At 44.6% G+C, this 66,123-nt stretch overlaps 1 protein-coding gene and 2 long non-coding RNA genes across 4 annotated transcripts; 1 reads left to right on the top strand and 2 right to left on the bottom strand.

Annotated features, from left to right (window-relative positions):
• The first annotated feature begins 9,423 nt into the window (after positions 1-9,423).
• On the top strand, positions 9,424-34,888 carry Rbp1 (retinol binding protein 1, cellular). 2 transcript variants are annotated; one of them, XM_005407782.2, is made up of 4 exons: positions 9,424-9,631; positions 10,151-10,329; positions 32,749-32,850; positions 34,642-34,888. In XM_005407782.2, the coding sequence occupies exons 1-4, from the start codon at positions 9,559-9,561 to the stop codon at positions 34,693-34,695; spliced, it is 408 nt and encodes a 135-aa protein (XP_005407839.1). In that variant the 5' UTR covers positions 9,424-9,558; the 3' UTR covers positions 34,696-34,888. The 2 variants fall into 2 exon arrangements, with proteins under 2 accessions (XP_005407839.1, XP_013361739.1); XM_013506285.1 differs by lacking the exons at positions 32,749-32,850; positions 34,642-34,888 and adding exons at positions 13,010-13,056; positions 17,733-17,892.
• Positions 10,340-32,742, bottom strand: LOC106146967. Its single transcript, XR_001231654.1, has 3 exons — positions 32,155-32,742; positions 13,746-16,971; positions 10,340-12,114 (listed from the first exon to the last, which is right to left on the bottom strand). It is a non-coding gene; the product is annotated as an uncharacterized LOC106146967 (long non-coding RNA).
• Positions 34,889-48,430: 13,542 nt separating the features above from the next.
• Positions 48,431-56,073, bottom strand: LOC106146968. The gene is made up of 3 exons (XR_001231655.1): positions 55,949-56,073; positions 48,564-48,599; positions 48,431-48,473 (listed from the first exon to the last, which is right to left on the bottom strand). It is a non-coding gene; the product is annotated as an uncharacterized LOC106146968 (long non-coding RNA).
• Between the last annotated feature and the right edge of the window lie 10,050 nt (positions 56,074-66,123).

The following is a 66,123-nucleotide window of genomic DNA, read 5'->3' on the forward strand; positions in this document are numbered from 1 at the left end:
GCATTTAGTAAGAAGATATGAGGTGAAATATATACAACTCTCATCTTCCATAAAAGGCTGCAGGTGGGGAAAGCTATGAATATATGTGATTAATATCTTTATCAAATGTACTACTGGCCCAAAATACATTGTAACAGTATCATCAAAGTGAAAACAGAAAATTTATAAATGTTCTGATGTCTAGAACGTTCAAGGCCTAAGTACACCAGGGGCTTAAGAAAGACTGACCAAGTAATCAAAAAGAAACAAAAAGCAAACACTGGCCCATCTGGCTTAATGGGCCTGTGCAACACAAGTCTTCCTACACCTATCTTTTATCTAAATCTAATTTGACAATGACTGCTCTAGCTACCTGGCTTCTCAGGTAGCTTGCCCCTCCCACTTTGGTCCTTTTCTGGGCCTGTCTCAGGGGTGAGAGGCTGGCTGGCCACCACCAGTGGACAGAATAATTATCAGAATAATTATATTGACCCCTTTCTCACCCTTCAAGGTCTCTGGTATAACCTAATTATCCTTGACATCTCACTTAAAAATTCCTTTAGTAATTGCTTCTGACCAAAAGACCTTCCTGCATCCTTGTCATAACCCAGTAAGGCTACTCTACAGTCAATCTGTCATGTCTCCCATTGGATGAAATAACCACTTACCTACTGAAGTAGGATGGAAATTCGAAGGCTGACTGCCTCTGATTTTCTGCCAGCTCTGATACCGCAGATGAGATGCTGTCTCTCAGCTGAGCCAGTGCCCTGGTGGCCATCATTTTAAACATCCATTGCTGTTTAAAGTCCCCAGAGTTGATCGACCTCCGTAAGATCTCCATGCCACCATGTGTGTGGTCTATACCAGCAGTTTGGCAAACCCAGCTCCACTCCACAACTATGCCTGCCCCACAGAAATCACAGGATTCCACAATATCCATGCTTTGTTCTCTAGGAGTTACTTCCTGTGAACATGGGTAGATATCTATGGGCCACAAGATTAGAAAGTTGGGACCCAGATATCTCTGCCAAAGGACATTAGACTGAGGAAGTTAAATAGGTGTTGTCTTCTCCACAAGACCGCCATGGCCAATAGTAGCTGCCTCATCAACTGACCTGGATCCAACCCCTGAGACATGGTGTCCTCACTGGGCAGGATCCTCACCAGCTACCACCTGCTATACCACCCTTTCCAAGGTGCCCCAGCCACTTGTGGCAATACAGGGGGTCTTACTACCCCAGCATGTGGCTGAAATTTCAGGAAGGCATTTGAAAAATGGCCCCTTTCTCTAAAACTAGGCCCTGGTATGTGGGAACCTGCTAACATGGTAGACAGATATGGTTGCCCACTGAGCTACCTCCCCACATCTCAAATCTGGGAGGCCTTGTCCTCCGCTGAACCCTGAGCCTACTACAGCACTCCTGGAAGCAGGTTACATTGATCAGATATGAACATGACATAACACCCAGCAGTAAGGACAATGGGTGGAATTTATAAATATAATTTAATTAAACAAATCCAGGAGCAATATTTGTGTTCAGTAGTTCTATCACATTATCATGGTCATTCATAGGTACAGAGGGAAGCCATTGAGGCTTTTATAGTTTGGGCTAAATAAGAAATTGACTACTAGCTCTTGATACCAAAACCCTCATCAAATTCAAATGTAAATTACTTCAAGATACCTTTTTTCACCTAGCAAAAATCTAAGAGTTTGGTAATACAATGTGTTGAAATGGGTGTTAGGAAGCAGATGCTTTCATACACTGCTGGTATGAAGGTAAATGCCCAAATCCTATGGAGAGAAAATTGGAATATACAAATAGGGGTGCATTAGGTTTTTGCCATTTACATAGCAATCTGACTGCTAGGAATCTATTCCAAAGATACACTGACAAAAACGTTAAAAGACTTAACCTCTCACTGCACCACTCTTTGTTACAGCAAAAGCCTGGGACAACCCCTGTGTCCATAAGAGGGGCTCTCCTTCGAGAACCTACAATGCATCTACACAGAGGAGCACTACGCAGCTGTCAGTGCAACAGGGGAGCTTTCTGTATACTACTGTGCATAATCTCCAAGACATTTTATTAAGCTCAACTGTCACAGTCATTTTCTCATTACTGAAACACAATATCTGACACCTGTAATTTAAAGGACAGGCTTACTTGGGCTCACAGTTTGTGGAGGTTTCAGTCCATAGCAGCCATGTTGAACCCAGGAATGGCCTGGGGAAGGACCTGCAGAGAAAAGCTACTCACCTTATCGTGGCCAGGAAGCAGAGTGAAGAGAGGAGCTGGGAAGGAGAGATATCCACCGAGTTCACATCATTTGTTATCGCCTCTTCCAACCAGACCCTTCCTCCCAACAGCAAGTCAGCTTTAATGCCCCCGTCTTAGTTACTTTTTTCATTTCTAGGACAAAATACTTGATACTCAAAGTTAAAGAAGGAAAGGTTTACTGAACTCACAGTTTGTAGAGTTCAGTCGATAATCAACTGGCTCCAAGGCAGGGTGGATGGAAGGTGGACATTGCAGAGGAAAAACAGCTCATGGTGGGCAGAAGGTAGCAAAGCAAACAAAGGATGACCACAACTCTTTTAAAGGATCTTTATAAGATCCCTTATATCTTATCCAGGCTACTTCAAGCAGGTAGCATTCACACCCTGAATCTTTGTACTCTTGATCTTAGTATTGCACCATGAATCAATTCAGTGTCACACACTCTAGATCCAGCCACCTCTGAAAAAGTCCCACCTATGACTGCATGAGGCTTTAAGGAGATATCTAGACACAAGCCACAAGACCCTCAAAATCCAGTCATCTTCCAAATGCACAAGGCTTTGTGGGTTATTTTAGATCTAAACCATAACATTATGCTGTCATTCATCTAAGAAAAGGGAGGTATGGATAGATAATGTAATTACATTTATGGGAAGACAAACCATGAAATAAGAGACATGTCAATGGATGGTAATGTATCAAATTTATGGATCCTAATTCAAATAAACAAACTGTGGGATAAAAGATAATGGAGTCCAATATTATTTTAGTTGTAATAATGGTATTGTTATGTCCAAAAACATGAGTCCTTCTCAGAAGCAATTATCCAAAGAAAACACATTATCCTTGTGCTACTATGCAATTCAATGTTCTCAGCAAGATAATCTCAAAGGGACTCATATAAGTGCTCCAAAAGAAGGAACTACTTTTGAACACCCATAAAGTCAGACGTTGAGAAGCAGACCATTGAATTAAATGTCAAATATGAACTTGTGCGGCCAGTGTCACTACAAACCCGCCCTGTGGTAGAGGAAGAATTAAAAAGCCCAACTTCCTTGGTAACACAATTAAAACACAGAAAAATATTCGTGCAGGCTTCCTCATAAGAGTCTTAAATTCAAAGACAAAAAATTGGGAGACCACATTACAGTCTTGCTTAATATATTCACTGACGTATTTTTAGAACTAGAATGAGATTTTTCTTGTTCATTGGTGTGGTGCGTAAAATTCCAGCCTTCCAAAAGATGTCCATGTCCTAATCTTAAGACCTGCAAATGTGTTACTGTTACGGTCTAGATAAGTGTCTGTGTGTAAAGTCGCAGTTCCAGGGAAGCGTCACTAGGAGGTGGTGAGGTGGTGAGACCCTTAGAAGGTAAGGCCTTGTGGGACAGCCTCATGTCACTGCGAGTACCCTTGAAGGGGACTGTGATGGCCCAGCCTGTGCTTTCTGACTTTTCTCTGCCACATGCTCCTCCCCATTGCCATCCTCCAGAGAATCAAAGCAAAGAATCCTCATGATCTTAGACTAGAACCCCCAACACCATGAGCCAAATTAAACTGTTTCTCTTTGTAAGTTAGTTGTCCTGTGTATTTTGTTCAAATGACAGAAAGCTGACTAGCAAAAGGGACTTTGTTATGGCAAAAGGGACTTTGCAGATGTTATTAAAGATTTGTAGATAAGGATTATCCTGGATTACTTGGGTGAGCCTAATGTAAACACACAATGTAATTAAAAACTAGAAAAAGAGCAAGTAAAGGAGAAGTGAGGAGGGAAGTAACGGTCAGAATGATGTAGTAGTGAGCAATGGAATGCAGGCAGCGACTAAAGACTGAAGCAGAAATGCTATCGTCTGTCTTTAGGCTGTGTGTGTAGCTCAGTGGTTGAATGCTTCCCTAGCAAACATGAGGCCCTGGGTCTGATCCCCCTTTGTTTGGAAGAACAAAAAAAAGACAGAAACTGGAAACTACAAGAACTAGATTCTCTCCTAAAGCCTCCAAAGGGAAGGCAACTCTGACAAGAGCTTGATTTTAGCCCATGAAGCCATCTCAGACTTCTGATCTCCTGAACTGTAAGATAAGAAGCTCATATTGTTTTAAGCATAAAGTATGAGTCCTTACCTTTTAGAGATACTTCTTGGTATGTTGTCTCATATTTGCCTGAAAATAATGTTGGAAGTTAGGGAGTGGGTAGGTGGGGATATAGATGAAAGAAGATTGGTCATGGGTTAATTGTTGAGACTGGGAATGAATCCATAGTGGTTCAATATACTATTCTTTCTGTTTGTAGAGGTTGAAATTTTTCCAGAGTAGTATAATGAAGAAAAAAAGAAAGAGACAGGGAGAGAAGGAGGAGAATAAGAAGGAGAAGGAAAAAAGAGACAGAGAGAGAGAAAGGAAGAGAGAGAAAGAGAGGAATAGAGAGAGAGAGGGAGAAAGAGAGAGAGGGAAGGAAAGAAAAGGAGAGACAAAGAGGAAACGAATCCCTTCCCTTGCAGTGTACACCATCATCTATAGAAACAATTATCAAGTAATGGGATGGAGGGGTCAGATAGCAGGTAGCTGACTCACTTTGCAGAGACATTTTCTGCACAGAAATAAATCCATTGGATACCACCCAAAGAGGCTTTAAGATTCTGGAAGTTGTAGACATAGCATGATATTTGCATGTTTGAATATTCATGAGCCCATCCAAAAAGCGTGTCTTCAGTAGACCTCAGTGCCCCTCAGCCTCTGTGGCCTCTTGACAAGCTCTCTCCTTCTCCAGCACTGTGGACACAGGAAAGCAGCGCACTGGGCATGCTCATCCTTTCAGCCGTTACCCTCACAGAACGCGTGGGGACAACCGGGAGAACACAGGGAAAGAGATTTTACAAGTCTTCAGAGTAAGCTCAGCCCTGGAGAAGAGAAGCAAGGACATGATGTAAGGGTCAGCGCAACCTGCTGGGGGCAACCTTCTTCGTCAGGCTGAAGCAAAAGGACCAGGCCCTTGTCCCTTGCAGGAAGTGAGCATCCTAGGGTGGGGGATCTGGCAAAGCGGGCAGAATGGGGCTGGGACACCCGCCCCCACCCCAGCTTCCTGCGAGAATTTTCTGAGGAGGGATAGCGCCTCAGGGGCTTGGGAAGCTCTGCAGCCCCAGCAACTGACCCTGAACCAGGGGCTTGGCCTGCCAGGGACATGGGCAGAGGACAGCGCAGCTCCCAAGGCCAGCAAGTAAAGGACGGAGAAATTGAAATCATTTCCTGAAGGTGCTTCTCTGAGCTCTCACATTCCCAAGAAGTCAACTGATCCGCTGAGGAATGGAAAGGTGAATTCCTCCCAGTCCTCAGTGGGAAGGCCTGGAGCCTCCCTCTTTAACAAGCATGCCTCTTCCTTCTCCTACATTCTTTTGCTTACCTGTCTCTTCTTGTACTGTCTCCTCTGTCCCATTTCTCTGATCCTGCTGGTCCTAAAGAACAACCTGGATCCTCCTCCCTGGAGGCCTCATGATTGCCAGCCCACACAGACCCCTCCCTCTCCTCAACATACTCTCCTCAGTCGCTCTTGCTTTGTTTTGTACATCCCAAGTAATATAGCAAAGCAGCGCCAGGAAGTGCTCTCTGGTTAATGAACTAGAGTAAGCAGGAAGGAGTTACCAGAGGAAGGAGCCACGATGATGCCCATGCTTCCACAGAGCACGTGCACTCCTCTTGAATTGGTCCTAAGGCCCCAGCAGGGAGCATAGTTCAGTAGCATCCTCCTCTTGCCTGCCTTCTCCCTCGCTTCTAAGGCTCCCTCCACTGAAACATCACTGGGTCTGCAGCAGCCTCTGTACCATACCCTTACGTTTTTATCTCCGTTGTGCCTCACCACCCTGAGAGGAAGGTATTCAGTGCCTCCAGTTTGCAGATGTGGGAACTAAGGTGCAAATAATACAGACCGCACCACCGGGGGATACAGACCTCTCCCCCGCTCCTGAACTCACCTGAACCTGGGCAATGACCCAGGGCCACCCTCAGCTCTGCTTTAGGGCTTACCAAGGTGGTACAGATAAGAAAACCAGAGATCCTAAGCCCACCGGGGGAAATTCTGAAAATTCCAAACCAAGGCTCAGGGACACTAGACATCCCTGCGTGAGCTAGAATAACCTCTCTTTCCCTGGTGCTCCATGAAAGTTCATGCATATGGACTCATACATAAAATTATAATAGAGTGAATTACAGAAAAGGACATGCACAAGAGATGTGCACGCATAACTCAGCACCCTGTCAATCATGCTGTCAGTCATGTTCTAGAGTCTCCACCCCCCATGGGAGGTGCCTTAAAGCAGGTGGGACATTTAAACCTCTACACTCTACACCCTCAGAGCTAGTGCAATTTTCCATTCGCAGGTACTTACTCTAAGTGTACTTTCACCAATGTTTCCTTGCTGTTGCATGCTATATCCAATTGTTTGTCAAACACAAGAATCTGGGCACCCATCTCCAGGCCCATAATAGACAGTCACACAAAGAGGCTAAGTCATTTACCCAAGATCATGCAGAAAGACAGCAACACAAGCAGCATTTGTCTGTCTCCAAAGCCAACACATGCAACCAACTCCTGACTGCAAAAGGTATAGCCAGCATGGGGCCATGTGTGGAGAGCGCTCCTGAGAGAAGACCCAGGACAGTGTTACTGCTTATCTAGATGTCCCCTGCAAACCTCATGCACTCATAGGTGGGGCTTTGGGGAGTGACTGGGTCATGAGTGTGTGATACTGGATCATGGGTGTGTGATACTGGATCATGGGTGTACGATACTGGACTAGTCTACGGAATGGTTTAACACAGTTGTAGATGTGACCAAATGGATTTATTGAAGATGGAAGACTCACCCTGGGTGTGAGTGGCACCAACCAAAAGGCTTGTAGTCTGGATGGAATAAAAAGGAAAAGAAGAAGGAAGGCTGCTGTATCTTACTTGCCATAGCATGAACTGCTTCTCCTCTGCCATGCCACTCTGCCTTAGAGCCAGCTAATGATGGACTGAAACCTCTACAACTGTAAACTAAAATAAATCTTTCCTCCTTTAACTTGTGGGTAGTGGGTACTTTGTCCCAACAATGAGAAAGTAACTAACACAGGAAGAAATATATTAACCTCTTTAGGGGTGTAGACAAAGATACAGGCAGGTACTAAGTAAAGGCAATGGATTTGAGTGCTATGTGCTTGGGCAGCCAGCTCAGAAGACAGAGGTCAGAAGATCAGGAATGTCCACAGACATGGTCAGATCTTGGTTCTCTGGGTGGACAGAGGAGGGCTAGAGAGGTGGAAGAAAGGACAGGCTTCTGCCCAGAGCATGAGGGGGCCACTCCAGGTCTGGTAGGGGAGCAGAACTGACTCGGCCTCTACCATGCACTGTACTGGTTTGGGCATAAACCACCTCAAGATTCAGGACAAAGGGAGAAGGGTGAAGAGGTGATGAATCCAGATGGCTGAGCTGGATGGTGCCGTAGGGAAAGAAAAAGACTTGAGACTAGTTGAGGGTGGCCAAGGAATTTCTGGTTCACTGTTGAAGCCTTTGCCTGTTCTTCCATTCCCACATGTCAGTACAACATGGAAAAGCCAGGGAGTGGCTGGCCCTGTTTAGAAGTTTTAGACAACTCAGGCCAGGCCAGGCCCTTCCATGCCCCTGAAGGAGCCACATGTGTCTTCCTGCACCTGGTGTCTGGGGAGGGCTGCCTTGGCTTCCCACTAGGATGAGCTCTGGGCTGGCTAGGAAGGGACACAGAGCCACTGTCTGTGTGAACAACCAACAGCCTGAGCACCTCAGAGCCCAACGAAGGACAAAGGATGACAGGGGCCTGACAGGGCTACAGCTGTGGCATTCAGCCAGGGCAATTTTGTTCTCCCACCAGGGCCCAAACTTGCCTGTGTCTGGAGGCAGCTGTGAATGCCATGGGGCCTAATGAATAGAGACCAAAGATGCTGCTAAGCGACATGTCAGCCCCACCCCCATGCCCATAATAAAGAGATGTCTGGCCCCAAACACTACTGGTGCTGAGGTTCAGAATCTCTGCTGTGGAGCAAGGGAGGTGTGAGGAGCTGAGATCCCATCCACTCCCTGGGAGGAAGCTGCCTCTTCCCTGAGGAAGGGGAATCTTTCACTAAGTCAGCCAAAGGCACTGCAGAGACTAACCAGAGCCCCGGGGTAGGGAAGGCATGGCAGTGCTGATAAAAACGGAAGAAAATGTACCTGGTGTCACCCAGGCTGTGATTTGCGCTAAAAGCAATTTAAAAAGCGATATTTAGTCTTTAATGGAGGGTCAAAAAGTCAACCACTGTGATTATGTCATCTCCTTAGAGGCAAAGAGCTGTTCTGAAGCACAGTGACAGACCTCTACAGGTGACAAGACGCGATCAAAGAGGTGACTGGCAGTGCTGCTTCTAATAGTGGAGGATCAGAAGCAGCAGCTACGTCCCCCAACAGGGGCCAGGCTGGATAAACAATGGCTTCTCCTGCAGAACAGTGGGGATGCTTTCCGTGTGCAGAGGTGGGAAGGACCCCAGACGACAGTAAGCGAACAAAGCTCAGTGCAGAACACAGGAAGGACTGCGCTGCCAGCAGGGGAGCAGGGAGACGAAAAGAAGCCGTGCATCGCTGCTAAGTGCTTACATTGGCACAGGGCGGTGGGTCTCTAGCTGGATCCTGCGTCAGAACCTCCTGGAGGGCTTTTAACAGCTGTCTCCAAATAACCTCAACTTTGCTTTCACTTTCTCCAGAAAGATGCAGAGAGCGGCCCCTAGCTCTCCCCAAAGTCGAACCGTCCAGCTGTACCCCCCTGGGAGCACCGCCCCTGGGCCAGGGGTTTGCACAAAGGCGTGTAAGTGCGCCCCTTTCCCTCATCAGCCCGGCAGACCCGAGGGCACGGATTTCCAGTCCTCAAGAGGCCGCTGAATGTGAGAGTCCACAAACTTTGGAGGAAACCCTCAAGAACGGAAGAGTTGGGGTCAATAAAGCAACCCTTCACCTCCCACGTCTCCCCTTCCGTTCTCGGGAAGCTAACTGCAGGTCGGAAGCAAAACACTGTAGGGACAAATCTGCCCCGCACACCCCGCCCCCGCCCCCCTAGCGGGGCGGAGCGACTGCCACATTGGATCCTCCCCAAGCTTTGTACGCGCTTGGTGTCCCGCTGTCCCAGCCCCACCGAGCCCGGTCCCAGAGGGCGAGCATTTCCGGGCCGCCCACCCTCTCGATCGCTACAGCAGCCACTGCCCGCGCAGAGCTCAGAGCCCCTCCCGTCCGCCGCGTGGCCGCCGGTCCCCAGTCGCTCCCAGAAATGCCAGTGGACTTCACGGGGTACTGGAAGATGCTCAGCAACGAAAATTTCGAGGAGTACCTGCGCGCTCTGGGTAAGCGCTGCCCGCCACTCTCTGCGGGCCGCCCGGGTCCTCCCCGAAGTCGTCCCCGGAGTCTTCGTGAGCGCCCCGCCAACACACACACACACACACACACACACACACACACACACACACGGGGGGGGCGGGGGGAGCTGAGGCCCCGGCACCCCCACACCAGGGAAGGCGACCAGCGGGCTGCAGTTGGAGGATCAGGGGTGTTGGGGTTAATTGGTGGCAAGTATCTGCCAGTTGGCTCAGAAGGAGGATAATGTAATTAGCAAAGCTGGGCTTGGTTTGCTGGTTTTTTGTTCTTAAGGGGTTAGCAAGAGGGCAGAAAACTTTGTTGCCAAAAGAAGAAAACAAATGAATAAATGAGGCCCAGACAGTCTGGGCCCAGAGAGCACAAAACAAGCAGGTTAATCCCAACTGTGTTCCGGGTGGGCACTGCTCCTGGAGGGACCCAGCTCCTTCTGGGAAGGTTCTCTGAGTTTTCCCGCCAACCTTCTGCCTCTGTCTTTGCACACCTTGTAGATGTCAATGTGGCCTTGCGCAAAATCGCCAACTTGCTGAAGCCAGACAAAGAGATAGAGCAGGACGGTGACCACATGATCATCCGCACCCTGAGCACTTTCAGGAACTACATCATGGACTTCCAGCTTGGGAAGGAGTTCGAGGAGGATCTGACGGGCATAGATGACCGCAAGTGCATGGTGAGGATTTGTGACTTCTGGATGTCCCCTGCCCAGGAGGACTGAGGGCCTGGCGGGCTGGGAGGGGAGCCGGGGTCCTTGTGTCCTGTGGGATTGTGGATCTTGCCACTCCCGGCCCCGGGGTAGGAAGCACCACGCAGAGACAGATCAGACCAGACAGACAGTTATGCAGGCCGCGGGCTGCCGAGTGAGACTACTGTGTGCAGGGCAGGTGCTGTCCTGTGTGAATTCACTGAAGCACCACGCAGCCTTCTAGGCAGATGGGAGTTTGCCTGTTTTACAGATGAAGAGATTGTCTCGGAGAGATGACACCTCCCCAGTAGTGCCACTGAGGAGGGGCAGGCTGGAATTCCAGACAGGCAAGTGGACTCTGTTCTCTCTGGCTTTAGACAGAAGAGAAGAAAGAAGAAATACAGGGACCCTGCTGAAGTGCAAGCTCTAGCGAGCAGGGCCAGCTTGGTCTCCGCTCTGGCCCCCAGACCACTTCCTGTAGACCTTTTGATCAGAACCTACTCGGGAGGTCAGTGCCCCACTGCCCAGGCAGAGGGAGCAGCTGTGGGGGAAGGAGAAGTCCCTAAGCCATTCATGCCCCAAGGCTGGGAAGCCAGTGACCAGGAGACCCCAATTAGTGCTACTACAGCAGACTCCGGAAGGTCAACCCCGGGCTGCCATTGACATCCTGTCTTCCTGTCACGGGCTTGGGTCCAGAGCTGATTTATGTTCAGCCCAGAAGCTGCCTTGCTGATCACCTGGCCCTCCCACTATTTGGCTGGGGACTTTATGGTAGGTCTGCTGCTCTCCCTACCCCTGTGCCAGGCGTTGTATGCCACAGCCTAGTGAGGGAGGGGTCGGAACTCCTGCTATTCGGTGATTGAGGCTCAGAGAAGGGAAGAGACTTGCAAGAGCGCTCTGCCCAGGGGCCGTGCTGAAGAGCCTTTGCAGAAAGGGGATAGCTGAGCTCCTGAGGATAGCGGCTGATGTACCCCATCTGGGAATAAGGAACCCCAGCCTGGTCAACCCAACCCCCGCCTTGTTTAGTCATCAGAAGGGAAGGCAGGCAGGACTGGGTTCCGAGTACTGTTTGGAATGCTGGGAATGGGAAGGAATCAGCAAGGAGTGTCCTTGGAAAGGCCACTGACGCGGAAACACTGGAGGGAAACGGCATGTTGCATCATGCCTTTCATTCTGAAGGCCTCTTCACAGCGGGAGAGGAAGCCTTCAGACAGGCTCTGTCTTTCTCTGCCCTGCCTCTGTCCACTGCAAGGGACCTTGCTCTAGGAGGACAGTCCTCATGCCCAGCTCACTTTTAGGTGCTGTCAGAACACATCAAATGTCTGTGTGGGGTCCCCGCAGCCCTGAATGTTCCAGCTTGTACTTGACCAATTACTTTCCCTCTTTTGTCCTTCCTTCGTGCGGTAGCCCCAGAAACATTTGTTGACCGCCTCCTAATCCTGGTGAATATTCACAGTATATTCAAAGTGTTTTCTGTGTGCAGGGTACTGTTCAGATCTCACATCAGTTCACTTAATATTCACAGTGCACTTTCCAGTCCTGCCTTATATACAGGATTTCTCATTGTGTGACGTTGGGGAGGTTCGCCGAGTGGCAGAAGATCTGAGTTAGCCACTGTGCGTACTGGAGTCTTTGTGGTAGAGACAGACACACCAACAGTGACAATGGTGTGCTCAGTGGTGACAGTGGAAGCCATGGGGTGAAGTTTAGAGAGAGTATGACCACCCAGAGATGGGTTTGCAGATTCCTGAAGGAAGTCACTTCTGCACTTCACTGGAAAAGAAAAAGGAAGTGAAGAGAGGACTTTGTACACGAAGGAGGGATTAGTGGCCACCTTTGTTTCTGAACTCAGGCTGGTAGCTCTGGACAAACTCAATGAAACTAGGCTGGGTTTCTTGGTTCCCCGTACTGCTCCAGCCCTCGGGGCGGCCCTCTCCCCAGTAGATGGCCACTCACTCACCTTGTTGTTGTCTGTTGGGAGGTGGGAAAGCCCTGGCCCTTCTCTGCCTAGACTTCCCCTGGCTGCTACACCGCAGAGAAACCCTTCTCTCTGGGCCATCTGATGGATAGTGTATGGCTTGGGACCACCATGAGGAGAACTGCTGGGGGTGGATATGGGATAATAGAATCATGGAGTTTTTATGGGAGACCTGGGCACCAATAGGCCACCTTGGCTGAGGTCTCGGAAGACCCCCAGATGTCCTGAAAGAAGTGACTGTCAAAGATTACTTTTAACACTATGCCTTCTGCCCTGCATGCTCAGAACCTACCAGCAACAGTGGGCAGGGCAGGACTGTTCACAGCACATCGCAGAACTTACATTCTCACCTTGGAGCATTTACCCCTTGTTTTGTTCATTTCCCCTCCTTTGGGTCCTACAAGGACTGCAGGGTGCTTCTCCTGTCTTTGCAGCCCCTGTGTCAGTGAAATGACTTGTGTCCTCATGGAGTGATGTAGGGGGAGTAGGGGGAGCAGTCACACTGTAATATGACCAGGCCAAGCAGCACCCTGCCTTGGTCCGGGAGGTCAGGGAGGGTTCCCACACATAGCAAGTATGAAGCGAGGCTTGGAGGAAAACAGGAAAGAGGCAGGCAAACAGAAAGAAGAGAGGAAAACCAAGGCCAAAAAAACAGTGTCTGGTAAATGTTATTTTATTCCTATCCCACAGCAGGCCCTGACCTCAGCCTGGACACACAAGGCCTCCTGGTTGCCCGGGTCAGTGGAGGAGATGGAAACATCTTTGGGCTTTTGCAGTCTAGTGCTTGATGGGAGAACGAGGGGGCTCCAGATACACAGAGCTGTGAACAGTGGTAAGGGAAGGCCCCAAGGAGGTAAGAGCTGAGTAGGCCCTTGAAGGACAAGTGAGAATTAGGGCAGATTGGAAAAGGGAATAAGAGCATTTCAGAACAAACCGTGCACACTAAGGCAGAGAGACCAGAAAAGGCCTGGTTGAAAGGGCGTTCAGAAGTGCACTCTGCAAGTGTGGCTGGAGTGCAAAATATGGGGTGGGGGGAGCAATGAGGACCGGATAGGGGCCTAGGTGTGACCCAAGGGGTGGGAGAAAGAGGTGGGGGTGTCTGCTAGGGAGGTGTGGCCAGCCTGACCCCCCCCCCCCCCACACACACACACAGCAAAGGGCTCAGAGGCCCTCAGGCTCTGAGAGCTCTGATCCTGCCTCTTTCCTGTGGGAAGCTTATCTGTATTCTAGTGCAACAGCCAGAGGGTGGAACCTGGCCTGCAGATGTATTTTGTTTGGGCTGCACAATGTTTTAAAAATCTTAAGAGACAGTTGCCAATGATGGCCGAAGAGAAGATTTCATAGAAAAAGCCATTATTTCTGGCTGTTCTTAAACTCTCTCCTCCCACAAAAGAAAGCAGAAGAGTTAAAAACGCTACACACCCACCTGTTCCTGTGTTGTGTGGACCTCTGGGACACTGTCCTAGTTGCCTCCTATGGGTGGACATTCTCCAACCTACCACAGTCCTCACCCACCTGGTTACCGGAAGTCAAGGATCCAGCGCCATTTGTCACTGTTCATCCGGGTGTTCCTTTGGAGCAGTGGGTAACAGTGTGAGGCAGCAATAGCACAGGGAACCTGTTAGAAGCATAGATTCGAAGCCCATAGCACTGGCCGCCTCTGTCAGAAGTTTTTGCGATGGCAGGGGTGGTTTAGATCCTTGAGAATCACCGCTTTGGAGTAAAGAAGGATGCGCCTACATCTTTATGAAAAGTAGAAAGACTACAAAATTAAGCAGAAGACCCCGGCCAAATGTGTTCCTCATCTGACCCATGCAAATATTGTGGTCCATGTTCAGAAACACCTGAAATGTCTGTGTGGCCTCTCGTCAGTGGAGAGTGGAAGGGGACTCAGAGCTGTGTGGCCCTGGATCCCAGAGCTCCACTTTCCGGTCTGGTCTGTCGGATTCTGCAGGACCCATGAGCAGCAATGGCCGTGTCTTTGGTGGATGTGGATAAAGGCTGGGCTTGGCCCACAGGCGCAGGGCTCTTTTCCACTGCCTCCTGCAGCCTTTGTCCATTAAAATGCAGCAGCATCAGGCCTGAGGAAAGCCAGGATCATTTGTCAAATATGGCACCTGGGACTTTGGCAGGGTGGGGGGCTGTGAGACAGGAAAGTGCTCTTCACCTGCAAATAACATTTCCCCTTCCTGGGCAAGACAGTTCCTCAGAATCATTCAGTTCTTTGTCCCCAGGTCCCCCCAGAGTGAGCGGCTTTTATGGGAAAAGACTTGAGCCTCAGGCAGGAATCACAGCCGTGAGCCTGGCCCTGCATGGTGGTGGCGGAAGGGCCATTTGTCATTCCACAGTGGACACCAGGTCAGGGCTTCCCTGGAGGAGGCCGCTTTGTTCACTCGGGCCTGGCGCCTCCTCCCCCAGCTGTAGCCTCTCCTTCCTATCCAGCCTTGAACTCGGGATGACCCCTCCATGGGGCCTGCTTTCCACTCCCAGCCCTCGCCACTGTTGCTTTCATTGTTGTTATTACAAAAGAGAAAAATTCAGATAGGCCAAGAGTACAGACTGAAAAGGAAAAGACCTCCCCCACGTCTTGGCCAATTCCCACTTCCCAGAGGTTGTCACTGGTACAGTTTCTGGTGAATATCCGGAAGTCCTCCTTTGTGCATAAGCTAGCTAGTGATTGATCAACTGGTTACTCTCGGCCTAACGATAAAAGAGAGGAGGTGGGCTGCGGAGGGGTGGGGAAGGAAGGAAGAAAAGAAGAATCCACTTGTGCGCACAGAGATCGCTCACTGAATATCTCTAAAGTGTCTTTCCCCATCAGCACTTACAGATTTTCTAAACCTTTTTTTGACAGTCTATATTTCCTTTCCTTCCCTTCATCCTTACTTACATCCATCTTGCTGTATATCTAATTATATATGGTAATACACAAACCCACCTCCACTTTTAACACTGGTTTAAACTCTTGCCAGCTTTCTGATCCTGTTCTTGACCCATTAAAGAGATCTTTTGCTTCTTATGTTAACAACCACAATGCCAATGGCAAAATTTACTCCCTGAGCTGCAGAGCTGAGGATGTTTTTGGGTTGTGAAGCCTCTGAGAGCCGCCCCTGCCCAGAGCAGGCACCGACATTCAGCTGGGTCCTTGCCAGGATGGAAACACAGGATCTCTTTCATGTCTTAGCTCAAGTTCTCCGACCTTTGAAATCAGTGTCAGCACCGTGCTTTTGAGGATTACAAGAAGGAGAATTAAAACAACCAAATGCAATTCACAAAGTAGCTTTCAAAAATTACACTGGTTTGTTGTGTTTGGGCTCTTGTTAGGCAGAAAGAAAAGAAAGAAAATGAGATGTGGTACAGATGTGGTACATCTTTACAAGGCTTGTACCAAGTGATCTTAGTACTTCCTCCCTTGGTCTTCCACAGCAAAGGCTGTTCTGCAGGTATCATCAGATGCATTTATTTCACAGATGAAAATCTGAGGCTCAGAGAGGGGAGGGGCCTTCTTAGCTCAAGCACCCCCAGCTGGCCAGGGGCTGAGGGAAGAGTCTAAGTAGTGTAATTATAAAGCTCTCCACCATAATGTCTGCTCCGGCACCTCTGCTCCACCTCTGCATATGGAGGTGGGCAGAGACAGGTCGAGAGGGATGAGGAGAGGAGTGCTGGTGTTCCAGTTAGCACTGCTGGGTCTCAATCACCTTTATTACCTAATTGCCACGGTGACTTTAACCTTTAGAAACATACTGCCTCTGTTTTCACACGTGCACCCTGGTCGTCCCGGTGTCTCACAAGGCAAATTCTGAAGAGTATAGTTAGCATGGGGGACAGTATCTTTGGAAGCCACCATACTAAGTATGGAGTGGAACCAAGACCCCTTCCAATACCCCAGAGCCAGGAACAAGGTATACTCACTTATGGTGTCAGGTGTTACTCAGTGAGTTATAGCTATTTGATTTTTGGACATTGCTCCCCTGGCCAGTTCCCACGTAGAGAAGCACCTCCTTTTTGGGTGGAATTTATGCCTATTCACCTTGTGGTCTTGCGGGGACCTGCACATCATAGTATACTGCCTCTCCTGGATGAGCACCTCTGCCAGGGTGAGCACAGGCTCCCGTGGCCTGTCACATGATTGCACATGTGACTCCAGCTTGAATAATCACAGCCTCTCCTAGGACTTAATGAAGAGACCTTGAGAGAGAGGTGAGTTCTATTCCCTTGTAGTGATAAAGTGGTGTGATATAAGCTTGGCTTCTCTAAGACCAGCCCCCTCACCCTGCCTTCCATGGTGCAGGGAGAAATTCAATAGAAGGAAAATATAAGATGAGGCTAGGAAGAGTGGGGCACACTGGAGGCATTATTGCTGCTAACATCATTCTCTGTTTCTCTGTATTTAAGCCAGTATATTCCCTTTCTTCTCCCTTAAGTGCTTTGAACAGGTTTCCTGTCTCTGGCATCTGAAAACATGAGACTCCAGAGATCATGGGTTTCCCACAGAAGTGATTAGGACAGTCGTTCTCTCCTACCTGAGCATGCCCTGCCCTCGGCATGTCTAGTTCAGAAGGTCTGGGGCAGGGCTGAGTACTTGCCTTTCTAACCTGTTCCCAGATGCTGCTGCTGCTGTTGTTGATTCAGAAGCTGTACTTTCCATCGCCCTAAGAAAGAAAAGCAAGGAAGCAGCTGACTTGTGCCCAGGCTTCTGGAATGTTCTCATCATAAGTCTGCGTAGTAATCAGTGCTGGGGCTGGAGGTGCCTGGGAGCTCAGAGGGCCTGAAGTACCTTCTCCCAGGAAGGAAGCTGGAAGGCAGAAACAGGGTGGATGAGAATGGAGAGGTGCAGCCCTGCGGCCTTCCCTGGGGAGGGGTGGGGAGGGGCGACCTGTGGACACCAATCGTGCAGAAGCCACAAGGGTTTGCAGCTGAGAGTCTGAGTGAGCGGTGCCGTGGTGTGTGCAGCTGAAGAGGTATGTTGGAAAGAGCATTTTGGGAGCTCTGAGTTTGAGTTGGACCTGGAATCCCGTTTCACCTCCCAGTTGTGTTTCTTTGGAGAAAGTACTTTATGCCCTGAGGTCCTGTGTGCTCAGTTATAAAGAGGAGTCAGTGGTAGGATCCACTGATGGAATTTTTGTGAGAGTTAAATGTAGCAATTGTTTCTGTTTTTTGTTGTTTTGATTTTTGCAATAGCAGGGACTGAACTCAGGATCTTCACACTGAGCTACATCCCCAGCCTTTTTGTTACTTGTTTATTTACCCAGTTATTAACTTTGAGACAGGGTTTTACTAAGTTGCCCCAGTAGGACTCAGACTTGCCATCCTTGTGGCCACCATGTCTGGCTATTTCAGTTTTTTATTGCTGTGTAGCAACTCACCCTGAAACCTAGTGCCTGAAAATAACAATCGTTTACTCTGTTCACAGATCTGCAATAGGAACAAGCCTCAGAGGGGATGGCATGTCCCTGCTCCATGCCAGGCAGCTGGGAGCTGGAGGATTCTCTCTCCAGGTGGCCCACTCACCCTTGCCCTCTGCTGGCTTCTTAGGCTTCCTCACTATCCTGCAGTGAGCTTCCAAGAATGAGTGTCTTTGGAAAATAAGGCAGCGTGATTGACAATTTGTATGAGCTACCTAGCCCCTGAAGTCACTGTTAGTCAGATTTCCATTACTGTAACACAATTCCTGTGATGACCAACTCAGAAGGGGAGGGTCTGTTTTGACTTACAGTTTCACAGGTTTCAGTCCGTGGTCAACTGGCCCTGTCGTGTGGCACTTTTCTTAGCAGAAGCTCCTCTCGGAGGAACTCTGTTGACCTTATCCCAGATTGAAAGAGGGTGAGGCCAGGGCCTCACCATCTCCTTCAGGGGCCTATCCTCATATGACCAGAAGATTTCCAACTAGGTCCCACCTCTTACAGGTTTACCGCTTTCCAATAGTGCCACATGCTGGGGGTCAGGCCTGAGTCACCCATGCTCACCCATCTTCTCAGGTCAGGGACACAGGCTCCACATCTTACTGGAGTGTGGCATGTTCTACAAGAGCCTATTGGTGGCAGATCCTTTGGAGAGATCAGGGTGCCGTATGTATGTTATATGTTCCTGGCATACAGGCAGAGCTCAGTAGGCTTGAAACAGGATTCTCCAGCTAATCTTTAAAGGTCTGTCAGGATGAGGCTGTTTTTCTTCTGACTAATCCTGTGTAGGACTCTGAGGGGGTGGGAGAGGAACAGTGATGGTGTCTGAGCCTGTCCTCTGCCACTGGGGTGGAGACACCTGGCAACGCTGGCCCAGCATGGAAGGTTGGCATGTGGGCTGGAAGGGAAAGAGAGGATCCCGTGGGAAAAATCTGAAAGTATTGGGGTGGCCCAAGATTTCACTTTCAACCGTGCACCCAAACAGATGGGGCTAAACAATAGATGAAACCACCTTCTGGCCTGGAACTCGGTGTGGGAGCCTCCTTTGTGCCAGCCTGCCACCCCAGCCTCTGAGGACTACCAGGCCTTCACAGTCAACCCAGGCCCCTGGCTCCACAGAGTTGGAACCAGAGGAGGAAGGCAGGCAGAAAGCCCATCAGGCATCCCGATGTTTCCTGATGACCACTTAGAAGGCCCCTTTGTTGGAAAAGAAAAGAGGGTTGAGGGCATTTATGCCTTTCCTTGTACAACCCATATCCATAGTCGGGCATCCTGAGACCAGTCCTGGCAGCTGAGGTCCTGTTGCAGATATTTCACTTGGGCTAAGATATTCTTGCCTTGGTGTTGGCTGAAAATTTCTCTGACTGTAAGGACTATGTTTTATTTACCACAGCTTCTCTCTCTAGAAACCCTTTTTGTAGCTATCTCTGTTGTATAAATTGAGCTGTGCCAGTGCACACAGGAACGAGCACACATACACACATTGTGGCCCTTTTGGGAGGGACCTCAGGTGTCTGTTATGCTGTCTGTGATCCCACCATCAGAGTGTATTTATACTGGTTAAATATTCAGACTTCTCTGGGTGTTCCCTTTAACATGCAGATGCTTAGCGTGCCAGCTACCTGGAGTCCAAAAATAGGACTACATCTTTCTTCTTTCCCTCCCTCTCTCACTTCCTTCCATCCTTCTTTCTTCCCTTCCTTTCCCCTTCCCATCTGAATGTCTAAGGGAAGTATCAGAATGCTCGGGGCTTGGGGGGCTACAATGCAATGGGCCTGAAGGTAGGGATGGCAGAGAACCTACGCTCCCAAACCTCTCTTTGCCAGCCTTGCAGGAGAACTGGCCCCGCACGCAGAAAGTGATGGGAAAATATCCTGTCTGACAATGTTTGATGAGTCAGAAAATCATCTTATTGTCTAACCCAGAGATCCCATTATGAAACTGTATTCCGGGAAAATCATTCGAAAGAAAGAAGAAAAAAAAGTCTATTTGTACAAAGGTATCTGTGTGCAGCGCTGATAATAATCCTCAACAATCCTCATAAGCACAACCACCCGCTGAGCGTACTGCTGGAGCACCATGAGTCCAGCAATCTATCCAACCCCCCAGTCCCAGAAAGAAATTGGTGCCCTCCCAGTTTAGACTGGGGACTGAGTCCTGCCTGGGGTCTCAGGACTGGGCAGCCACCTCCTCAGGGTTCAACTTCAGGGCTGGGGATATAGCTCAGCAGCACAAGCACCTGCCTGGCAAGCATAAGGTCCCGAGTTTGATTCCTGGTACCAAAAAAAAAAAAAAATACTGAGTGCTGTCCCCAGAGGCTTGACTTCAGAAGTCTCTGATTCCCTAACTTTGTGTCATTTAGAGAGCAGGCTGTCTCCTCTTACTATTTCTAAATGCCAAATAATCATGGGTGGTTAGGATGACTGTGGCTTTTTAATTCTACAGAACACTGTGTAGCCATATAAATGATCATTTTAAAGAGAAAAGGAAAGTGTTTATGGGCAATTAGTCAACACACTCCACCAATGCTCCTTCTTAACATCTCTTTCCCCTTTCCCCCATCCCCACTGCTCTGCCTGTAATAATAATAACAATAATAATAGCAATTAGCATCTCCGGTGCTTACTATGTGCCAGTCTCAGCGCTTTCCATGGATTATTTCATTTAATTACTGCAGAATCTTTCTGTTCATTCCCTTCTACCACGTTAACACTTAGGCCCATCCTCTACGTGCTAAAAAAGGGAGTCTGATCACGCTCTTCCCCCATGCTGACACATAAAAGTCACACAGCCCTTGGGCTCTTCAGGACACGGCCCCGCCCGCCACTCCAGTCCCATTCACAACCTTATCCTTTATTCCCTTCCCCACCTCACCATCTGTGGATGCCTTCCTTTGCCATCCTTTATGTATCTCTGTTCTGTTCCCTGGGATAATCCCCTTGCGCGCAACGGTAACTACTCACTGGGGGAGCTCCAGCCCAGTCTTGACTGCCCTGTGGATTCCATCTCCACTCCCCTTCCCAGGAGCACCCCTTCCTTTTGCCTCGAGATCTCTCCCTGTAGGTGCTGCTCTTTGGACAACTGTATCCCTGTCAATGCATCTGAGTCTCTGGACACCAAGGTCTCATATAGCACAACAGGATCCACTGTGTTAAATGAATCTTAGGTGAAAATAGCAGAACAATATAAACGGTCGTCACTGACTGACCATGTCACTGTAAGATCCCCTTAATCCAACTTCATGATAGCTCATGTTTGTTGGGTTTGCCAGGAATTCTTCTAAGCACTTTCTGTGCATGAATTATTTTCATTCTCATAACAGTTCTGTCGTGAAGGTGCCCGAGTTCTTCTTCTGTTAAATATGAAGAAAATGACAGATCAGGTAGGGGGTGCGGGTAGAATTTGAATCCAGCCGGTCTGACTCTAGATTGCTAGCGAGGAGAGAGACCACTGCTGTTATTTTAAGGAGTCACAGCTCTGCATCGACTTCTCTGTCAGGCTTTGAAATCTAAAATGCAGTGTGCCCTGATGAGGTAGTGCCAGTGAGACATGGAATTGCCCACTGCAGGGAGGCAAGGTCTGCAGTGTACCCTGTTCCTCCCAGTAGAGGAGGTCCCGGTGCTAGCTGAGAACCCCAGATGTGAGAGAGGCAGCTGTGCCTGGGTCTCCAGAACACTCCTTTTCATCCGCAGCCCTGCTCCATCTGAGGCGGAAGCCTCTTGGTCCAGCTGAGTAATGGTCAGCTCTGGAGCCAGAACTTTTTATAATCTCATTTCTGCCCTTTACCAGCTGGGTGCCGTTAAGAAGGTTACTTCACTTCTCTGTGCCTCTACTAGTCTGTGAAATGGGGATGACTGTAAAGTAGGAGATGCCTACTTCATGGTGAGGATGAAATGGTGAACAACGGTGGGGAAGCCTTCTGGCAACAGCTCCGCTTAGAGGAACTGTTATAATACCTTGCCCGCCTCAGAGGACAGATTCTAGGAGTAGTCACATGTCTGAAGGGACACCTGACCAGCCAAGGAAGAGCTGGCCAGGTTCCATGAGGAACATGCCTCATACACTCACAGAGAACCGGTGGGTAAAGGCCCAGAGCACTGAGGATCTACGGCTTACCCAGCGTGGTTTGCGTCCTGTGCTGAAACGGGTCCTTGTGGCCCTTTCATCTGATGGCTGTGGCTCAGCCCCATTTTACAGATGAGGAGAAGGAGCCTCTGAGAAGTACCATAAATTGATATTAGGGTCACTCAGCCAGAAATAGGTCCAAATGGCTTGGAGCTCAGGCCTGCTTCTCTCCAAGAGTCTCTTTGGTGCTTCCTGAATGCGCAGCGGAGCAGGTGAGCCTCTGTTCCATGGCTGGGCCAGAACCAGGCCTGTGGCCCGCCAGGTGCTATTCAGTAGCCTCAGGATCACCGGTCAGGCTGTGGGCTCAGTCAGGCAGAAAAGCGTTTATGGCTCATACTCTTCTTAGCTGTGTGGCCCTGTGTAGTAGGATGCCTGAGTTCTCAAAGACCTGGGGCCGCATCACTCCCACAGCAAACCCATCTCTAGAAGGCTATCTATAAAAGAATAAGCAGCCTCACTTCCTGTGATATTTTATCTTAAAAAGGGGGCATAGGGCTGTTCACTGCCTGAAAAATCACCAAAGTGTTCCTAGAATGGTTTTTACCCTTCATTCGTTCATTCAACAAATGGTAGGATGCATTTTCTCTGCCCCAAATTCTGTAGCAGTGTCTGGTAGCCTACAGTGAGTAAAATCTAAAACCCAAGGCACTCTCTGCTGGTCAAGAGTTTCTGACCTGCTCACGCTTCCATGGGTACAGAGATAGCACTTCTTACCTTCTAGGAACTCTTTAACTTTTATTTATCTTGAAAGATAAAACTAGAGACAAGGGGCTGGAGATTTAGCTCAGCGGCACAGCGCCTGCCTGGCAAGCGCAAGGTCATGATTCCCGGTACCGGAAAAAAAAAAAAACTAGACACAAGAAATCCCATGGGAGGGAAAGGGTTCCCATCCCCCCAGCATTCTCTGGCAGGACATCTCCCTATTCCTTTCCCTCCATCCTCTCACCCGCTACATCTACCTGGTCACCTGCACCAACCCAAACACACACCGCCCTGTCCTGGTGGAGCTGACAACAGGCCGATTTCTGCACTGGCCCCCAAGAAGCAAGCGCTGGGATGTCCCATGGCTCCAGGTTTGGCCAGCTGGAGCTCCCAAGCAATGCAGTGAGAAAGAAGGAGCACAGTCTGGGGTTGGAGGGGCAGGGTTTGGCTTCTTGGAAAAGTCGTGCCAAGAGAGTGCCGCTGGCAAGGCCTGTTTACACCTTCATGCAGCCCCTGCTGACCCTACCCCCTCCCCCACGTCTGGCTGTACTGTTTTCTTTCCCTAAAATCTCTTTGTTCCTCTTCTTACTTTTTCTACCCCTTCACCTAACTCTGGCATTAGTTCTGGCGTTACTGCTGACCACACCTCTTCCGGGAAGCTTTTCCGATGGACCTCTGCCCCACCTCAGAGGCTGGTGAAGCAACTTCTCACTCCCGTCACCTCCGCACCTCTCGACTACCCAGCACTTACTGTTCGGCTGGAATTGTCTGCTTGCCTTTTTCTCCAGGAGGTTATGAGCCCCTAAAGCAGTACGTTCACCTGGCCTCCCTCTCTCTAGCACCTGTGGCTGGCATGCAGGAGGCATGGAGCTCCTGATTGCTGAATGGTGATCCTTGCACAGAACCGTGCTGCAAAAGTCTACTGAGTATTCAAGGGCTTGGATCAGGGGATTGCAGCACACGGTATGTAAGAACACAGGCTCTAGAATCAAATTTTATCTGCCCACTCCATGGCTGAGGGACCTCAGTCCTCAGTCTCCACATTTGTAAATGGGAGAAGAAGATTTGCTGCAGGAGGTAGGAAGGCGTCAACTTGGTATGGTCCGTACCTCGCTTACTACCCTGCCCAGCGAGGCTGAGAGGTGGTGGCCCTGTGAGCTGCTCCAGTGCGTCCTTCACATCTCATCTAGAAACTCCGCCTCTGTAGGGCACTGGGCACTCTGACAGTTTCGTTTGATTCTGAATATTTTGGAGGGAAAAATGTGTCATGATTATTAGTCCAAATGTTTTACTTTTGTTTTTCCTAAGAATTGTGTTGTCATTTACTGCCAACTTCCTCCCAGTAAAATTGCATGCTTGCACACCCACAAAGGCCTTGGAGCTGTACTGGTTCATAATAGTTGCTTTTAACACATTTTCAGTCTATAATTGCTCATTTACATTTGAAGCCCTTATTAACTTAGTTTTAATCTGTTTTATACCGAGTAAGCTTTTCCCCCCAATGTGCTGATTTTCGGTAATTGCAACCCCACCACCAGCACCGGAAATAGATCAGAAGAAGAGGCACCACTCCCTACCACTCACCCGGGCTGGCCTCACAGAAAGCTTGTGGACTTCTCAGTCAGAGAGAACCGATTCAGGTTATGGCTCAGCCCCTAGCCCCTAGATGACAAAAGCCTCATTTCTATCAGCCATAGTGCTTGAAGATTAAGAGGAACATTGTGGAAAGCACCCAGCACAGACTCAGAACTTGGCCTTTTTCTGTGGCCTTTCCTGCCCTTCCGCCCTCATGTACTCAACACAAGCATCGAAGACTGCGTTAACACTGTAACTGTCCCCGGAGCACACATACCCTCAAAGGGAAAAATACAGGTGAAAATCAAACTCTAGGAGAAAGGCCCAGTTTGCATCACTTAGTAATTCACAGGATGTACGTACCGAGAGCCTCGACTCACGATGTGGTTTGTAAAATTTACCCCCATATCTCCAGAGCATGGGCTTTGGAATCACAGCTCAGCCAGTCCTGGCTCAGGCCTGTACAGGCAGCCGCGGGGAAAGTTCTCACTTCTTGTAACCTGGCTCTAGAACCAGAGACAACAAATTCAGCCCCACCCTCCAAAGGGGGTTCTGTAAGCAGAGAGCCCGACAGGAGTGGGAGGACAGGTGTGGAGGGACAGGAGTGATCTTTGGAGAGTTTGAGAGTACGTGAGAGCTTTAATAAATGTCGTGCATTTCCTGAAAGCCTAATTGAATCTCACCATTTGCACATCACACCGGGTCGCTGCCAAGAGAGGGTTCCATTTAGTGGAAATTGGCTGTCACTACTGGTTACTACTGCTAGTCGCTGGGGTGGGGCACGTGAACCTTGAGAAATCCCCACTCAGCTGCCTGTGGGAGCCAGGCTTGCTTTGTCACGGGCCCAAGTAGCGGTCCCAGCTGGGGTTTCTAAGTGGCCAGGGGAGCTAGGTAATGGCTTTTGGAATGACAGCCCTTGTCATAGTGGTGCGCAGCTGTCCCCATTCGTCTTTCTGCACGTCTCTCGGAAAGCTGCTGATGCAGCCATAGTGACGGGGGTTATTAGTTTTTAATACCAAAGTTAGACCAGCCTTGCTTATAACCAGGTGCCCTGGGCTCCAGACCACTTGCACTTTTCCACAGTTGATGAAGTCAGCGTACCTGCTGAGGAGCTGAGTTGCAGGTGGCTGTGCTCCTCCTTTTTCTTGGATTTGTCTGGATTTCATTTTTAGGGTGGAGTCTCAGAGCCTGAAGTGGGGATTGCGACAGCCACAGCTGATGTCCACCACACCCCCACAGGCTCCTGCCTCTGTCTGTGATTTGAAAAGCATTAGCAATATGCTCCTGCCTCAGATGCCCCCAGTAGATCCTGATTAATTGGATCAATTTAGGAAACTGGATAGAATGACCTCTTGAAGAACCTTTCATAGCAGGCATTCCAGTAAGGCTGAATCTTGGTCCCACTCCTGTTCTGGCAAAGATGGTTGGCTTCTGACATCATAGGAGGGTCACTGAATAAGTTCTTGGGTCTTGGGGAAGATTGTTTTAAGAACGTACATTTGTGTCACAAGAAAATGAATTACCTTTGTTACCCATCCTCTTTCCAACATTTCTTATTTCCTTTACTCTTTCATTTGTTGCAATCCTGCCAGACTCTCTAACCCTCTTTTCTGTTCTTGAGTAAATATTCCTTTTTTTTTTTTTTTTTTTGGTGGTGGTGCTGGAGATTGAATCCAGAGTCTCAGGCATGCTAAACACATACATTTTACTACTAAGCTATACCTCCAATTCACCTAGGCAAAATCTGGCCTGTTGGGAAATAGCTGATTTATTCCCATAGGATACAAAGCTTAAAAAGAAGAGTCCAGTCCCACTAAAAGTGAACGTGAGGTAGCAAAGTCAGAGAACAAAGCCACCTTGCTGGGGCATCACAGCTATCGGTGGGGAGGCCCCAGGTATCGGGTCTGCTTAAACAATGAGTAGTTAAAGTTGGTGGCAGGCAAGCCTCTCAGAGTGCCCAGGGACAGGCTCAGATGGCCGCTGAAGGTCTCCTCTTAGATCCAAATATCCTGGAAGGAGGGGGAGTTCCAAAACATTTCAGCCATGCTAAGCAACATGTCCATCACTGGCTGCTTCACCAATCCTCAGCGTGAAGAAAGATTTTAGTTACTGTTCATCCTCAACAAGCAAACCCCATCACTGTCTAAGCTCTGGGCCTCATGATTAATAATTGGTACCTCCAGTATGGCAGCCCTGCACATCTGTATCTCTTTCCTCTGGTCCTCAGGACATCCTGCTAAAGTAGGTGTTTGATCTAAGGCTATGTGAAAAAGTACTGCCAAACTTACTAGCTTTAAACACCCACCCTGTTTCCTCCTGATGTGGGCTCCTCTTCAGCTCCATGCGGCTGGGTCCAGCTGAGTGCACAGCAGGTGCATGGAAAATGTGTTTCTCAGTCTGGCGTTGTGGCCTCGTCTAAACCACACATGAAACAGCTTCGGCCCTCCCTCCCTTTGGCTCCCAGATAAGCCTGCGCGGTCTTGTTCGTCACTTCTCCTTCCCTGCTCCCACCCCAGTGAGTCCTTATCCACTCTACCTGGAACGCCCCATCCCACTTCTTAAAACTCCTGTGAGAGCAGGAGCTCTGCCGGGCAGCCCAGCCTCCGTGCTTCCACTGGTCACACGTCTCCCACACTGGGCCCTGACAGTCTGCCTCTTCTCCGTGGTGATCTCTTTGTGACTCCCTTCTGACTTGCAGCAGTGACTGGACAAACCGAAGGGTGTCCCTGCAGGAGATTGCTCAGAGCCTTAGCACAGTGCTTACATTTTTTTCTGCAGCACTGCCCCGCCCCCCTAGGACTAACAGGTATGTACTAAGTGCCAGCCGGGTGCCCTGCCCTGGCAGGAAATGAGAAAGCATTGAGTCATACAAGGCTCATCTTCCAGCCCAAATTATTGCCCTCATCTGCTGGGTGACTCTTTTCTTTGGAGGAGGGGCAATGTTCATAACATTTTATTAAAGTGTAAAGTTTCTGGAATTAAACTAACTAGAAAGAAACAGTAAATATCTATAAATGCATCACTCGAGTAACAAATGACAGTCAGGAAGATCTTGAAAGAAAGGTACACAGGTTAAAATTCTGACGACTTCCCAAAACAGATAGAAGGGCCACCGCTGAGCACGCCACTAACGCAATAATCTGAGTAAATGCTGCCCCCACCCCCACTGCAACCCACTGCTCCCTTGACATCTGCTCTTGGCAGATTCTGACTCAGGGACAGCAGTGGCGACAGGACAAGAGTTGAGGTGGTCAAATAACTGGTGTAATTTCCTCCATCCTGCTGATGGTATTGAGGTCATGGAGACAGAGCCACGGTGGTGGCTTTCTTTAGCCTCTGATGAATGTAAGAGGACATGAGCAATTGTTCATTGCTTAAACAAAAATCAGTGCCCAAAAGGCTGAGCTCATGGTATCTACACTAGAGCTACGAAGTTCTACCCAATGGAATACTGCCTGTAAAATTAAGATAAAACAGAACTAAGCCTCTCATATTTAATGAAAAGAAGAAAGGAGATAGAATGACACTTTTAAATCAAAGTGCTCCAGTTTAGCTTAGAGCAGTTGATAAACTTTCTCATGCTGAAGTGACCACATAACTTGCTCAAGTCTGGAAGAGTTTAACATCACATTTTAAAGGTTGGAGTAAGTAGACACTAAACAAAGACAAGACGGGGAAGACAACTGCCTACAGGATGAGCCAGTGTATTGTGTAGAACTGACGGTCACGGGCTTCACTCACTTCTGTCTGATGTTCCTGTTTTAAAAAAACCTTCTCAAACTGAACTCAGGGGAAGGGAACCAAGACCTTCCTAAGGTAACTTTAAAACCAGTCTTGGGCTCAGTAAGAACATTCCATAAAATAATCATCACAGTTTAAAACAGATCATCTTCCCCTGACACTGAAGTGTCCCCTGACAGTGAAGTGTCCCCTGACACTTCCCCTGATCCTTCTTAGGTTTCTTTGCCTGTCTAGATTTTGCCCAATAATCTTGACACATTTTTGCCTCTAAACATTTCATAAAGTATCCAGAATCAAACTAAACTACCAGAGTGCTCAGTGCCCTACAGAAGCAGAGGTTCTAAATGAGATGTGAAGGACGCACTGGAGCAGCTCACAGGGCCACCAGCACTCAGCCTCCCTGGCCAGGGTAGTAAGCGAGGTACGGATCATACCAAGCTGACGCCTTCCTACCTCCTGCAGCACATCCGCTTCTTCCATTTACAAATGTGGAGATGGACCAGAGATGAGGCTAGGTCCAGATAGAAGTCGTCACCCTGCCCCTTGGATTTCTTGCTTATTAGTCCTTTAGAAATGATTCTCTCAAAATTAGAATCAGAATCATCAGAACTGGATGGTTTCCTACTGTTTCGATTCTTGCTTTTGGCAGGGTCATGCTTTCAAGAGACATCCAGGTTCAAGACTGGATCTGTTTTTGGTTCCTTTTGGTGCTGCCTATTCTTGGTACCAGTAGTGGAGGTAGAAGACTGACCTTTTCCTGCCATCTTTTTCACTGTCACGCATTTTTCAGGACGTGGCTTTGTAACTTTAGTTTTGGCTGGGAAATCAGCAGAAGGGCTTGGAGAAGGTCCTTAGCATCATGAGCCTGGAGGCCAGTTCCTGAGATGGTACTTTTCTGTGGCTTTGGTTTTTTCTCAGTACGTTTTGGGGGAGTTTGGGGCTTGGCTCGCCTAGCATCTGATAGGACAAAAACCTTCATCTTCAGTTTTTTTCTCAACATCTGAGAAATCTTCCAAATCCAAATCCATTGTGGCTTCGTTTTTGCTGCAGATCTCTGTGGCTCTATTTCTCTTGGAGGGACATCAAAATTATTTTCAGTACTACTCATATCTGATTCTGATTCTGATTCAGATTCAGACCAGGGGTTTCTCTTCCTTCCTTTTTAGACAATTTAAAGGGCGATGCAGCTCGTTTCTTTCCCTGGGTTCCTAGTTCTCTTTTCAGTTTCTTCTCTAATCTCTGTTTCAGGCCTTGTAGCTCCACACTGTCATCCACAGGGGCTCCCTCAGGATTTTCACTCTTATTTTTCTGCCTCTGCTTTCATCTCTGTGGTCACTCAAGGCATGACCCTTTTTCCTTGTTGAGAAGGCAAAACCTCAGCTGTTTTTTTCTCCTTTGCTTTCCTTCCCTTCCTAGGAAGTTCTACTTGTTCATCTTGATTTTCTTTGCCTTCACCAGCCTCTAGTTCTTCAGTAAAAGCAGCCAGGTCTTCTTTCCACAAATCCAACAGACTTTTTCTTTAATGTGTCCAGCTCTGGCTCCTTTTCAGTTCTCTGTTTGGCCCTGTATCTGCTGGAGCATCACCCTTTGCAGTTTCCTTTGCCCCGTCATTTCTTCATTTTCTTCCTCATCTTGAACCTTTGGTTCGCCTTCCCAAGCCTTCACAGAGTCTGAATCATATCCCCTCTCTTGGGTGACTCCTGATAAAGTCACATGATCTAACTGAGTTCAAGCCCCACTCCACATCCAGTACAGACAGGCGTAATTGTCTCTGCTTGTGCAACTCACTCACCCAGGATCAGAGCTAAAAGGGACTTGGGGCTGGGAAAGGGCTTCCTTGGAAACTGAATTCAGGTGAAAGAGATCCAGTTTGTAGAGCTCCCAGAAAGGTTTCTCTGCCAACAAGTGGGATTCTGCTCCCTGAACCCCCTGTCCTTAATGCCTGCTGTCTTTCTTTTGGACTAAGCTGTTGGTGTTGTTTATATCCAGATGGCCCCCCTTAATGCCAACCGAGATGGAAAGGGTGACCCAGTAGCCCAGGAATAAAGGCCTGCTTCTCTTTCATAGTCTTCTTTAACTTTGGTGTTAGAGGGTAAACAGGTGTGAGCTTGCTGGTGACCAAGATACTTACCAGAAGCTTTAAAAATATGCACATTCTTTGATGCAGCAATTCCTTCACTAGACATATTATCGAAGGAAGCAATGTGTCCAAAACTGTGTCTTCAAGGAAGTCTTATTTACAGCCACACAAAATTATAAATTATCTAAGTGTCACAGAATAAGTAGTCAGCTAAATAATGGTATGCATGTACAATAAAATACCACCAGACCAGTGTTATGGGTGTGTGACCAAGGCAGTCCTTCAGAGGGACTTCTTACCCACCTAACTGCTCTGCTGTTGCTGTCTTTAAAATCTTCATCATTTCTGAGGGACAGTCCCTCATGAAAATTTTACAGTATAGTGTAAAACATTTTCATTATACACTATAGCTTACAAATTATGTAACCATTTCCTGAATATATATGTAACAAAGTAATTCTTATGGAGACTACTCATTGAAATAGAAAATTGCTTCAAATAAATGAAGAGGTGAGGCTGTAAAACCACAAATGAAGCAATCCTAATTTTGTAAAAAACAGAAACATGTGTACATGTTGATAGAAAAGACTGAGCAGAAATATACCAAAACGTTAGAGCAGTTATCCCTGAAGAAGCAAGATTACCCGCCCATTCATCCTATTACTATTTTCTCCTTTGACCATTTTGTCTGTTTTCTAGTAGGGAGAGCATGAGTGTAGTCTTGGACTAACATTTCTGAAAGAGGCAAAAATGTGTCTGCCAGAGCTGAGAACAAGCAATTCTCTCTTGTGCTCCGATGGAGTCAGGAGCCCTGCGCATGCCGAGGAGCTTTCTGGATTAACACACACACAGAGAATGAGCTGCTGAGAACACCAAGTGCTCCTTGAAGTGGAGGATTGACCTGTTGGTCTCCACTTCCCATCGTGAGCCTGGCACAGACAATGCATCCAACGACTGGGCTCCCTGCCATATTTGTGGCACTAGATCAATAGTGGTCTTCGCCCGTGACAGTCTCATTAGACATTGACCGTGTTGTATTCTGACAGAGGTGGGACCTTCTCTGGCTTGGAGCTAGACATGAGCTCCGAGTAAGTCACTAAGACCAGCGAGAGGAGCCAAGCCCTAAGTCCTGTGCGTCCTGTCTCCCTCTGAGAACAGGCTCCAGGAACACAGGTCAGACTTCCTCCTGTGCAAGGAGGGCTCCACTTCCCACCCTTGCATCTGTATGAGCACAAACTTTATCCCAACAGCAGAGGGCAGCAGTGATCAACGAACCCAGAAGAGAGGCTGATGGGGAATGGGGTGGGCCTTGAGAAAAGAAGAGGTGGTCGGTCCTCCAGTAGGCAGAGGTCCTGCTCCCTCCACACTTCTTCCTCAGATTTCTCCTCTCCCAAGTTCTCATCAACTTTTTCCTGTTGTGATCTTAGCTAAGCATGGCAGGTAACACAGGAATGTAACTCTTCTGAGTCACTGGCCTCACATGGGCAGATGGGGTGTGGGGGTCCAGAGGAAGGATGGACTTGCTCAGAGCCACACAGGGAGCAGAGGCAAAGACTTCTCCCCACTGCGGTGGCCAGGCAGGACTCATACTGAGTCTCCCATAGGAAAGGCTGTTTCACAGGAGGCAGGCAGTGTGAACCTGACGGAGGCCCACGGCACCTCCTGTGCACTCAGCTTTGAGACGTGGGCTCGGGAGACGAGACACTCATGGCCATATTGGGAGGCAGGGCTGTCTCGCCTCTGAGTTCCCCCACTATTGTGCGCTCCATATTCTCGTGTGGGGGATGCTGCTCCAAGGAGACTAGGAAATCTCCCAAGGATTCCTGTCTTCCCTTCAGCAGGCTCAGCCCCTGGCAGGACACATGGTGCTCAGGGAAGATGGGAGGGTTCAACAGTGGATGTGGGATGTGAAAGGAGTCGGGCAGGACCCCTCTGTGTTCTGCCAAGCCCAGGCAGGACGGTAGGACTTCATACCTCTTTCCCCATCTGCGTGAGTTCCCGAACACACATACTCAGTACTGTCCCATCTCTGCCTTCATCTCATGATGCCCCACCAAGTGCCTCTCCTCCAGGGCCTCCTTACCTCTCCTTCAGAGCAGGGGCCAGCCGGAAACTGATGACACAGGGCCCTTCGAGGAGCAGTATAGCACAGTGGAGAGGGAAACGTCAGAGCATCACTGACCTGTGTTCTGAGCATCAAAGTGCCTTACCCTTGTCTGTAAAAAGTTGCTAATCCACGCACCACACAGGCAGTTGTGAGCACTCAGATATGGAGCAGAGAAGGCCTGATAGAGCAGACAGGGAGCTACCGACTTCCATTTGTACATATGGCTGCTTTCCTGTGAGACGAAGAGCTCTTTGCAGGAAGGAATTGGATCTTTCGATGTGCCAAGACCTAGCAAGGTTGAAACGATGAAATATCAGTGAGAGGTAAAGTTCTGCTCCTCACCAACAAGATCTAGGAACACAGCTCTCACCACCGACAGCACCCACCCTGGTCTCTGCTCATCGGTCAGCACTCCCAACACCCCAGCGCCAGCGCCATTCTCCGTCTTTGCAATGACAGCCGCATCCGGCAATGTGTTCCCTCCTAATTAACCTTCTCAATGATCTTTATGAAAGTTTTCATAAATTTTAAAAACTGATTTACACACTTTAATAAAAGCATGGCATGGGCAGGGAATATTGAGCCACAAATTTTCCATAATAAAATTGACATGAGTAGATTATCAAGGTTGGGGGCTCCCCTCCCCCAGCCCTCATGGTCTTTCTCGGGACCAGTAACTGTGTTTGTTGCTTGGCAGACCACGGTGAGCTGGGATGGGGACAAGCTCCAGTGCGTGCAGAAGGGCGAGAAGGAGGGCCGCGGCTGGACCCAGTGGATCGAGGGTGACGAGCTGCACCTGGTAGGTTCCTGGATGGGGCCAGACTGTGCCCCCAGAGACCCTTGTCACTGTGGAGGTCCCAATGGACTTGGGAAGAGACAGTGGCGGGGCCTTCGTTCTGCTCTGAAGCTTCTCTCCCAAGGGCCTGGAGATGTGTGAGTGACTTTTAGAACCATGCAATGTATTTTCAAGGTCTGGACCAGTGATGGCAAACCTTTTAGAGCATTCAGTGATACCAACAGCCTGCTGTTGCGTGCATTCCAGAGGCTTGCCACCGCTGTCTAGGCCAACGCATTGACAAATGAGAGGGAGCAGGTGAGAAGGTGCCCTTACTAAACATCAACAATGGATTCTCTTTCCAGTGACTTAAAATAGGAATTAATTCCTGTTTTGCTGCTAAGGATATCAGGCCCTGAAAGGCTAGATTAGACGTCTGCATTGCATATTTAGAAAGAGCCACCTGTTGCTCCCAAAGGATGTCTATGCGCTTTGTGCCTAATTGTGGCAGGCTAGGCTGAGGAGAACTCCCTAGGCTTCTCTAGGACACGATCTCAGCCTAGAGTTGAGGGAAGAAAAGCCTGCTTCCCCCACTCACCTTGTCCTCCACCTAGGAACTCAGGTCAAAGCCACTTGTTTTCTCTCTGCTGTCGCGGAAAAGCACATAGATCCAGAGCACAGCCCTGAGCTCCTGGCAAGCTAACATAGCTCATGTCCCCCAAGGAGAGACCTTCTGCTACTCCTCTTCCCCACAGAAGTCCGCAGCTACTTCTGGCAGCACAAGGAGCCTAGTCCAGGCAGTCCGGGTTCTAATCCCAGGCCACTCACCAGAAGGTCCCTTCCCTTCCTCAGCCTCCTCTGCATAATGACACCCCGTCTCACCGAAGTTCTGCAAAGGTCTCTGAGGAGAGATGCAAGGGTGTTATTTCCTGAGGTCTAGCCTGATGCGGGGAGCCTCAGCTGCAAGATCCAACCTGGAACTTGTCTCCTTCTGTGCCTTTGTTTCCCCAGCTGCAGAGCAAATGGGTTAGATGAAGTAACCTGCATTATCCTCTCAGCTTAAGAGTTCTGTGGCTCTATGCCAGGAGCTGAAAATGGAGGGCTGCGGGTCTAGTTTATTTAAGCCCTAAAAAGACTTGAAAGTTCTTCAACCAACTATTGAAAAACTAGGAAATGTCTCGCAAATATTTAGAGTTCCACCTTCTTGTAAAAAAAAAAAAAAAAAAGAAGACATGGCAATACAGCTGTCTTTGCCACCTGGCCACAGCAGGGGCTGAGCAGGAGCCGATCCTGAGGGCAGGCTACAAGCTGTCTTGGCTGTAACCCTGGGAGGCTTTAGTGGTAGCTCTGCCCCCTGGGATATTGCTATAACTGCTGTAGTATGGCATCCAAGCATTCCCAAACTCCCAGGTGCCTCCTGTGTGTACTTCAGACTACCCTGAAGTCCTGTCCTGCAACAACCTATTGATCCATGTATCTGGGGCCAATCCCTTCTAAGCCTTGGCATGGACTCTGTCATGGGCTTAGGCTTTGGGTTCTTAAAGCTTTCTGGCCTCGTGAGGGTGGTGAGGGCAGAAGAGGTATAAAGAGGTCTTATTGGCCAGCTCTGAGCCACATCTATGCTCCTAGCCAGCTCTTTCTGCAGCATGCAGAGATTCTGATCTCCACTACCCCTGTTCACCTGATTCTAAGGAAATAATTAGCTCAATTCATGGGGAACAATAGCAGCCACTGTTTTCAAAGTTCTTGCATTAAGATGCTCTGTGCCCCAGCCATGACATTACTCTGGCCAACAACCATCTGCTTTTGTTTCAGGAAATGAGAGTACAGGGTGTGGTCTGCAAGCAAGTATTCAAGAAGGTGCACTGAGGCTCAGACTGATGACCTTGATCTCAAGGAAGGAGTCGCATAGATCTGGGGCAGGATCCCCCTCTGCACAGCATGGGGCAGAAATGTCCAGCCACACCCAAGCATCCGTTAGCAGAGTCTATCTCTTTGTCTTTGATTCTTTTCCTTTTTCTTACAATGAAGCCATCCCAATAAAAGTGATCTCTGTTTAGGACGTCTGTTTTGCAGAAGTTTCACATTCCGCTTTGTACCCTAGGACTTCCAAGGCAGCTTTTCCTGACCCACCTGCAGCTTTAGCACTGTGTTTGCACCCGGCATGTCTTTCCCCAGGGGCACAGGTGAGGCTCTGAGGTGTCTTCCCTGATATTCAGTCATCTGTGTACTACATACCTTCCACATAAATGCCCAGCCAGAGCCGGGGTGTAGTGAGTGCCACAAAATTGGGTGAGGACGCCCACCCTCTGGGAACTGGGAGCTGAGATGAGGAGATCTAGCCAACAGAGAGTGGCTTCATAATTGCACCACACACGAGGAGATGCCCTAGTGTCATTTGTGAATGAAATGGAGCTGGATAGGATTTTCAGCCCAAAGCTAGAATGAGGTGAACCTTAATCAAAGGCAATTACCTATTAGATTTGATTTCAGGCATGTCACAAACACATTATTCCATCCCAAGACCATTCCTACCCCACCTATGGGCTAAGGTAAAGCCTTTGTCTTCAATCTTTTAGATAGAACAGGGAGAGCAGCCTTATGTTCATACTAAAGTGTAAATGATTGCTAGCTGTACCTTTGAATGAAGAAACACAAAGAAATTGTAAACAATCAGGAAGGGAAGACTCACAAGGAAGACCCTTGGTCAACCTGACAATCTTCTCTGCTGTCCTCTAACTTTTGGAAGTAGCACTGGGTTAGGATTCACATGAGCTGAGCTTAAATCCCAACTTCACTCACAGGGCAATATCACATCTCTCTGGAGCTTGCTTTTCCAGCTAAAAAGCCACAGTGATAACTTGCCTTACCTCCTGTCCAGGTGGCTTCATGGCTTAGATCTAGAATGTCCTCCAAAAGCCTCATGTGCTCAAAGGTGGGGCTTCGGAAAGTGATTGGATCATGAGGGTGCTATACTTAGTGGATTAAACCACTGTTTAAGGGCATAGATGAATGTGCCCTTAGAAAGTGGGGCCCAGTTGGAAGAGGTGGATCACTGGGGTTGTGACCTGGAAATGCATATCTCTCCTTCCTTATCTGCTTCCTGGTCACAGTGATGTGAGCTGCTTTCCTCTGCCAGGCTCTTCCACTACACCCTTACTGCCTTAGAGGCAGCCAACCATGGACTGAACCCTCTAAACACTGTGTGCCAAGACAAACCTCCCTCCCTTAAATTGTAGGTGTCAGTATTTTGTCCCAGTAATAAGAAAGCAGCTAAGACAGGTAGATTGGGAAGCCTGGAATGCGTGTGGAACCTCTAGACTGCCAAGCACCAGACCGATGGTCCTCAACCTGGCATGTCCGAACCACCTGCGGAGCTTCAGAATTCACTGTACCCCAGTCACTCCCCAGAACCAGTTACCCCAGAACCAGTTACATCTAAAAGCCTCAAAATAAGAGGCATCATCTTTTTTGATTCACATGAGATTCTCATAGGTGACAAGTTGAGAATGACTGCCCTCGGACAGTGGTTCTCAGCTAGAGGTAATTCAGTCCCCAACCCCACTCCAGGCCTCTGAGCAGTGTCTGCAGACATTTGATTTCATTGCTCAGGGGAGGGAAGTGTTACTGGCAATTACTGGTCAAGCCAGGGATGCTGCTGTATGCCCTGCAGTGGCAAGGGCTGTGCCCCCAACCAAAGAAAGAATCATCCCACCCAAGATGTCAGTAGTGGTAAAATGGAGAAACGCTTAGATGACCTTGTCTACTTGCCTAGCCTGCACCCAGGAGTGAAAACCTAGTGTCGCCTAAGCTCCTGGAGCCCCCTCACTTTTGCAGCTTTGGTCTCACAGGCAACAATCTTTATAAAGACCCTTTGTTCATTGATATCTCAGTGATGGCAAACACTATCAGATAAGGAAGGCCTACTATGTGCCAAACACTGATCAGGTGCCACCTGGGAGGTATGGAACACCACAAGTCCCCCTTCCACCTCGTTTGATCCCACTTCTGTTTGTGAACTCCACACTAGGTGGCCAACACGACTGCGGCCATCTTCCCCACACAAACACAAACGCAGCCGTCTTCCCCAATATCATAAAACAAATTAAGTGTGTGAACCGAGATACCACTGTACTTCAAGCATATTTTGACATGTTATATATCATCGGTTTTTCTAGTGTAGAAAGAAATAAAAGAATAAAATGCCTTTATTGGGGGCAGAGAGAAGAACACAGTAGAAAGGAGGGACATGGAGCTTCTGAAGGCCTGGCCTAGGGACAAAGGCTAAATAGGGCCAGGCTGGATGTGGGGTTTGGGGGCTGGACCACCTGTGGTAGACAGGGATTGGGTGGGAGCGTGGGAAAAGAAAACAGGATATGACAGATAGGGAAGTAGGAAATCAGAATTTGACTCAGGAAGAAGGCTGGGGCTTAGCACATGGCCTCTAGTGGCCAGCACCATATTGGCTCAGGGCCATACTGGCTCAGCACCATAGCACATGACCTCCAGTGGGCGGCACCATAGCGACTCAGCAGTAATCTTAGTGAGGTGAGAAACCCATCATTCCCGTCCTTTGGTTATAGGGGGTGACAACTCCTCTTAGACTGCTTCCTGCTGAATAGAGGCATTGCTATGGTAGGGGGTGAGGGGATGACAGGTGTCGCCTATGTGAAAGCCAGTGTTAGGGATGTCTGCTAGAGCGAAGAGTTCATTGGCTGTGATTGTGCAAAGCCTGGACTGAATAAAACCAGATGAAAGTTTAAAAATGCAAGGCCCTATAAGTAAACAGGCTATTATCATGATTATAGCGCCCAGAAGAGGTAGCAAGAATGGTGCCCATGACCCAAATGCATCATTCCACCAGGCCCATGGTGTACGGGGAGAGATGGTTTCTCAGCTCTGGGCATTTATGCTTAAGCCAGGTACAAAGACTTTTTACCTTGTCCATAACATCAAAGGCATGGAAAAACCTATTCATAACCCCTAGTTCAACAGTGTTAAAATCTCAAACTTCCATTCCAGGTGGTAGATCCAGGGAATTCGAAATGCAGTGAGTCAATTTCCCCATCAAATCTTCACTCCCAATACATAAATACCTCACCCTGCAGTTACGTCCTGGTGACAGACTTCAAGGTATGGTCCTGATGGCATTAGTATCTTGTAGGCCACTTTCAGAAGTCACGAATCCCATGGGGAGATGCAGCCTTGTTCTGATTGGACGTTGAGTACTGGGACTAATTTTAGTGGGCAGTGGAGAGCCCCAGGAGGTTTAGAGCAGGGGAGTCACCTGATCAGCCTTTGAGCAGAATTAATCTGGCAGCCATTCTTTCAGTGCATGAGGAGGAGATGGAGGGAAAGAGGGAAGGAGAGAGAGCTTAGCATGGGGCAGTCACATTTAATTCAAAGTTCACTTCATCTTCCCAAAGTCATAAATGCAAAGTGGGAGGAATGTTTCTTACTGTGTGCAAGCCTATAACCGCAGCAACAGGCTCTGGCTTTAATGCTGCTTTTCATTTTCACAGCACTTTCTCCGGTACTTCGCAAAGGGCTCACTGCTAAATGAGCAACGGTGTGCATATGGAAACCATTCAGCCTTCTCTGTGGCACCTCAGCACCTCTCACCTCCAGCGCAAAGCCATTGACGTGCGCTCCATTTTTAGAGCACTGCTGTAAGCCCCACCACTTCACCAGCACTTGGATGTCATTGTCACAGGATGCAAAAAGGATTTTCAGATCTAACAGTGCCTGGTAACATAACTGGGCACTCGGACTGGAATCGCCCACCGAATTTCCTAAGCATGGCAAGGATGGTGTGCTTCCCTGATGAGGGATGGCCCTCTCCTGGTGCTTCGGGGCTGTGGAAATGAGGTCACCACATCTCACAATTTCCTGGGCCTGCCACCTGGAATGGAAGTTTGCAATTTAGATTTTTGGATCTGGGAGTTACATATTTCAAAGTGTGCTCTAAGTGAGACCATAATACACTTATAACATGTGACTTCAAACTTTCAGAAAAGACGACTGCCAGTGTGCAGCTCCTCAGGTGGGAGGCATGGAGGCTGCACCCAGGGCAGCAGCAGAGCCCTGCCGAGGACAGGCAGAGGGGCAGCGATGGAGCAACAGAGCTCTGGAGCCACGTGGTCTGGGTTCAGATCCCAGCTCCACTGCTTCTTAGCTCTGTGAGGTTAAAGAACTCAGGCAAGCTTTCTGTGCCTCAGTTTATTCATCCGTCAATCCAGGCACACAATTCCTTGTAGACATTTTTGAGAATGAAATGACTCTAATGACATCTAAGCAACTTAGAGCAAATAGTTGATAAATAGATGATAGATGATTAATTATTTGCAAAGATATTTGAACAGTACTTAGCACATCAAGCCAGTTTATATGTGGGTTAAACAAAGAAAATGTATCCAAGAGCACCTCAGTGGTGGGATCAACATGATGACTTTTGGCCCACAAGTTGTGAGAAAGAAAGGAGGAGCTGCCACTCAGGACAAGCCCCGGAAGCAAAGGTCAGAAAAGGTGGCTCAGGAGGGCAGAAAGCCCCTAACTGTACCTCAGCAGCAGAGGGGAGGGCTAGGGGAGGCCTCCCTGAATGTCTTGGGGATATAAACCCAAGTGCAAATTCTGGATCCCTGCAACACACACATACTGCTGGCCAAGACCTTGGAGCTTGCTCCCAATGCTCAGACCTAGTGACCTACAATCACAGAGATGGCAAGAGGATAGACATCAGGCCCTAACTCCCAAAGACCCAAAATGTTCCCTGGGCACCTTCAAACCTTCCTATAAGAAAACTCTGACAAGGTAAACCCCAAGGACCTCTCCTGAAGTCCTAATTTATAATCCCTGTCTCAGTTAACCAGGACACTACTGTTCTTAACAGGTGCAAATTAAATAGCTCAACACCGCACTGCCATTAATGTCCCTTATGTCCCTAAATGTCCCTTATCCATGCCAACACTGAGAGAAGCAACCTCCTGTGCCTCCGCACCTCACCTACAGACCTCAGGCTTCTATAACCTTGCACTCCCAAGGCCTTCTCACCTTCTCAGCCCCACCACCGAGCTGGGGGAACCTGCAGGGTGAGCCGACCTGCAGAGGCAGAGAAGACGAGCTAATCACCTGCATCACAGAAATGAGCTTTTCTCTTATGGAGTTTGAGACAAGAATAGCGATGCTGTCCTTTTGTAAAAAAAAGAAAAAAAGAATTGAGTTGCTCTGAGAAGGACACTTATCAGAGATGACATTCCCCGTGCCATGATACAGATCACAACAAACCCCACCAGTCCTTCAGAAACCAATTTGGAGTCCCCACTAGTAGCCCTCAAGAGCTCTTCTTTGAGCTCTGAACCACTCCAGCATGATCCAAGCTATTTCTCCTTTGTGAGAATCCCTAAAGAAACTCTAGGTCAAAATTACAGAAGTTGTGACTGTAAATGATTGCATATATCAAACCAAATAGCACACAAAAATACGGTGTAATCTAATTAAGGAGTGTTAGTTCTAGGATAATTATAGGGTCCACAACATGCATGAATTTGTGGAGTACCTGAGGCAGTGTGGCCCATTCACAGTGCACAAATTTAAAAGGGGAGAATGAACTTCACCCTGTCCCAGCACTGTCTCTCTGCAGCCTCTCTGCATAACCTCACTTGGAGATACTGTCAAAAGCTGAAAAGCCCTTCGTGATGCGATGTCTGGGCCAGATGGTTCTACTCCCCCAATACTGCACATCTCACAGGAGATCCTTTTTGAAATTCTAACACCTGACTTTCCATCTCTTTTTAAAACTGGTACATAACAATGATATATTTATGGGGTAGTGTGATATTTCAACATATGACAATAATGTGTGATGATCAAATCAGGTAGTCAGCATGTCCATTACCTCAACTTTTTACCATTCCTGACTGATAGAAACACTCAAAATCGTCTCTGTTAGCTATTTTGAAATGGTAGTAATTTATTGTTAAGTATAACTCTATTAACTAGGATGCTACTGTTCTTCAACAGGTGCAAATTAAGCAGAATGCTAGAATTTATTCCTCCAACTGTAGTTTTGTACACATTAGTCAATCTCTCACTAACATCCTCCCCTTAATTCTCAGTGCGACCACTGTCTTTGACCTCTGCAGTGCGTGTTGGTCATATTTATGGCTCACCATAATCTTGTGAAGAATTCTCCCATGTTCAAAGAATTCCCTTCTTTAGGAATTCCATTTCTGCAAGGAATTAATAAGAGGAAGAATTCCCTTCCCTAGCCCACTCACAACCATGCTCCAGGCATGAACCCAAGATGTCTTCAATCTGATGCACCCTAGTAAAGAGATCTGGAGAAAACCATGCCAGGAAGGTCGATCATGTGGCCACAGAAGAATTGGCCTTGGGCTGCCACCATCGAGAACTGGTTCCTGCTGTCCAGTGTTATGAGCAATGAACTGTCAGCGGACACTGAGTAGTACTACTGAGTAAACTGTGTATTACTCTCTAATGTATTGCCTTTAAGTTTGACCCTAGAGATTTGTGGGAATTACAATATTTTGTAATAACTTTCTTTTCCACATGAGCTAAAGGAGGTTCTATTTGCAATAAAGAACTCTGAATACTACACCTTTTGGGGCTTTCCACCTATCTCATAACCTTCTTTTCTTACCTGAGACAAGCCCTTCATATATGTGGTGAGAGGGGAAAGGAAGCTGTTGCCACTTTCCAGCTTCACCCATCAGCCATTCCTGATTGGACAAGGACAGGTAGACAGCTGACTCAAGAGGGTGAGCCAGATGATCTCTCCTGGGGTATTTTGTCTCAGCAAAGAGAGAAAAGTAACCAAGACACATGACAAAAGCTTGTCATGTCCAAAATCTAAAAAGCTACCAGGAACACTGGCAGCTGCCTTCCCAGGATTCTCTCAGCCCACTGGAACTGAGACCCAGAGATGCTGATAAGTCTGTGCTGGATCCAGAGCCCAAGGGTGGGGGTAGGAAGAAGAAAGGAGCAGTTTGTGCCCTGTGTAAGGAAAGGCATAGAAAACGGCTCTGCAGATGGAAAAATGACATAAGTGGGCTGAGAGAATCCTGGGGAGGCAGCTGCCAGTGTTCCTGGTGGCTTTTTAGATTTTGGACTTGACAAACTTTTGTCATGTGTCTTGGTTACTTTTCTCTCTTTGCTGGGACAAAATACTCGACACCCAAAGTTAAAGAGGGAAAGGTTTAGTTAGCTCACAGTTTGTGGAGGTTTCAGTCCATAATCAGCTGATTCCAAGGCAGGGTGGTGTGGCAGAGGGACAACAGTTCATGGTGGCAGAAAACAGCAAAAGCAACAGGAGCAAAAGGGAAGAGAAAGCCTCTTTTCTTCCCTTATACTGTATGCAGGTTACCTGCCCCAGGTTACACCCCAATCCCAGCACTACACAATGAACCAATCACAGTTGCCTCTGAAAAACCCACCCCCTGTGACAACATGAGGCTTTGAGGGGAACATTGAGACAGAAACCATAACATCATGCCGAGTGACACTTCCCACCTGAAGATTATAATAGTTATGCCTGTAGTCTCTATCACCGTCTCTTTCAGACTTTAGCCAGTGGGGTTTTGTTACTCTAAACTAAGAAAATCTTTTCTAAAAATAGTCATTCATGTGGTAATTAATCAGGTACTTCCCAAAGTTTCCTTAGATAGTTGTCTTGTATTGCTACTGTTTTCCATTGAGTTCATATAAGCAAAATAATCTATTTATCTAATTATACTTTTTATTTTGAGTTTTACACATAAAATAGAATTGTTCTATGCATAAATAGCTGAGTTTGTATGTTTATACCACCGCACATCTGCAGTACAACTTCATTCTCCTTTTAGAAGTAATTATATTGATTTTTTTAAAACTCACTCAAACACAAAAATTGTAAAAGAGGTTAGCTATGAAGTGTGTATTGGGCCAGAAAAGAGCATAAGCTTTGACCTTTCCTTTTCCTTTTATATTATGTCATAGGATTTCAGTTATTTTAAGGCCAGGATATATTATTTTTATAGTTAGAACAACTTACTAACTCCTAATGAATTAGTGCACTGAAGTAGTGATCCTTATGGCTGTTAATATCACAGTACAGAGATAGACCAGGGAGTGCTTTTGCCCCCACTGGTGGTAGTCCTGCAAGAAAGCAACTCTGAGGCTGATCTAAAGTTGGATCTAGCAACAAAGTTCCAGAAAATGCAGAGACAGAGGGACCTGGTAAAGCACATTACAGGGATGCCAACAGTAAAACACAGGAGAAACCCTGCAGCACAAACAACCAATTTTCTTCAACAAATAAATTGCAGAACCAAAAACACATACTAGAAGGATACTATTAGAGTCTAAAGGAGACTCAAGAGACATATTAACTAATTGTATCACATAGCCTTTACAGGATCCTAATTCAAATAAATGAACTATAAAAATAAAATAAAATAAAGCAAACAAAAGTATAAAAACTAATTAGGGAAATTTGTAAATTGGATATTTGCTATTACTGGAAATACCGCTAAATATTTAGGTATGATAATAGCATTACGATCAAGTAGTTTAAAAGTTCTTATCTTTTAGAGACATACACTAAAATAATTATGGATAAAAAGGCACCACACATGGGATTTGTTTCAAGGTAACTGGAGAGGAAAAGAACAGTGGGCATAGGGACAAACAAGGCTCACCGTGAAATTGATGGATGCTGACGGTGGGTCGTGGGTCCGGGGAATCCACTCCACTATCCTGTCTGCATGTGTAGATATGTGAAATGTTCCATGATAAAAACTTTTAAAAAGCAAGTTAAAACAAATATGATTTAAAATTAAAAAGTGAACCTCACAAATTCAAACTGCATGTGGCCTCACTGTGAATACCCTCGTATGCCCGGTCAGCAGGGTTAGTCAAGCACTTTCCACTGCAGATGAAAGCATAGAAAGCCATTGCTTCCCTTTGTCCTGTGGGGAAGATGGAAGGGGAAGCTGCCTGGATATAGAGGTTGAGAAGCTGTAGCACACTCTGTCCATCTGACCACCCTCAAATTAAGATGCTCTGGTCTCCAGGGGTGCACTGGAAACCATGGGTCCCAGGGGCTACACACACATCTGTACTCCAGCCTCGCTAGCTAGCTCTACCACCCACCTGGAGCTGGCTTTCTCTGGCATTAATCATCCACATGGACCTTTGTAGCCACAAGGATATTAGGAAATGTATGCATATGGTGCACCCGTGAGAGACTATAGCAAGGCAGTATGGGGGAGTGGAGGGGGAATTTCACGCAACAATGCCAAGGGAGAATCCAAAGGATTTATCAGATGATCAAATATGGAGAGAGAGGAAAGGAGAAGAACCCAGTGCCAGGCAGTTTATATCTTTTGTCTTCTCCATTTGTCGCCAACTGGAGAGTGGACAGCTGCCACTTTGCTTGTTCTTCTGTTAATAACACTTAGTCCATGCGATTCAGATAGGACTGACCTCTGCTGCTCCCAAACAGTTTCAGGGCTAGGCAGGTAAAACAGGCCTGGCAAATCAAACTCAAGTTTCTTGGACCTGAGACAAGTAACCTGAAATTTTAATTTAAACTACTTGAGCAAAAATGTTCTCCCTCACTGGGTTTGCTAAAAGGGTGGAAAGTCAGCCTGATGCTCTGAGCTGTCACACAGAGGGAACCGTACTGAAAGGAGCTTGTGTGGAGGAAAGTAGAGGGGAAAGGCGAAGGGCAGCTTCAGCAGTGGAGCATCAGGATCAAGCCTTTTTCAAGCCATTTCTATCCCTGGGTTTTTTACTTCTAAACAAATCAGATCCATCACTTTTCCTTAGCTAAGTATAAGTTGGGGTTTTGTTGCTTGCAACTAAGATTCTCCTATTATAACAATCTTGTAAGGTAAATGTTATTAACCCCAACCCACTGATGAGGAAAATCTGAGGAGTTAGTTAAGTTGTTTAAAATCATGCAAAAAAGTCAAAACTGGGTATCCTCTGCCCTTTACGCCTTCTCTCCTTCCTTCCTCCTTCTCTCCCTCCCTCCCCTCCGTTCCTTCCTTCCTTGCTTCATTTCTTCTCTTTTCTCTTTCCTCACTCATCCTTTATTGGGAAGAGTTTAAGAAAAGATTTTTGTGCGCACTGAGGTTTTACAATAAGAAACAGTCTCAGCATTAGCCAGGGAAAGAGTTCTCTTGTAGACACTTAAATTTTAAAATTTGAAAGGTTTAAAGCCCCCTCCAGCTCTGCCTAAGACTCCAGGACCTAATCTGGCAAACACCCCACTGCCACACATGTTCACACCACTGTCCCATAATCCTGGACCCTGAGGTAGAGGTTAGGGGCTGAAGGAATGGTAGAATAGCAGTAGGTCCAAGTAGATGAAGACTGTGGAGATAGAAGCTATGGTGATTTTTGAATATTTTGGCAAATTCTTCAACATACCTTACTTCAAAAGGTGGAGCCTCATGTCCGTTGAATGTGGACTGGTGGGAGATGTGATGTATGTGACTTCTGAGGTGAGGTCATGAAAGGACACAGCTTTCTCCTTGCTCTCTCCTTTGGACCATGTTATGGTTTGTGTCTACATGTCCCCCTAAATCCTCATGCAGTCATGGGGTGGGCTTCTAGAGTTTATGATCCATCCATGGTCTAATGATGGGATTATGGGTGTGAGTGCTACACCTCCCCTGGGGTGGGCAGTTTGCTTACAATGTAAGGAAGAGAAAGAGCCTGCTTACTGCCACTCCTCCCTTTTGCTCTTGCTGCTTTTGCTGTCTTTCACCTCCATGAAGAGTTGCCCTGTGCCATGTGCCACTCTGCCTTGGAACCAGCTGAGTATGGACTGAAGCCTCCACAAACTGTGAGCTAAATAAACCTTTCCTTCTTTAATTCTAGGTGTAGGGTATTTTGTCTCAGCAATGAGAGAAAAGTAACCAAGACAGACCACTTGGTCAGCAGGGGTCATGTCTTGAGGCCTCTTGTAGCCCTGTGGAAAGATCTCCATGAAAGCAACTAAGGCCTCTCCCCAGCACTCTCTGAGCAACCTCTAAAGCAGATGGTCAAACAGAAGGAAATTTTTGCAGATAAGAAAGAGGGCCAGGAGGAAGGGAGGGTCAGAGAAGAGGAGGTCTTGGGGATGAAGATAATCAAATTGTGTTATATGCATGTACTGATACACCAGAATGAACCTCAGCATTTTGTATTACTGATGTACACTAATTTTTAAAAAGCAGATCTAGTTCAGTGGAGCTGCTTTCAGATTGCTCACCCATAGAACTATGAGATCATACATGTTTATATTGTTTTAAATTGCTGTTTTAGGAAAATTTGTTACACAGCAGTAACTGACACACAACTCCTAACAGATGATCAGGGTGGCCTTTGAGTGGGTTAATAGTATCTTCCTGAGAACACAGAGGGACTTCTATGCCAGGTCTCCTGGGCCCCAAGTGTGTGCCTTATCAGCTGGCAGCAAGACTTCCTTTCTTCTTTATAGGGCTCTATGGGCAGAGTGGAGAGGCAGCCCTGGGATTGGTACCTCTCCACAAACTGTGTGTCCCTTCCATGAAGCTACATTTCAAACTGAATGCCAAGGAGCTAGAAAAAGAGGCTATTCTAGGTGACACAGAAGAAAGTGCAAACAAAATTCACCTATTTTCTTGAATCAGAGAGAGGTCAAGAATTGAGAGAAAGAAGAAGATGGTGGCTTTCCTATTAATTTCATTATTTAAAACCCAACGGAAATGTGATTAAGGTAGGGATTGAGATGAGGTCACACTAGGTAAGAGTGGGCTCTAGATCCAACAAGACTGTCCTTACAGAAGACTGTACAGGACACAAGCAGAAGGTAATTTGAAATGAAGGTAAGAACTGGAGTAATGTGTTCCCGAGATCGTTGCCAAGCACAAGAAACTAGGAGAGAGGCACTGAATGAAAGATTTTCCCCCTGGCCTCCAGAAAGGATCAAGCCAGACCTGGATGTTTTACTTTTGGCTTCTTAAACTAAGTGAATACATTCCTGGCAGGGGTGAGGGGTTGTTTGTTTGTTTGGTGCCAAGAATCAAACTCAGACCTTGTGTTTGCCAAGCAGGCACTTGTGCCGCTGAGCTATATCCCTGGCCCATTCCTGGTGTTCTAAACCAAACAAAAACACACCAATAAACTAAATAAGCACATGGAAGAATATCAGATAACAAATTAGAATGGCATTAGGGAGCTGAGGTATCCTCCTTGCCCATACCCAGTGTCTTTCATTCCCTTGTGGCTGTATATCTGATCATCTGCTAGTGCCAGGCCCATGCTGGCCACCCACACAGGACATGCTACACCAAAGCCAGGGCTGTGTCCCAGATGAATGTAGCTACAGGAACCTAATGTGTATAGGGAACAAGGCAGGTACAGGAATGTAGAGGACCCTTGCAAGCTAGGAAGACTTCGGAAAGGAGAGGTGGGAAGGAATTTCTAGCAAGCACAAGTATGCAACCCCAGGAAAAGCATATGGTGCTGGTCCCTTATGGGGTGAAGGTGGGGATTACTTCTAAGAAGGAAAGAATATTTAAACATTTTTCTTCTAAAGAATCTGAAGTGGGCAATACCTTACTCAGCAGAGCTAACCTGAGACTCCCCTTCACCTCTGAGGTACTGGGACAATGATTGGGGAAGGAGTTTTAGAAAACACCTGAGCCCATTGTGACACTTCAGTTCCTGTCAGACAGCGCCTACCCTCCAGATTCTGATGTTTGGGCCCCTCCCAGTCCTTCCCTGAAGCTTCTGAACACATTTTCTGCTTGAGCCAGATTTCTCTGCTGAAGTGAAGACTCTATGGTTATTCCTGCACTGTCAATTTCCTTAACATCCCCCACCCCCTGTGAAAAATGCTGGGTCTTTTGCTTCCTAACAAATTCTTATGAATTTACACCAAAAGTGCCTTCTCCAAAAAGCCTTCCTCAACAGACTCTTTCCTAACTGTTCCACTCTATCTGGATTGGCTTGGTGCTGCTGGGATATTGGCGGGGCAGGGTCAAGTCAGGTATGCGTCCCAGCAGCTCCTTATCTCTGACCCCTTTGATCGCCACATGGCTCCTGCCCGACGTCCTCCAGCAGGGAAGCACTTGTGGCATATTGTTCTCCCCTCGCCCTTGTTTCATCCTGTGTGCTCTGAGGTACTGGGCACTGGACTGCACACACAAGTTAATTAATAGCCTGAACTTCACACACCATGGTTATTACCCGACTTCGTCCACGCTGTCATTTATGGCCCTTCGAGGAAGACTTCAGGCCATGTTAAGAAATCTTCCTGCCACGCAGTAATAGGAGGGAACCTTTGGCCCACAGAGAAGCCACCTGTGAGAGGATGCCGTCCTTCAGATGAGGTGGGCATTGCATCACCCAAGGGGGTATTAAGATAAAGTCTGAGGATGTCTTAAGAAAAATCTCTGCAATTATGCACTTTGGGACTTTCTCTGTTTTATAGCCCTAATTGATAGCCTTCAAGGTTCCTGTAATCAACCACAAACTTCTTTCCCCAAGCCCTATTTTTAAAGACTCAGCTAAAGGCTCTACCTAAGCAAGATGTGTTTCCATCAGCATTGGGTAACTTTTTCTGCCTAATATTACCTCATTAAAAAACACCATTGTTTTTGTGGTCCATCACCTCCCTGAAAAAAAAAAAAAAAACTTGTGGATCAAACTGTAAATCAAAATTTAAGTGGAGGCTTAGGAATGTAGTTCAGTGGTAGAGCACTTACCTAGCCTGTGTGAGGCTCTGGGTTCAGTCCCCAGCACTGCAAAAACAAAAATGAAATAAAATCCACATTCACTAGCAAAATGATTAGAAATTGATTTAAGAAAAAAGTAGGTATTTATGTATCTAAAAAAGAACTCATATCTAAAATAAATAACTAAAGTCAAAAGGAGGAAAACAAATAATGCAAGTAGAAAATGGTCAAAAGACTTGAGTGGACAGTTCACCAGTGAAAGTAGGACAACAAATAACAACGTTAAAAGATATTCAATATCATTATCCACTGGGAAAACTGAAATTAAAAACACTATGTCATAGTACTACATACTTATTAGAAGGGCTAAAATTTAAATAGTAAATGCTAGCAATGTAAAACAATAGGCCCATTCTGGAAATAAGTCTAGAAGTTTCTTAAAATACTAAACACATCATACAACCCAGCAATCAGAAACCTAGATATTTTTTCAGAGAAATAAAACCTTACATTTGGGAAAAAACCTGTGCGTTAATGCTCGTAGCCACTTTATTTGTAAGAACTCAAAACCAAAAACAATCCAAATGTCCTTCAACAAGTAAAAGGTTGAAAAAACTGTGATATATCCTTACAATGGATCATTGCTCAGCAATTAAAAGAACAATGTATGGATACTTAGAACCATTTGGGTGGGTATTAGGGCATTATGTAAAGTGACAAAAGCAATATCAAAGAGTATATACTATATGATCCATTTCTGTGACATTATCTAAATGACAAAACTGTAGAGAAAAGACACATCAGTGGGTGTCAGGACTGGGGGAAGGGGGAAGGGTGTGGCTTGAAGGAGCCAGCAGAGGGTGTGAGAGAGTGTAGGAGAGCCCCTCTATGGGCACAGAACGTGTAATTATGGTAGTCGTTATGAGAATCTATTCATGTGATCAAATATCATTAAATTCTACACAAAGACATACAAAAATGAGAACATGCAAAAAATTGGTAGAATCTCAGACCTTTAGTGTAGTTATTGTCTTAATTGTTCCAATTAATTTCCTGGTTTTGATAATGCTTCCTAGGCACTCAGGACGTCACCATCAGGGGAAGACAGATGGTGGCACACGGACCTTGTCTTACCACTTTGGCACCTCTCTGTGAGCCTATAATTATTTCAAAATAAAAAGGTTTTAAAATATCAGTTTTTAAAATTAAATTCTAAGGAAAATGATTAAAACAGGGCTCAGAGGATAAATTTATAACCTTAAATATTTACTATTACTTATATATGGGAAATAGTTGAATGAAGATTTTAAGTTAGAAAAGGAATAAAAGCTAGGATAGTTGTACTAATGACTTCTATTGCTTTATTGAGAGGGTGGGTATTAGGGCATTATGTAAAGTGACAAAAGTGATATCAAAGAGTATATACTATATGATCCATTTCTGTGACATTATCTAAATGACAAAACTGTTAGTTAGTGTTTAATTGTTTGATCAATCTTACATGCCTATATTTGTTTATCTGAGTAACCAATTTGAAGATATCAATATGTAATACAACCACCATTGTTCAGTTCCTATCACCTTGTCTGAAATTCTGTATTGCTTGTATTGTTTTGTGTTATTTCATAAATGTATGTGTGTTTGTTAATGTTTTTGTTCTTTTATCTTTAAAATAAAAAAAGAAAAGAGTTTAAAAAGCCTAAAAGTAATAGGAAGAAGAGAGTTTTAAAGCAAAAATGTATTAATTAATGCATTTAATTAAATTAATGATCTTGAAAATAGTAAAAGAGAACAAACCCAAGAGTTGAATCTATAAAAATAAAGTAGAGAAACCACTAGCTAATCAAATCAAGACACCATGAGAAAGCATAAGTATACAAAATCAAAATCAGAGTGGAGAAAACTACTGATACAGAGAACATAAAACTGATCACAATTATTCCTCTAAGAAGTGAAAGGATTTCAAGTAAAATATGAAAGATAAAAACTGATTCCAGAATAGGCAGAAAATCTAGAAAACAATTGCCTTGGCTAAAATTGGGAATGTTGTCAAAGAACTAACTTTTTTCATCAAAGTGCCAGGCCCAGATGTTTCAGAGGAAAATTTTTATCAACTCTTCAAGGAACAAATAACATAATTGCATTTTTTTTGCTCTCAAGGTTTTCTCCTCATCTCTTTCTCTGTGTCTCTCTGTCTCTCTGTCTCTATCTCTGTCTGTCTGTCTCTCTCACCTTTATTACTTTTTATGTTTGTAATCTCATTTCCTACCCTTCCATAAAGAACCATTTTAGTAGGTGTAGTGTTAACTTTTTTTTTGCAAAATATGCATTGTTTTGTAGTACTACATATCTGTTTTGAAACAGGCTCTCATTAAGTCACTAAACTGTCCAGGCTGTGCTCAAATTTGTGATCTTCCTGCCTCAGCCTCCCAGTGCTGTGATTACAGGCACAGCTAGCACGCTTGACATACATTTTTAAGTTATATAAATGGATTTATATTATATTGTGCTGTTTCCCACCTTTTTTGCTCCATTTATTATTTATTCTTTTTAATCCATTCATGTTTTCTGTATACATGTAATTAATTGTTTCTAGTTCCAGCATACAATTTTATGGTAAGACATCTACTACCTTTCATATCTCTGTCTTTCCAGGAGTGGATACACAAGTTTCCTATAACATTCCTGTATGATCCTCTCATGGATGTAAGTGAAAGTTGCTTCAGGATATGCACTTGGGAAGAGAAATGTGACTTAATGTCCTTGAATGTGTCTGTTGTGCTCAAGGAGGACTGTTTCATCTATACATCAAGCTACTGTATACTTCCACCTCCTGGCATTATTGAACTTTCTACCTGTGGCTGATTTAATGTAAAGTAACATTTCATTATCATCTGATTCACATCTCCAACTTCTAATGAGTTTACACACCAGATCATATATATCCTTGTTAGAAATCTGAGCTTTGTTTTCTGTTCTAGTACCACTGCTAGTAAGTGCTTCACTTATTTTTAAAGCTAGGTTTGCTATCTTTTTCCTAACTTGCAATAATTCCTTGTATATTCTAGATATTATTTACTTATTGGCTTGTTGGTTTTATTGCAATTGTCTTCTCCCATTCTGTTATAAATTAACCTTTTCAATTATATCCTCTGTTGAATACAAATCCTTAATTTATATGTAATATTTTTGCTTCATGGTTCTTCTTATGGAATGTCTTCCCCTATTTGATCATTTTATGTGTCCCTTAATAAAGGTTTTAAGGTTTCTCCATAGAGAGCCTGTGTTTTTGCTTCTGGTAATTCCTACACTCTGTAGATTTTTTGCTTTGTGAATAGTTTCTTCTTTTTAAACAATATGTTTTTAATAAGTTATGGCTGCATGAAGTAATGCTATTACATTTTACAGGTTGTCCTTATATCTGGCAAACATTCTGAATTGCCTTATTAATTTTGATTGGGGGTTGATTCTGATTTTTCCAGGTAAATAATAATATAGCCTCAAGTAATGATAATGGTAAGTCTTCACTTAGACACTCCTTCTGTAAAATAACATATAAAAGAGAGAAAAAGAAGACAAACTTCTAATTTCTTTTTATAAGCCACTATAATAAAATCTTATTCATAAATGTACATACAAATATCCCCAAAAAACCACAAATATTCCAAACAAAATTCAAATATGATCAAGTAATACATTTTAAAAATGCAACAATTTTAATTATGGTAATTTTCCCAGAATCTAAGGACATTCCCAACTGTTTCATCATATTATTAAGTCAAAGGAGAAAATCAGGGGGGGATGACGGCTCAAACCGGTAATCCCAGCACTAGGGAGGCTGAGGTAGGAAGATTGCTGCAAGTTCGAGGCCAGCCTGGATTACATAATGAGTTCAAGGCCAACCTGAACTATATAGCAAGACCCTGTCTCAAAAAAGAAAAAAAAAGGGGGGGAGTGGAATCTTATGATGTTGAACATCTAGTCTCACTAAAAAAATACATAATTTAAAAATAAAAGCTTAGCAAAATAGATATGGATGTCTAATCTTCTTAACATGATGCATTAGATGAAAAACTGACTAGTCTATTGGCAAAACATTAACAGCGTGTCTACTAAAATCAAGGCAAAACAAGAATGTCCTTTGCTATTGTTATTACTTATACGTTTCTGGAAGGATTAGCCATTCCTGTTGGATAAACGAAAACAGTCAGAGTGTAACAACTGGAAATAAAGAGGGAACTTCATTATTTGTAGATGATATGGTTGTATACATGAGTAGTGGTCTCAGGAAACCATTGTTTCTCAACCAATAAGTGTTCTGGAAATCCTGATTCAGTCCACCGCTGTGCTCTGAAGGTTGCTTATGTGATTCTATAACAGGTGCCCCTACCCTAGAGCCACTCTTTCAAAAGGCCAGTATGTGAGAAGTAACTGTTTTTATAAGACTCTGAGATCATCTTTCTAGAAGATATGAATATGAACTCTGGCACGTAGATTATGGGTGAGATTGCAGCAAACTTTGGTGTTAAACAAGAACTATTTACAAATTTCAGGGCTGTAGTTATCTTCTTACTGAAAATTCTCAAAGTAAAAAGACTGATGCAAGTACCTAAGAGTAATGCAACTGACAAGGACAGCTGATTGGTTTCCTGGTAGCATCCAAAACAAGAGAATAAAACCATTTGCCACAAAATAAATAAATAAAAACAAAAAAGTGCTTGTTAGATAATGATTAAGTCTACTTTCTATGATGTTAGTGAATATCGTTTCCAGTTTATACATCTTTTTGGATACTTTTTGTTTTAAAGAGAATAAAAAATAAAAAAACATGAAAAACTATAAGGAATTTCAAAACAAGATGATCGGAGAGCAACAATAATTGTTATATTGCATATTGTTATCTTCAGAGTAGTTGTTCAGAGTACCAGATATTGGCATGAAAAACTAATCAAAAGAAAAAAAATTAAGCATTAATTGTTCCTCCCAATAAAACAACAAAAACTAGTAGTACAATTATCTCAGCTATCTTGTGTGTGTATATATATTTTTCCCTTTCTTCTTTCTTTCTTTTTTTCTTTCTCTCATCCAGTTTATAAATTTGAATGTGTTTTATAGTAGAAATGTCTTGAGTTATATCACAAAAGTCCTTGAATATACCATGTACACAGTATACTAAGAATATCAAATGAAACAATTAAGTACATCTGGAATAGGGCTTAGACACCTCTTTTTTTTTTTTTTGGTTTTTCTCCGGTTCCGGGAACCGAACTCACGACCTTGCGCTAGCCAGGCAGGCGCTTTTGCCGCTGAGCTAAATCCCCAGCCCTGACACCTCTACTTTTATAAAATCTCATCAGAAAGTCTGATATGCATATAATTGACTTGACTTCTTAAAAAAGAAAAGAGTTATAGCCAATTAAGATTTTAAACAATAATATATTTTTGTTTTATATCATTAGACAAAAATACTAAGGCTCAGGAAAATTCAAAAGAACCATTTTTGAAGACCTTTAATCAGTCTTTTCTTAAAATTAAAACATACAAAAGTGAGGCAGAGGCAAATCTGCAGGGACTTCCTACAAGTTGTGAAGTTTCTGAGGAATTTATATTAATAACATCTCAGCCGCACAAATCCAATCTAAGAAAAACAGTATCTCTTCTGATTTGACAGCTCTGCCCATGCCACCCACCAAATTTAATTCTTTCTAGCATATCTCTCCTCCTCTCTCCTCTCTCTTCTTGGTGGTGGTGGTGGTGGTGGAGTGCTAGAGATTAAACTCAGGGCCTTCTCATTAAACTACATCCCCAGCTTTTGTTTAATTCTTTATTTTGAAACAGAATCTCACTTACTAAATTGCTAAATTGCCCACACTAAGCTCACATTTTTGATCCTCCTGCCTCAGCCTCCCAGAGTGCTGGAATTACAGGCATGTGCCAGCACACCTGCCTCCAGCATCCTTTCTATAGGTAGAAGAATAAATCTGTGATTTTCCAGGAACCCTCTGGGAAATTCAAAGACTCTCTCAGGTATGAAAAATATCCTGCAGGCTTTCATTTTTTTTTTTCTATATTTCTTATCTGATTTTGGAAAGCAAAAATCAAAAGGATTGCTGCAGATTTGGGCACTTGATTACAATAGGCACTGGGTGCCTGAGAAACAATATTTAGTTGCCTAGTGGATCAAAGCAATAATGACACACTTAACAATGAATGCAGAAGGTGAAGAGATTGAGAAGAACCATAACACTTTCACAAGTGAGGAACGTTCTTTCTCCTCCTTCTCCTCCTTCTCCTCCTTTCTCTTCCCCGTTTCCTTTCTCTCCTTCTGTTTCTTCTTCTCTTTCTCCTTCTTCATAATTAAGAACATTAAGTTAATATATAAAATTATTCAGGGCAGTCAAAGAGTAGTAGCTTCTCTGCAGATTACACAGATAGTAAATAGGTAATCAACTATCCTGGTTTACCCAGGACTGTCTCAGTATTAGCACTGAAGTTTTGAATCCAAGAAATCCTCAGTCCTTCAATCCTTATTTCCCTGAATAAGAAAGCCTGGTCACCTCAGAGAGACTAACCATTCATATTGTTGGTGAAAGTGTTAATTAATAAACAAAGGGAACAAGCCTATCTAGACTAAGTAAACTTTGCAGAAATGTTAACACCTTCAGCAGCTTGTCATATTATGCTTTTCAAACTTAATGTTATAAACCAGGCAAGTAAAATTCACTTTTCAAGCTTGTCCCTTGTGATGCTATTTTATATCTGGTGGCACTTTAATTTTAATACAGATCTTGGTGGGCAAAGCACAAGTTCAAAACAAATTTCATGATAATATTATATTTAAGCCAGCATGTTGTACATTCATCATTGCCACCCACAAATAAATAATTATTTTAAATATTTAAGAGTTTTGGATTTTAATGCAGTAAACATGAATACTTGTAACCATATAAACACAGTAAGTCCTCAATAAGTGTAAAGTGGTCTGAACAACAACAAAAACTCAAGAACTTCTGTTTGTGGAAGAGCAAAAGCATATGTGTTTTCCCATCACAATGGTTCCCACTGCACTTGCACCCACACACGGCCTTTATAACTTTTAACTGAAGTAATCAGCTTTTATTTTACGGAGAATAGTTGAGTGACTAATTAAGAACTTTATGTTGGACTGAAGCATTTTAGTAGATTAATGAAGCTTGTAATACAACTTCTTACCATCGCACGTATCCCTGTGTATAAAAATGAAGACTTTCATTAGTTTGAATCATTGCTGCAGCTTCTCGATGGCATATAAAAATAAATAAATTTATGTTTAACAATTAATGTGTCCGTATTCTAGTCTACTTGGAAAGCACCTAGTAATCCCTTGGTTATACACTAAATAATTTAATTTAATATCAATTCAAGGTTTTAGTTACCTAAAGATCTTAGAAGTTATCTTCCAGCCAACATATTTCAAGACATAATTACTGTTGAAATAAAAAGGTTTTCAGAGTAATTGTTTAGTTTAGCTGAACAGAAATTTTCTGGTGGAGCCCAGACAGGGACACCACCAGTTCATATGAGCACACCTGAAGTGGGTTGCATTTTGGTTAGGTCACAGAGGATGTCAGTGTGTCACAGAGGACACATCAATAAGTCACAAGCCTTCCATTTCTCTGACCCACCTTCTCCAAAGCCTGCCAAAAACTGCTGTGAAAAAAGCCTCTTACCCTGCAACAGACATCTTCTCTTCTCTGCTCACACAGAGAGGTCCCTCTCAGGTTTAGCAATAAACCTGCTTGGACTGTTCAATCCATGTCCCTCTTTCCCACTCAGAGTTAGCTTCAGAAAGAATAATTTTTAGCACATTAGAGAATCAGGAGTTTAATTCTCCTGCATGTTAGGAATTTTATGCCAGTGTTGGAGACCACTACAAAATGGCTTTCAGCAGAATTTAATATTAAGCAATTGGCTTTCCACATTTACTTGTGAGTTGTCTGAAGCTTAGGCACCTTGTGTATGGATGGGCATTGGACTCATAGTAAGTAAACCTCTGTGAGTCACTGGTCACCCTGAGCCCTGCATTGGCCTGTGAAGCTGTGATGCCTCACAGGACAAGATAAGGCCACAGCTGAGGACATCTGGCTCCAACCCCAATTAACTAAAAGGAAACTATAATGCAGGCATCTCACTCCTGTGGTGAAGGCCTTCCTGGAGATAACATAGTTCTCCTAGATTAACATAATGTATTACTTGGAGAAGTCCTTAAAGAGTTTCCTAAGTGCTGCTCAGATTCCAGTATTTTCCTGAGTATCCCCCGCTTTGTTTGTAAACCAAATAAATACAGGCTGCCCAGAGAAGTCTTGGTCAAAATCCAGAGAATATTGAATGCTCTAAGAGAGTTCATCCCTCCTGGAGCCCTTAAATAATTTCTCATTGTCTATATTTGTCTTATTTATTTAAGCCTTCGCCGTCCCCTCACTTGGGAGACTGTGGGCCTGAACAGCCCGCAATAACTAAGGGTTATTTAACCCGATATGCCAGCATTTATTTTCTAAACCAATTTAAAAGAGCTCTTTTAATATAAAAGACTTTGCAATCTAATCTATCTATGGCCTCCAGAAATACAAATGTATACTCACATATTGAGGGATAATGCACTTTTCTACTTGTAGGTAAAGAGCCTGTAGATTCCAGTTTAACCACAAGTTGAATGATATAAAAGACACAAAATATATAAGCAAAACCAAAAAATTTCACCCTTTCAGATACCAGAGATGTTCTTCCTAGTGCATGAGAATTTCAACTAACTTGTGTTTAAAAGTTAATGCATGTGCAAATAAACAAAACAAAACAGGTTAGAACCATACTCTCTGTCATCTCTGAGTCAATAGGGAATACTGTAGGCATAGATCATTCAGTTACATGATCAGACCACGTTGCCAGATTCTCAGTCATTGCTCTCTCCAAGGAGGTACAACTTATTGGCTGAAAATGAGTCAAAAGTAGGAAGAGGGGAAAATCCAGAGAAAATAAGTTGGTAAGTTCTATCGCCATTCCAGATCAATTCTAGAAGCCAAGAAAAAGCACCTGCTTGAGCTGTTCATGAGGTGCACCCTGGGTGTAGTTTACCTGGCTCTATCAGGTGAATCTCTCATGTAACTCATAAGCATTAAAAAAATCACAATTCTTATACAAACTGAATACTTTCCAAAGATTTTTAATTAACTCATTAATTATTGAGGAAACCAGTAAGTTGAAATGATTGATTCAAATGAAGACTTGCTGACATTTACACTCCTTACTGAAAAAAGCCTGCTTACATGGCTGTGATCAAGAATCATCTGCAGAGCTATAAACTACAAACATTTGCATTATGATCAGCTCTACAAGTTAACTCCTGTTTCCATAGAGTTGGAAAATAGTCCTTTTCAAAGGCAGAGATAACCTGAATGGGTGAGGATAGACAGACCAATCACTAATATTTTATTATATATTTCAACATTTTTCACAAGTTTTTACAAAAGAGTAAAAGGTAATATAAATCCACAAAAGCAAAGAAAGTGGAAGAGAAGACACTAGCCAATGAATGATGGGAAAAAAGTGGAAAAGTGAATATATGAATGGTAACTCAGCAGAATAAGAAAATGGAAACTCATATATATCTAAAAGGTACCAATAAATCTGATTGGAAAAAAAATAAATAAAATCTACCATCCTAACACACACACACACAAAAAAAAAAAAAAAATAAGAAGCAATCTAATTTACCCGCAGAAACGTGCAATCTGAAGCACCAAATGCCCTAAAAGGTAAGAGTGCTGACTGAAAGCAGAAGTATCCACTAACTGCTCATAGAAGGAACAACTATGATCTCAGATTTTCACCTCTCTCCTTCAGAAAATTAACTGCCTACATGACACCCCCCAAAAGTGTGAGTTTACTCTCTACTAACTATGCTTAGTGGACTTACTGGTTCAAGGACACCAGACAGAGGTAGGACCTAAACAGGAAGGCTATGATGGGAGCATAAAAGGCTTAATGCTTTTAAGAAAAAATGACTTATCCTATATGCTTGATTATAGTGAGAGTGATTCTGTAATATATCTGAGACTTTGGAAAGTGCCAGTGAAAGATGTGCACTAGGTTGAAGAATATTGAACTAAAAATATCCAACTGTTTTGTACTACAAAAACCTGAAGCCTCAAGGCCAGCCTGGGCAATTTAGTGAGACTCTATCTCAAAATTTAAAAAAAAAAAATTAAAGAGCTGCAAATGTAGCTCAGTGGTAGAGTGCCCCTGGCTTCAATCCCATGTACCACAAAATAAACAAATAAAACCTGATGCCCTTGTTAACTCCAGGAAAAACAAAGAGTTGACAGGAATGAAAATCTAATCACAGTTAATCATACATCTTAACTACAAATAATATCAAAATTATTAAAATAATAAAAACACTTTATATTGACCTCACCAAATGGTCAAGCCTTGGATGAAGAGTAATTTGATCTGCAAGTGTTCCATAAGATGAGCAAACACTTCGCAGAAATTTGAACTTGATAAACAACTGATGTCTTACAATATGAGTAGTTTGCCATACCAAATGTCTCATGCTCACAACTGATTTCTCTTTCGTTCTCCCTCTCCCTTTCTCTCTCTCTGCTTTGATACATAAGTGCTTTGGATTATGATGAAATGAATTACTCTGGCAAACCAAGGTTTTGCTCTATCTATAGAGTCTACCAAAAAAAAAATACACCCTTCAGCAAAAGAAAAATTTGTATAAATATTTTAATACTAAATATATTGAGACATCACAAGAATAATACAAGTTACCTTTGGCCTCTATAATTATAAAAGATGCTCAAAGTGGTGGCCATTAGCTTCCAAGAATTTATTAGTACAGCAAACTGCTGCTTGGGTCATCTTGGTCATTGAGATTGTTGCACATGCATTTTCAAGTTCTTCTCCAACAGCCAGCAGTATAGTGGGTTCTCTGTAATGTACAACATCCTCTTGGGTCCCCCATACAAAGGTAATACTACTGGCCTTAGTTACCTTTCTCATTGCTGAGACAAAATACCTGACACCCAAAGTCAAAGAGAGAAAGTTTTATTTAGCTCACATTTTGTAGAGTTTTCAGTCCATAATCAGCTGGCTCCAAGGCAGGGTGCACACGGCAGAGGGGCAAAAGTTCCTGGCAGCAGAAGACAGCAAATGCAACAAGACAGCACCCGACAAACCTCTTTCTGTCCCTTATATTATATCCAGTCTACCAAGATTAGGGCAGTAGCAATCCAATCAGTGAGCTGATCCAGCAATCACCAACCCTTGACCCTAGCATCCTTAATCCTTGCATTGCACTACGAATCAATCACACACTCAAGATTTAGCCACCTCCAAAAAAACTCTATGACCACATGAGGTTTTGTGGGGTACATCTAGACACTAACCATAACATCATCTGTTGCAAAAACATCATACTATTTTTCTTTTCCTAAAGTGTGCATACAACTTTTTGGCAGAGAGAGAGACAGAGAGCACCAATAGAATATATATACATATATATATATATATATATGAAGAAAATATTTTTATTTTCTTATATTTGTTTCTTATATTTTTATTCATATGTGTGTGTGTATATATATATATATATACACATATATAGAGAGAGAGAGAGAGAAAGAAAAAGTATTAGTGCAAAATCTTCAATATCCATTGGAAGAATCAAAAGAAAATGTCTAAAATTAATATAACATAGAAAAATGTTATAAGTTTATTATTTAGGAATAAATGTAGAGATGAAGTGCTAGAGAAATAGCTTTTAAAAGAGATAAAAACAGATGCTTCTTGGAGGCAGGAACTTGGAGAGTAGTGGTAGGACAAAAGATTTTTTTATTGGCCTTGTGTAGTACTTTGACTTTTGTAATAACTGCATGCATTGCTTTGACAAAATAGAAAATATTTTTAAAATATGATAAAAAAAGCTAAAAGGCAAACAAAAAGTGGAGGGAAATATTTCAAACAGGAAAGATTAATTTTGGGAAGTAGGAAGAAAATGTTCAAATGGAAAAGGGAGCAAGGGAAGAGAGGGGGAAGGTAAAAGGGAATAAAAGAGAATAGAAGGAAAAAATGGAAACAAAATTCCTATAAATAACAAGGTGAAGAAGGATTGAAGGGAAGAGAAGAGAATGGGGAGAAAAAGAATCAAGATATATTATGTACAGGTACAAATTCCCTATGATGAATGTGATCATTATGTATCTCAAAAGTGTACCAATAAAATTAATTTTAAAAAAATTTTAAATCTCACAACTGACACATAGGAAAGGGATTTTTTTATAAAAGCTTCCTTAATCAATAAAACGACTAGCAACCCAACTTAAAATGAAGAAAGGACATAGAAACACAGCTCACAGGAATAAAAAGAGGTTCACAACGATTTGAAAATATACTCAATACTGATAGTCAACAAAATCCACATTAAAACATCAAAATACGTTTCTACAAACCTAATTGACAAATAGATTCAAATCATTTTGCTAATATGCAAGAATGTGATAAAATAAGAACTGTCATTCACTGAATCAACCTACATTCAAACCACTTTGACATTTTCTGTGATGTGAACAAAACAGATGTACACAACAATGAGAGTAGCATTGTTTGTAATTAAAAGTAATGGAAAACAACACAAATGACCTTCAACTTGGAACCAGCTACATTAATTATGGTACTTGTAAGCAGTGGGGTGCTATGCAGCAGTCAGAGGAAATGAAGCATTCCTTTCTGAACTGATAAGAAAAATCTGCCAAGAGATATTAAGTAAAAAGAACACTATGGATTTAAGTCTGCTCCTACTGTAGTCTGAAAGTGTTCCCCAAAATTCATGTTTGGAACCTAATTTGTAATGCAGCAATATTGAGAGTTGGGACATTTTGATAGGTGTTTAGGTCCACGGGGCTCTGTCCTTACATGAATGGATTAATGCCCCTAGAAAGGACTTTCAGGAGTGGGCTCCTGCTCTCTTGCCCTTCCACCTTCCTCCATGTGAGAATGCAACAAGAAGGGCCTCCCTCATTGCCAGATGTTGATTTTGGACTGCTGAACTACAATCCACCCTCATCCATTCATTAATTACTTACTTACTTACTTCTTTTCTGATTAAGTCACTAAATTGCCCAAGCTAGACTCAAACTTGCAAATCTTCCTGCCTCAACCTCCCAGAGTACTGGGATCAAACATGTACCACTACACCTGAGTAATTTCTGTTTTTTTATAGAATACCCAATCTTGGATATTCTGTTGTAACAGCACAAAACAAACACAGTTGCATTTTTCTTTTTGAATTAAAAACCAAGAAGGAAAATATAACTTCATATTTAATTTGATGTGCATAACTCAGGAAATATATGCAAGAAATTAATATACTTTCTTGTTTGACATAGTAGGGGTATGAATTGAAGATAAATGAACTAAATTTTTTACTGACTATCTTTCTATATTACTTGAATTTTGAAATATACAAATATATTAGTGTAATAAAACAAGAGTAGATAAGTAAATAAAAATAACATAGTTTATATGTTCTGACTTGGAAATATTTACACAATAAACTAGGTTGAAAATGTCAAATATTCCTCAGTCTCAAGGAAGGAAAGGTCAGTGGGAAGTGGTTCTCATTTAGGTAAGATTGCTAAGGACACTCCAGGGATCCTTGAAGAAGAAGCAGGGACAGAACCTTTGGGAAGAGGTGGTTTGTTTTGATACCTGCCAGCTCACTATCTCCTCCTAACCATTGTCAGATGGTGGAGGGAGACTGAGAGTGAGGCAGGAGATTAGGGAATGGCAAACTGGCTGAACGAGTGTGACCTGTCAATCACAAAAATCAAGGAAACATGCACAAAATAAGGTTCTCAAGTTATGCACCTGGGACCAATCAGCATGAGCTATCTTCGCTGCTTCTGTTGTTAAACCAATCAGGTTTTTGATAGGATAGCCTGGACATGAGGTCAGCCTGAAGAATGAGGGATACAAAAGACCTGGGATACAAATGCCCACTGTGAACTCTCTCAGTGGCCTGCTTTCGCTCTGCAGAACCTACTTCTTTTCCTACCTTTAATAAATGCAAAATCTCACAACCTCTTTTGTATCTTGTCCAATTCTTTGATCAGGACACCAAGGACCTGGAAAGAGTCTATAGAATATCAGAACCTGGTACTAGGTGGATAGAGGATTGCAAAGGGCCCTTGCTGTAACTCTGTGGCCAGGAAGTAAAAGTTTGCGGCATGCCCTCCCTTTGGGGAGTAAAAGTAAAAAAAGGGGCACAATTCGCATGGAAAACCAAGACAAGGCCCAGTCCTGTCTGAAGGCCTAAGTGTGACTTAAAGGAACATCCAGGCCTTTCCCCTGGGGCTTCCAGGTGAGGGCAAATCTGATTGCTCATCCCCAGCCTTGAGCACTGAAGGTTTACTCACTCAGGATCCTCAGGAGTTCTGTCTGCTATTTCACCTCTGACCACAAGGAGAACAGACCTCCCTAGCTCCAATGGCCTCATAAGGATGTCAGGTTGGGAAATTGAGTATCCACAGCAGCACAGAGAGGTGCCCCCCACCAGCAGCCAAGCACTGGCCTCAATAGGGGGACACTCTTTCCAATAGTTTCCTTGACCCTGCATTGCATTAGGGCAGCCATGGTCATTACTAACACCTGTTCCTGAGGCCTGGCTCTCCCAGGTCCAGGGTCAGCATCTGCAGGACATGGAGCTGTGAGGGAACCACACAGAATTTACCCTTCCTCTGCCTGCATCTTTAGCCTTGCTCTGCTTGCTATACACCTTGCTCAGGGCAATGTTGATGTGCTGGTTTTGCTTGTTTGCTTTCTGGATCCCTCAGGTTTTGGTGTATATAAGGTGTGGCATCAATGCTTCTTATACTTCAGTGGGTGTCAGAATCACCTGAGGAAGTAACAGGGCACATAAAGGCCTGGGATAGCAGCACAGAGCCTGCCTTTCATGCTTTCACACAGTTGCCTGAATGATTCTTTTTTTGTTTTGGGTTTTTTTTTTTTGTATTGGGATTTGAATTCATGACCTCATGCTTGCCAGGCAGGCTCTCTGCCGCTGAGCTATATCCCCGACCGCTTGCCTGAATGTTTCTGACAAGAGCAAAGTTGGAGTACCATCGCAATAGACTGGTTTCAAAGATTATCCAAATTAATTCTCAGTAATGTCTGGAGAGATAAATATTGTTTTCCTTCATAAATAAGGCCAGAGAGAAGAGTTTCTGGATTCAAATTCATCACCTTTTTACTAGCAATGTGACCTATGGGAAAGCACTTACCCTCTCTGAGCCTCATTTCATTATCCTTAAAGTGAGTATTCAAAGAGGGGATGTCTATGAATTCTCACTTTAAAGATAATGAAGTGAGGCTCAGGGAGGGTAAATTCAAAGACATCCCCTCAGCCAGGAATGATGATGCACGCCTGTAATCCCAGCACTTGTGAGGCTTGGGCAGGAGGATCATTGCAAGCTCAAGACCAGTCTGGGCTATAAAGTGAGCTCAAGGCCAGCCTGAACTACATAGCGAGACCCTGTCTCAAAAAGACAAAAACAAAACAAAAAAAAAAAACAAAGACATCCCCTCCCCGGAAGGGCCATGGTAAGTGTTCAATAGACACAATGGAAGGTCACAATTGTCTTCTAATCATGAGTCAAACCATGTGTTGGAAACAAAACACTGCACAATAAAAGTTTTTGAATGGACATATCTTCACTAATCTTAGCACATCAGGTGATGTTTGATAAATGGAGGGAGACTGTATGGAAAAATATCTTATTGATCAACTCACCAATGTTTCTATTTAATTTGAAGTCTTGAAAAGAAGAATTACTGGTAGCTCATAGCATCCCTATCAATCAAAGTCCTTCTGTCCTTCAATTCCTATAGTGTGCGGAAATTTGGGGTTTTCTGCTATAGAAAGAACCTTCCTAACTCTTACCTGTGTTAGCTTATTACTAGAGATTTCTGCACTAATTGGTCATCCCTAAAAAGTTCTGACTAGTCTATTTATGATTATTAATCTATAACTAAAGCAGATTGTTATAGTTCAACATACCTAATGCTTCTAAGAATTCATTCTGATCTAAAGATAATTGTTTTTTGTGCTTATGTTTATTTAAACTGATGGAGTTACCTCAAGCTACTTTGTTAAAACTTGAGTAATTTTTCCAGAGCCTTCCAACAAACACTATTAAATATGTTATTGCAATATATTTACATTGGTTATAATCAGAGTTAAGTTTTCTATGTCTAAATCAATAAGGTTTTCTTAAGATATCAAGATACTGTTGGTTAAACTTACAAAACTAAATTTAAAAACAAAGGTTCTGGGGCTGGGGATTTAGCTCAGCGGCAAAAGCGCCTGCCTGGCAAGTGCAAGGTCGTGAGTTCGGTTCCTGGTACAGGAGAAAAACCAAAACCAAAAAAAAAAAAGAAACAAAGGTTCTATATTGTACTTAGTCTTGTGTTTCCCATTGTTAAACTTCAGCTACTTGTTTGAATTGAGTTCTAAAAGCTAAACCAAATATTGGTTTATAAAATATTTCCAATAACCAGTTTATGATGGCTTAAACAAACAACTATTGTTTTGGGAAAAATCAAGGCCCAGAAGGAAAACACTCCACACTGAGGAGTTTGGAAAGGCAACTTTAATTGTAACACTAGAGGGCTGGAGGACTGAGTCCAAATCACCAGCCCAGAGTGAGGTCTGAGTTCAGTTTAAATACAGTTTGCAAGTGGGAAGTACAAAATTGATAGCAGGTTATTACATGATTGGTTACATGGATTACAAGCATTATGTCATATATTGTCAGGCAGATTTGTTTAAGCAGGTTTACTTAAAAGGAATTGTTTATCATTAGACAGGAACATTCTGAGAGGGAGGGGGTCTGAGCTGAGTGAGTAGAGTTGAAAGTGTCCTTGACTGGGCCAGTGTGTTCTGGGCATAAAGTATAAAGTCCTTGAAGCAAGCCAAAACAAAACCACATATGTACATATTTTAAGTTGAAAACACAGATACTACAGCTGGATGTGGTCAGGTTGACCTGGCCGGCTCTTTGGAAGAAGCAGCTAGACACAGACACTCAAGGCCGACTGAGCTTAGCAATCTAACTATGTGGCAAGCAGCGTGAGCACAGCTACAGGCTCTTGACTGATTTCTAATTTCTACTGCAAGAGTTTTATAAATTTGCCAGTACTGTTATCTCAGTTTATGACGTAACTTATATATGTGGTTATACATACAGTGGTACCTCGGTTCACAAACTTAATTCATTCCGTGATTCTGGGGCAGAGAGCCATATTCATGTTCATGTGGGGAAAGTGACGAAGGCCATGCTCTCCACCCTATGCAGAGTTCAGAAACAAAATCATTCGTGAACAGAGGCATTACTGTATGTGTATCTATAACAAGATATGCTTTAAGTCTAAGCTTTAATGTTACATTTATAGAGCTAAAACTACATAAATTTAATGTATAGAAAGTAACTGTTTTTCCTCTTTTAAACACTATACACCTACTTCTTAAACCAAAATGTGACATCTCCCT

The sequence above is a fragment of the Chinchilla lanigera genome, unplaced genomic scaffold (assembly GCF_000276665.1).
Source record: "Chinchilla lanigera isolate Chin_1 unplaced genomic scaffold, ChiLan1.0 scaffold00107, whole genome shotgun sequence".
Classification (NCBI taxonomy): domain Eukaryota; kingdom Metazoa; phylum Chordata; class Mammalia; order Rodentia; family Chinchillidae; genus Chinchilla; species Chinchilla lanigera.

Coding starts and splice junctions, on each gene's coding strand:
- Rbp1 (XM_013506285.1), top strand. CDS start 9,559: ATGCCAGTGGACTTCACGGGGTACTGGAAGATGCTCAGCAACGAAAAT. Junction 9,632..10,150: donor GGAGTACCTGCGCGCTCTGG/GTAAGCGCTGCC, acceptor CACACCTTGTAG/ATGTCAATGTGGCCTTGCGC. Junction 13,057..17,732: donor AAGGCCTCCTGGTTGCCCGG/GTCAGTGGAGGA, acceptor CTCTGTTCACAG/ATCTGCAATAGGAACAAGCC.